Source organism: Drosophila obscura, unplaced genomic scaffold, assembly GCF_018151105.1.
Source record: "Drosophila obscura isolate BZ-5 IFL unplaced genomic scaffold, ASM1815110v1 contig_96, whole genome shotgun sequence".
NCBI classification, from domain to species: domain Eukaryota; kingdom Metazoa; phylum Arthropoda; class Insecta; order Diptera; family Drosophilidae; genus Drosophila; species Drosophila obscura.
Genome location: NW_024542890.1, coordinates 420,496 through 481,443, shown reverse-complemented (window position 1 = coordinate 481,443; position 60,948 = coordinate 420,496). Strand labels below are relative to the sequence as shown.

General features: G+C 45.3%; 10 protein-coding genes across 14 annotated transcripts; 6 read left to right on the top strand and 4 right to left on the bottom strand.

Moving 5' to 3' along the window:
• Nucleotides 1–3,995: 3,995 nt before the first annotated feature.
• On the top strand, nucleotides 3,996–10,162 carry LOC111071907. The gene is made up of 11 exons (XM_022363457.2): nucleotides 3,996–4,122; nucleotides 5,251–6,486; nucleotides 6,567–6,745; nucleotides 6,819–7,027; nucleotides 7,133–7,602; nucleotides 7,670–7,749; nucleotides 7,817–7,915; nucleotides 7,984–8,240; nucleotides 8,307–8,501; nucleotides 8,564–8,733; nucleotides 8,805–10,162. The coding sequence occupies exons 2-11, from the start codon at nucleotides 5,532–5,534 to the stop codon at nucleotides 9,287–9,289; spliced, it is 3,099 nt and encodes a 1,032-aa protein (XP_022219149.2). The 5' UTR covers nucleotides 3,996–4,122; nucleotides 5,251–5,531; the 3' UTR covers nucleotides 9,290–10,162.
• A 357-nt stretch (nucleotides 10,163–10,519) lies between these two features.
• On the bottom strand, nucleotides 10,520–11,244 carry LOC111071909. The gene has a single exon (XM_022363459.2). The coding sequence runs from the start codon at nucleotides 11,128–11,130 to the stop codon at nucleotides 10,576–10,578; it is 555 nt and encodes a 184-aa protein (XP_022219151.2). The 5' UTR covers nucleotides 11,131–11,244; the 3' UTR covers nucleotides 10,520–10,575.
• Nucleotides 11,245–11,952: 708 nt separating this feature from the next.
• Nucleotides 11,953–15,043, top strand: LOC111071908 (probable RNA-binding protein 19). The gene is made up of 4 exons (XM_022363458.2): nucleotides 11,953–12,083; nucleotides 12,143–14,397; nucleotides 14,462–14,584; nucleotides 14,644–15,043. The coding sequence occupies exons 1-4, from the start codon at nucleotides 12,048–12,050 to the stop codon at nucleotides 15,008–15,010; spliced, it is 2,781 nt and encodes a 926-aa protein (XP_022219150.2). The 5' UTR covers nucleotides 11,953–12,047; the 3' UTR covers nucleotides 15,011–15,043.
• Nucleotides 15,044–15,641: 598 nt separating this feature from the next.
• On the bottom strand, nucleotides 15,642–29,783 carry LOC111071906 (active breakpoint cluster region-related protein). Of its 4 annotated transcripts, none has more exons than XM_022363452.2 (13): nucleotides 29,239–29,783; nucleotides 23,415–24,070; nucleotides 22,669–23,332; nucleotides 22,278–22,582; nucleotides 22,074–22,200; nucleotides 20,836–20,856; nucleotides 19,194–19,292; nucleotides 18,119–19,105; nucleotides 17,646–18,029; nucleotides 17,409–17,569; nucleotides 17,201–17,340; nucleotides 16,875–17,124; nucleotides 15,642–16,812 (listed from the first exon to the last, which is right to left on the bottom strand). In XM_022363452.2, exons 1-13 carry the CDS (start codon nucleotides 29,539–29,541, stop codon nucleotides 16,626–16,628), a joined length of 4,284 nt encoding a protein of 1,427 aa, XP_022219144.2. In that variant the 5' UTR covers nucleotides 29,542–29,783; the 3' UTR covers nucleotides 15,642–16,625. The 4 variants fall into 4 exon arrangements, with proteins under 4 accessions (XP_022219144.2, XP_022219146.2, XP_022219145.2 ...); XM_022363454.2 differs by lacking the exon at nucleotides 29,239–29,783 and adding an exon at nucleotides 27,223–27,877; XM_022363453.2 differs by lacking the exon at nucleotides 20,836–20,856.
• A 5,072-nt stretch (nucleotides 29,784–34,855) lies between these two features.
• LOC111071839 (scoloptoxin SSD14) lies at nucleotides 34,856–38,026 on the top strand. Its single transcript, XM_022363371.2, is given in 4 exon segments — nucleotides 34,856–34,961; nucleotides 35,834–36,598; nucleotides 36,946–37,352; nucleotides 37,355–38,026. Coding segments are annotated over 4 exon segments (1,710 nt in total). The 5' UTR covers nucleotides 34,856–34,956; the 3' UTR covers nucleotides 37,888–38,026.
• Nucleotides 38,027–39,719: 1,693 nt separating this feature from the next.
• LOC111071875 (protein SPT2 homolog) lies at nucleotides 39,720–42,141 on the bottom strand. Its single transcript, XM_022363413.2, has 4 exons — nucleotides 41,967–42,141; nucleotides 40,212–41,688; nucleotides 39,938–40,144; nucleotides 39,720–39,877 (listed from the first exon to the last, which is right to left on the bottom strand). Exons 1-4 carry the CDS (start codon nucleotides 42,027–42,029, stop codon nucleotides 39,786–39,788), a joined length of 1,839 nt encoding a protein of 612 aa, XP_022219105.2. The 5' UTR covers nucleotides 42,030–42,141; the 3' UTR covers nucleotides 39,720–39,785.
• A 941-nt stretch (nucleotides 42,142–43,082) lies between these two features.
• LOC111071876 (cell surface glycoprotein 1) lies at nucleotides 43,083–44,745 on the top strand. The gene is made up of 2 exons (XM_022363414.2): nucleotides 43,083–44,311; nucleotides 44,367–44,745. Exons 1-2 carry the CDS (start codon nucleotides 43,198–43,200, stop codon nucleotides 44,588–44,590), a joined length of 1,338 nt encoding a protein of 445 aa, XP_022219106.2. The 5' UTR covers nucleotides 43,083–43,197; the 3' UTR covers nucleotides 44,591–44,745.
• Nucleotides 44,746–46,011: 1,266 nt separating this feature from the next.
• On the top strand, nucleotides 46,012–47,085 carry LOC111071877 (RING-box protein 1A). Its single transcript, XM_022363415.2, has 3 exons — nucleotides 46,012–46,174; nucleotides 46,393–46,420; nucleotides 46,574–47,085. The coding sequence occupies exons 1-3, from the start codon at nucleotides 46,085–46,087 to the stop codon at nucleotides 46,792–46,794; spliced, it is 339 nt and encodes a 112-aa protein (XP_022219107.1). The 5' UTR covers nucleotides 46,012–46,084; the 3' UTR covers nucleotides 46,795–47,085.
• A 346-nt stretch (nucleotides 47,086–47,431) lies between these two features.
• On the bottom strand, nucleotides 47,432–57,124 carry LOC111071874 (histone-lysine N-methyltransferase Suv4-20). Of its 2 annotated transcripts, none has more exons than XM_022363412.2 (3): nucleotides 53,672–54,390; nucleotides 51,819–53,598; nucleotides 47,432–49,113 (listed from the first exon to the last, which is right to left on the bottom strand). In XM_022363412.2, exons 1-3 carry the CDS (start codon nucleotides 54,377–54,379, stop codon nucleotides 48,908–48,910), a joined length of 2,694 nt encoding a protein of 897 aa, XP_022219104.2. In that variant the 5' UTR covers nucleotides 54,380–54,390; the 3' UTR covers nucleotides 47,432–48,907. The 2 variants fall into 2 exon arrangements, with proteins under 2 accessions (XP_022219104.2, XP_022219103.2); XM_022363411.2 differs by adding an exon at nucleotides 56,283–57,124 and having other exon boundaries at nucleotides 49,021–53,598.
• A 354-nt stretch (nucleotides 57,125–57,478) lies between these two features.
• LOC111071904 (S-phase kinase-associated protein 1-like) lies at nucleotides 57,479–58,488 on the top strand. The gene is made up of 2 exons (XM_041596151.1): nucleotides 57,479–57,606; nucleotides 57,836–58,488. The coding sequence occupies exon 2, from the start codon at nucleotides 57,852–57,854 to the stop codon at nucleotides 58,338–58,340; it is 489 nt and encodes a 162-aa protein (XP_041452085.1). The 5' UTR covers nucleotides 57,479–57,606; nucleotides 57,836–57,851; the 3' UTR covers nucleotides 58,341–58,488.
• Nucleotides 58,489–60,948: the final 2,460 nt, after the last annotated feature.

Below are 60,948 nucleotides of genomic sequence, written 5' to 3'. Positions count from 1 at the left end.
GGCCCAAGTCCGGAGAGGAATCGATGGTAAGGGCCAAGCAGGCGCGTCGCCAGGGAGGAATCTACAGCACGGAATCCGAGGCGGAGAAGCAGCAGTACGCCCACATCCAGCAGTCGATAGCGGAGCATCTGCGTCAGATAGATACCCACATGGAGAACGCCAAGATGGCACTGCAACAGAGTCTCCAAGCCACTCCCGTGTCCACAGTTGAATGAGTTTTGGGTAATTGTGTATGAGCAAGTGGATTGACTGTGGACTGGATCCTCTAGAGCTTTATGCCCCCTCTCGACTCCTCGTAACTCGCTCCCCTGTTTGGCCAGACAGGTGAAGCCAAGCAGCAGCAGCAGCAGTATCTCAACGAAATGGTTAAGTTTTATTGTGTTCCTGCAGAGCCCAAGAATACATAGATATCTGGATTGAAATACGTTCGCGAAACGAATTGTTTGACATGCCAAGCCTTTTTGGCACTTACACTGATAGAAAAAAGGCATAGTAAAAATAGCTACAATCATATTTGAATTTAAAATGCCATTTTTAAATACAAACATAGTAAAATTTCATAGCATTCACTTTGATTCAATTATAAATGTATTAAAAATGCTTTTTTAATACGGTCATATTTAATCTAAATACAAAACACTTCAAAATAACTTTAATATATTAAATTTGTAGTTTAATATGTTTCATATTTAAATTGAATATTATTATGACTTGATTTCAAAATGTTTCTTTTAAAATCCAAAGGAAAAGCTTTTTATTTTAAATATTCCATATTAAATGAAATCAAATATTTTTTGTATTTATTTTAACTATGTTTATATTATTTTTTTATGTCCCTCGAATTCCCAACTAGTTCCAGCTGCTGCTGCCTTGAATGCACAGTAAAATTATCTTAGCCCAGGGGCATATTCACAACCAATGCAGTCCTACTCATGTTGCGATTATTTCTAGTTGAAAACTTTAACCAATTCACACCATGAGGACTTGAAATGTAATTTGCGTACGCAAAATAATAACCAATTAGTTAAAAATGAATATAAATATAAATATGAAAAATATTAGATTTAAATATTTAACATATTAAATTTAAATATGAAGCATATTAGCATTAAATATGAAACATATTAAATTTGAATATGAAACATATTAAATTTATATATGAAACATATTAAATTTAAATATGAAACATATTAAATTTAAATATGAAATATATTAAATTTAAATATTTCTATATTAATATCAAAATTTAAGTGAAAAATATTCAATTTTAATACAACCACTCTTGGATGAAAATCAATGGCATAAATATTAAAATCTAAGTGAAAATATTAAAATTTCAGGGCTTTTTTCTATCGGTGTATATATTTCCAAAATCAATCAAAACAACTCGATTCGAAACGTTATAACAATGTTTAATTATACAGGCCGATTGCTTGCTCTTTTGCCCGGCCAGATAAAAGTACACAAGAGGGTTCGGTATGCAATAGCATACGAGCGCAGCAGCACTGCCGAACGCTGGGGACTAAATAGGTTTAGGGTTTTAGATGCTCTTATACAGATAGGTACTGCTACATTTAATATTATAAAATCTACGCTTAAATAGCCGCTGGCCCGAACACTATTCAATCAAATCAAATGTAGAATGTAGAATTTGAACTATAATTAAGGGAAATAAGATAGAAAATACTCCTAGCTGAAACCGTTTTACAAGCTAAATGTGTTGGAATTACAATTACCAGCAACTTGCAAGTAATATGTAGTAGCATTCCGTACACACTTATGCACACACATACATACATATGTATGTACATACAATATATGTACGATGTAAATACGTTTTGTGGCTGCCCTTGCTTTCAAATTGGGGACACTTTTGTGGCAAAATGACCTAAAAATGCTACATACTATATTAGAAAAAGGCTTTATACATATTTACACACAATATATATGTGCATATGTACCTACACATCTATCAGACTTACATATTTTTCAATTTCCCTTTCGACTAGTTTTATGACAGGGAAATTGTGATAAAAGCTCAGTTTTTCAGCTCTTGAGATTTTTAAATATAAATTGTCACAGGCATTTAATACCCCTTAGATGACTTTGTGACATGGTTGCTACATACATATGTATATGAACTAGTCATTTAATATATTTTAGAAGCAATATTTTACTCCCCCTAAAGCTGCATTTATTTATTGGTTTTCTGAGAGGGTATTTAAGGCTTCGATTCGTTTACGCCACTCTTCTTAATGTTTCTCTTCTTTCGAAGCTTTTCCTTAGTTTGTGTGTTTATTGTTTCACCGCCTGACAAGCGTAACCATAGAGTTTCTGGCAAATTGCATCACAAGCGCGGCCCCAGTCTTTACCAATCCACACTCACATTCACATTCACACTGTCGCTGACACTCTCACTTAATGACGACGACTATCATCCAGGCTAGTCGGACTCCGACTCCGACTCCAACTACGACTACGACTTCGACAAAGTCTTCGACTTGGACGTGTGCCCAGTCATTGGAACGTTACCGGTGGCTCGTGCTCTTCCAGAGGTGTCGACTGCAACTTGGCGGGGGATCTCCAAAGGAAATCGTTCCCCTCTCGCAGATCCGCCCATGGATGTGGCAAGTCTGAGGTCGTTTGTTCATCTATTGGAATTGCAACACGCTGATTGCTAGCTGCAAAGCTTTTACGATTCTCCATGACTCCTAATGAGTCGCTTTCTTGCATGCGACTTCTGGCTGGACCGAAAAGTTTTTCCATTTCCAGTTGATGGGAACTCCGACTCGATCAAGTATTTCATGTTCATGTCGCAGTCTCACGTTTCAAGTACAGTTACGCACTGGATGCAGGTTACAAAATAGATACATACATATGTACATACTCGTACTTGTATACGCAATTCAATCAGGGGAAATCCAGTAGTTTTTCATCTTTTCGTCTCACACTCTGGAAGGTGTATGCGGGTGCTCCGGTGGATGCTCGAACTTTGAGCTGTATTGTTTTCTTTTGTGTTCTTTTTTGATTGAATGTTTCCCAAGGTTCAATTGATATTCCTTCAGGAACCCACCACCCAAAACTCGTACATAAATAAATAAAATAACTATCAGCCTTAGAACTGACCTTAGGTCATAATAAAATGTTCTCAAATGTTCAATTATGAAATTATCACAAAGGGATGTGTGGACCGGGGGTGGGGACCGGGATCGAAGACTTTCCACTTGACAATACGAATATTTTTTGTGATAGGTGTTTGAGGCATTGCGACATTTTTGTGCCAGGTGCTGTTGCCGTTGCCGTTGCCGTTGCCTTTACTTTTGCTTTTGCTTTTGCTGGTGTTATTATTGTGGTTATTGTTTGGGCCATGCACTTAAGCGAGTTCTGCTAGTTGGCATATGTACGGTGGACTGGTCAGCTAACTCATGAGGTCACTCCACTCGGGCACTCCAACCCAGCCTCGATCCACGCCTCGGCACTCGCACCGCATTGGCTTTAGCGAAAATTGATCATAAAAAGCATTCGTTTGGTTTCATTTAGGCAACGAAGTTGGTCTCCTCCACTGCCCCTGCCACTACCACTGCGACTGCCCCTGCCCCAGCTTCTGTTGCAGTTGCATTTTTAGTTTGCAATTTGTATTTGCAGTTGTCGGGTTTTTGTGAGTGCATATTATGCCTTCTGCTTGTTTGCTTTATTGCGCTTTTCCACCACACACACACACACACACACACACACACACCATACACCCAAAAAAGAAAAAAGAAAAAAAGAAAAACCATACAAACATACATACATATGTATACTATATGTACATATCTATGTACCTTCGGCTGTGCAATTCCGAGAGACTCCATGCAGCTCCATCTCAAGCTCAGCTGCAACTCCAACCACGAACGCACGAACGAACGTTTGAGTCGCCAGCTTGTCCATTGGCTTCCAGAGCTCAGGCACCCAGCTCCCAGCTTTGGCGGCGCTTGATCAGTTGCGGTTTTTACTTTCATCGCTTCGGTCGTCGGAGTCTCGCTGTCTTCATCATCGTGGTCGTCGTGGTCTTGGACTTGCCCAAAATCCGAAAGAAACACCCAAGCAGAAACGTGCCCAGTGTGTTCAGAAAACAATTTGGTTGGCTTTTCTTTTCATTACATTTACATTTACATTGGCATGGCTTGCCTTGGCTTGGCTTGGGCTCATGTTTGTCCATCCACTTGCCACCCCATCACCGTGGGCTTGGTGTGTGTGTGAATGGATTCACTACTGCATTGGCTTGTACACTACTCGTGCAGGGTGGATCTATCCATCTATCCTGATCCGAACCCCAGTACCGTACCCATAGAGCCTTTTCGTTGTGAGGAGGAACAACCATTCTTTAATATCGCCCATAACCATAATTACGTATATCAGCGAGAATATTGAAAAGTGCAATCTTTGTGTCCCTCTTATAGCCACTGAATTATCGGGTATCCGAAAGTCATCACTCGGCCTCTCACTTTTGCCCGATTGTTTGTTCGTTTAATCGAATTCGAATTCGAATTGGCTGTACAACCATTGCCACCCACACTCCTAAGCCACTCCGAGAAGCGTTTGCTAGAAGGGGTCAACCAGTCCTGCACCCCAGAGTACCTGATTACCTGAGTGCCAGAGTGCCAGAGTGCCTTTCACTTTCCTCCTGCAACTCGTAGAGACGTGAGCCAGTCCAGTCCGGTACCGAATTAAGGGTAATGTGAGTTCCGTTCTGATAGTAGCTCCAGGAGCTCATCTGTCAATTGAAAGCAATTGCATAATATGCTGAAAACTGAGTAGGCCGAGCAGCAGATCATCATCACACCAGCGTTGCGCATTGATACGTTGGCGCGGAGACACGGAAGTTATATAAGCAATGATACCAATAACCTCCCGACGAGTCGGCATTTTCCAGCTTAGCCACGACCACGACCACTTCTCTGGTGGCTGGATGGTGGCTACTGGCTGAATTCATGGATGCATGGATGCCTGGTGGTCACAACACGTTTAACAAGTTTTTCTCTTTCAGGAAATTTTGCAATTTTCCCTCTTGCCAAAGCAGGGGTCTCTGCCTAGAAACAAATCAAATGAAAATCGATTCATAAGCAAGTGAAAATTGCGTGCCAAAGTCCAAGTCCATGCTCACACACACTAGGTCCCAGCCCCAGCCCCAGCCACAGACAGGGACCCGGCCCTATTCCCTAGTCCCTTCTGCATCCCACTCTTATCACGATAAAGCCCTCGTTTCAGTTTGCCCAACCCACGAAGCTAAGGAGACCGCCAGGGTTAATTGGAATCTGAGATAGCGACAATGACAGCTAGGCAGAGCAGAGGAGACGATTGCCCCCACTGTGTCCCAAGGGAGCTTCATCAGTATACCTAAGAAGAGGCAGAAAATGCATCGCAGAGATTAGCTGAACATTCTACAAGATATTACACACAGCCTCGCAGAAGAGCCAGACTAGAGCCAAGGAAGCGAGCAGCAGTCAGTGAAGGGAGGGAGAAGGGAAGGAGGGAAGCTAACGCTAAAAATGCAATCCCCAAGGATCGCTCTGGTTGCTGGTCTAGTACTCATTGCCTGCCTGCTCCCAAGCACTAGCGAAGGCTCCACAGAGCCCCATGAGACTCTGAGAGCGGAAGCATTGACAGGACATCAGTATTCCGGCGGGACAAACATAACCGTCCTGCATGAGGTGCACAGCGATGGGGAGATCCCAGTTGATCCGCCTCTCACCCTAAACACCCACGAGGTGTTGCCCCTGAAACCGCTGAAGAAGAAGCCCTACCTACCCCTGGAGAAGATTCTGCCCGCTCTCGAGTACGTAAAGCCGCATCCCCTCAAGGAGTACGAGCTGCATCCGGTTACGTTCGATTTCAATCTGGGCGATCTCGAGGATCTGGAGCACGAGGTCATTAAGAAGGGTGACCTCACCATCCAGGAGCAGCATGTCCTAGGCTCGGAAACGGTCACTGGCACCGAACTCAGTTATAGTCCCGATCCTAATCCCGACGAAAACGACAACGTCGATGTGGACATTGCCGAGCCCCGGTCCACAGAGCCCACAACAGCCACATTGCTAGCCACCACGACGCCAGGCTCAGCCTCAGCCTCAACCTCAGACTCCTCCTCACCCACTCCCAGCACCCACATACTCAAGATCCTGAGGAACAAGTCACCGCCGGCCGCCAAAATTGGACGGGATCTGCTCAAGCAGAGCGACGATGAAACGCAGCTGAAGACCCTGGGGAGCACCATCAACAGCATCAGTCGGTATCTAGGGAGCAACGCCTCAGCCGCGGGAATCAACAGCAGCATGGCCGAGAGCATGTACGGCTCGCCCAATTACTTCCAGATCGTGGCCAATCTGTACGATCACTTCTACTGGCAGATCTCGGAGATCCGCACCAGTGTGCGCACAGGCTGTGGCCTGGAGATGCAGGCCTACCTCACAGCACTCCACTCCAGCTACGAGTGGGCCCAGAAAGGTGAGCATCCACGAGATCCTTACGAGAATACCCTCGATATCGAACTTAAACTACACCCATGTCCCATATTCATATTCTAGCCTACGACTCCTCGGGTCGCTATCGGGGTCAGCTGCTTTTCGGGAACGACAAGTGGCTGGGGCAGCTCTCCTTCTGCTATGAGCTGAACCGCCAGAGCACCAGTGGAGAACGCAAGCACATCGACCTGGAGTTTTATGTGGCGGATGTGGCCCTGCATCTGCCGAGACTGAATCGATCGGTGAGTGAATAGGGCTCCCAGAGGGCCCGAATATCTCGGAGCTTGCACTTCATACTAAATGTCCATCCATTAGATGCTGCTGAGTCTGGGCGAGTGCCTGCCCAAGTCGTGCTCGGCCCATGATGTGCAGTCCATACTCTCGTTGGATCCCTATGCCCGCATGCTAATCGTTCTGGGGGCCCACAACGCCTCGCTGCAGCAGCCTCCACTGCAAGTGCTGCACGTGCGCACCGTGCCAGGGGTCTACAGCCACTGGCGACAACTCAAGTTCCAGGTCTTCATGTAGGTGCTCTGTGCTATGCGAACCCTCTCATCCCTTCATCCACAGCCACATATGATAGATTGATAGATTTAATCAGATTCGGTTCGGTTCGGGGTCTCTTGCAGTAGCTTTATGCTCACCCTCCTGCTGGTCGTTCTTGTGGCCTCCTACTACCAAATGCGGATCGATGAGCGGCGCCTAGTGGCTGCCCCCATAGCCGCCATCAGTGGCAAGTGCGACGGATCATCAGGCAAGAGTGGGAACGATTATGCGGTTGGCTTCTATGGCAAGCCCTTCGAGCTCTTCCAGATGCGACCGCTGGGTGGCAACGGCAATGGCACTGCCAATGGCAATGGAAATGGAAATGCCCCTGACAGCCTCGATACGGATGTCAACGGGAATAGGCAGCGCTCGGGAGACTCCACTGAGGTCGCAGATGGCTTGACTGCAGGGGCTGGTGAGACAGGAAGCAACCAAATGCAGGCCACCTCAGCCTCTGCCTCCGTGGCGAGCAAGTCGGAGATGACAGACTACCAAGTGGAGACGGGAAGCTGTACCGGGGCGGCTGGTACATACGAGGCGGAGCAGCCCATCGGTGAGTTTGGGAGACTACCCAGGACCCAGGAGTCCGCTCTCTGATCGGTGTGGTCCATCCTCCACAGCTTTCCACCAGCAGGTCCTTCTGTGCTTCGCCCTGCAGACAAATGCCAAGGCCATACTGAACATTGACAAGACAAAAGAGGTGAGTTAGAGATTTCGACATGGGGGCCTCTGCTAATCTTCTACTCTCCCAATGGATCTCCTTACAGACACACACCTCCTGCCTGCACGGACTGCGCGTCTTCTCCGTGCTGTGGACGATGATGGTGCACACATATCTACAGATGTTTGCCATAGGCGAGAATAAGGTAGGATCTTGAGTCCGGATCTCTAGTCTCGAGTCGAGTGACCTGTTGTATTCCGATTCCGATTACAGTTTGAACGCGTGATCACGGAACGCTCGGTGTGGTATCAGGTGATTGGGAATGCCACCTTCTCGGTGGACTCGTTCTTCTTCATCAGCGGCCTACTGGTCACACTTCTCTACCTCAAGCAGGAGCGCAAGCATCCCTCGGAGCCGTGCCTCTTTGTACGACGCAGCTGCACGGAAAGTCTGATGATGCTGCTCTACCGCTATCTGCGTCTCACGCCCGTCTATCTCTTCGTGGTCATCTTTAATGACTTTGCCGTCAGGTGAGAATGGGTGGGGTTTATCCAAATGCTTATCAACGGGTTCACAGAGCTCCTCTGCTATTGCAGGCAAGGCCTGGACTCGTCCGTGTTCCAACCGGCCAAGATCGAACATAATACATGCCGCATCTACTGGTGGCGCAACATCCTATACATCAACAACTTCTTTCCACAGCGCGAGATGTGCATGATGTGGAGCTGGTATATGGCCAACGAGATGCAGTTCTATGTGATGGCTGCCCTGCTTCTGGCTTTCTCCAGAAAGTGAGTTCGCCATCATCCTCTGGGATCATGTGTCGCTAACTGTCGCTTATTATGTTCCGCAGATACTTCAAGGCAGTGGCTTTGACGTTGATCGTCTTTCTGCTCAGCTCCTGGAGCGTCTCGGGCATTGTCTCCCTGCAGCATCAGTACACCCACAAAGTGGCGCTTCCCTTCGAGTCCTTTGACTTTCTATACGACAAGCCCTGGCAACGTGTTGGATCCTACATTGTGGGTGAGTAGCAGCACCACCATACACCATGGTAAATCCTCTAAACGTTCCTTCTCTGTATGGCTCTCTTCCAGGCATGTTCACCGGCTACGTCCTGTATAAAGTGAAGACGCCACCGCAGGTCTCGAGACGCCTCAACGCAGCCCTTTGGTCGGCCAGTCTGGCGACGCTCTCAATTGTCATCTTTGGCGTATGGGAGGGACAGCTGAGTACCGGGAGCACCGCCTTCTATGTGGGCGTCGGACACACGGCCTTCGGCTGCGGAATGGTCTGGATCGTGCTCTCCAGCTGCTGGGGCCTGGCGCCCACCGTGAATGCGATTCTCTCCTATCGTGTACTGTGGCCCCTATCACGCCTCACATACTGCGCATACCTAATCCATCCAATCATAATGTTCATCTGCTCGTCACACATGAGCGGCACTGTTCACCTGAGCAATTTGCTTATCCTCACCCTCTTCCTGGGCAATGCCGTCGTCTCCTTTGGCTCTGCGTTTGTGATTTCGGCCCTGTTCGAGGCGCCTGTCATTCGCATCCTCAAGATATGCTTCAAGAAGTGATCGGCTATCGCTGATCGGTGATCGGTGATCGGTGATCGGTAATCGGTAATCGGTAATTGCTGATAACTGATATAATCGATGCGATCTGTAATCTGATTGTTGATGATGATTTTCTAGCCCAGGGTAGCTCGTTTCGTTAATTGTTGATGGAGCTTACCCCGATTCCAGTCTAGTTGGTTGTTCAATATTTTATTATATTTTTTTTTTTTTGTGTGCTAAAACCTCTTAGAAATATGCACACACCGATGTCAGCTAATTTGTATACTATATCAAATAATATTTAGGTATATGCTATATACGTACAAACTCACTTTTCAGTTTACTGCTGTTTTAAGAGCTTTTCCATCGCAATTTTCAAAAGACAAATAATTTTATCCGATGAATGGATCAAGTTTCTATAAGATTGGCTAATTTTTATAAGCGTTACTTTGTTGCATTATTTTGTAAAATTTTTTTGAAACGAAAACATGTCTAAAAATAAGCGAACAAAAGTATTGGAACATAATTTTCCAAAATGCTCATGCCCTCCACCACAAGACTCCGACAAGAATTTTCACTGGCGGAAACAGAGATTATTTTGAATCGATAAAAGATAATATATCGATTAATACCAGATTGCTGTTTCGCTGAACAGAAAGAAAAAAGTATGGAAGTAAACAAGCTTTCTTTATTGAAAAATTTGAATCTTTAACGGAAACAATTTGGAAATAAAACAAAATATGGTAGGGGTAAACGTAGTGCGTGTACTCCTGGTCACAGGTTATTTTTTTGGCAGCGAAAAAGTGTCTTGGCTTGGCACTAGGGATTTGAAGCTATAATAATACAATACAATAATAATAGCCACCAATGTAAATGTGCGTAATACTTTTGGCGAAATATATTCGTATTTTAAAGTTATATACTTTATGTACATTTTTTCTGTTGGTTCTTTATTTTTTGTTAATTTAAATTGGATTTAATTCTGATCGAAATCGGATCAAGCTACATTCAAAACTGTAAAGTTTATGCACAGCACCAACCGATAATAGTCTGTAAATACAGAGCTTGCGCTTTTTTAATTTTGCACTTTTTAAGAAAAAGCTAAAAAGCAGTCTGATTATTCTAGATACATTTTTAATGGTCCCCGAACTGATACCGTATAATTGTATGCATGGTTAACATTCCTGAATAATTTGTGCACATCTTTCAATCAATTTCGAACCAAAATTTCATCTATAGAGACACGTATATAAAATTTGTTCGTAGACGTTTCGGTTTTATAAGTATAGCCCCAGCCTCAGCGCCTCTCATGACGTCTCCGATAAACAGAAATGCCTAGCCCGTTCTGGATATAGTAAATGGATTAGGAAGTCTGGAGTGACCTCAATGTTGACTAGGTCGTAGCCGGCGTCAGCAATCAGTCTCTCCTCCTCGTCCAGCACAAAGTACAAATCGGCGGCATGAACCGATCGTATATCGTGGGCGGGATAAAGAATCTTCATGGCATCCCGGCGAAATAGTTGAACTGCATCCATAGCCATTCTGCGTGCCCGCTGGCAGCCATGCGCCTGCTGACCAACAAGATGTACGGCCTGTGCTGTGTCCAAGTGTAGCAATAGACGGCCAAAGATGAAGTTGCTGAAACGCTGGCGCTGCCACGCGTTGTACATGGAGATTCGCCATGCAAATGGGTTAAACAGGGTGAGTGCGATATATGCCATGAGCAGGATCTGCACGCAAATAGAGATGCTGAGCGCCATCAGCATGCATTCCTCGTCACACAATTCAAAGGGCGCCCTATTCCAGTCCAGCTGCGTATCGCCACTCGAAGTTGACCCTGGGAATCGGGAGTTCTTCAGCATTTTGGGAAGAATGGTTGCAAAAACTGATTCAGGAGCAAAAGCTTGGAATTTTAAATTTTGGGCTCGTTCGGGGACTGTTGGGGATTGACAGATCTCTATAAAACTGAACAAATTTTCTATGTGTAAAAGGTAGGAACATCTCAGCCCACTGCTCGCTGAGATTAACATTAAAACGGCCCTGCTTCCACCTGGCTACGAGTATAACCGTTACCCAACGAGTACAGCGGTTTATTAAGTGGGATAGGCGGATTCCACGAATATATTTTATAAGTTAAATCAAAATGAAGAAGGAGATATAAAGAGGCGAAAGAACGGCAGCTGCCGTGAGTAACTATAAACGGTTACAATATTTATATCCAGTGGGCAATGCAAATAGCAAACAATGGTGGAATTACGTTATTTTGCGCCACTGGCTATTATTTGAGGAATTTGTTGGGGAATTTCAGGCTGGGAAACCAGCCTGATAATATAATATAATATAATATATAATAATATAATAATAATATAAATATAATAATATAATTTTTTCAACGTAAAAATGTATAAAATAGTCCTGGTTCTAATAAAATGACAAATAAAATTAGAGGTAAGAAAAAAAATCTCACATGAAAATCTCCTGGGAAAAAGAGAGATATCGACTTCCATCCGGAGCATAGTTCAACGGTTCAAAAAAGCCTAAAAATTGGAAATTTTAAACATGATGCCATTCTTTGTATGTATCGCGACCACCTTATATAATTGCACCATAGGCTATAAACATCGATGCTTGACCAAAAAAACATCGATGCTTGACCAAAAAACATCGATGCTTGACAATAAACATCGATAACCACACTCAATACACGTGCAGCGTGCGATTCGTAAACAAAATGTATATTTATTAATTATTAGCGCAATACACGAAAGTAAGCCACAAAATGTCACGTATAATAGTCAAACAGCTGCCCAAGCATGTAAGTAAGCCTAGTGGAATACTCCTTCCCCACCCACTGATCCCACACCCCACCCACAGATAACCGAAGACAAACTGCGCAACATCTTCGGTGCTAAGGGAACCATCACCGACCTGCAGCTGAAGTACACGCCAGACGGCAAGTTTCGGCAGTTCTGCTTCGTTGGCTACAGCACAGAAGAGGAGGCGCAGGATGCCATTCAGCACTTCAACAACAGCTGCATCCAAACGAGTCGCGTTCGCGTTGAGTCCTGCGCCGCTCTGGGCAGCGAATCCAAGCCGCAGTCTTGGAGCAAATATGCCAAGGATAGCAAAAACAACCTGGATAAACTTAAGGCTGCCGAAGAAGAGGAGGACAAGAAAGAAAGCGCCGAGTCAAAGAAGAAGGCCAAGGCGAATAAGGACACCAAAGTCGTCGAGATTCTGGGCAAGCACAAAGATGATCCAGAGTTTCAAGAGTTCTTGCAGACTCACGACAAGACACGCACTCTGTGGGGCAACGATCTTGGGGTGAGCGAACAGAACGCGGAGAAGGAGGACGAAGCCGAGCTAACAGCTGGACGTAATGACAGCGGCGTCGATGCTGACGACGTCGATGACGAGCCGGAAGCCGATGAGGAAGAGTCGCCAGTGGACGACGAGGGTGAGAAGCTGGCCGAGAAACCCATTAGTGACCTGGAGTACATGAAATCTCTGATGGCCGGAAACGCCGCAGAGCCCATTACTCCAGCCACGACCAAGAAGAATAAGGTGGAAAAAAGTAGCCTGGATCTGTTCACCATCAAGATTCACAATGTTCCATACAACACGAAGCGCCAGGAGGTGCTTAAGTTTTTCAAACCCCTCAAGCCGTATTCGGTTCGCCTGCCCGGAAAGGTCCACGGGTTCTGTTACGTGGGCTTCAAGACCGAAAAGGACATGGCCAAGGCAATGGTAAAGAACAAGAGCTTCATCAAAGGCAAACAGGTCTTCTTCTCGGACTTTACAGAGAAGAACAAGGTGACCAAGGCCAGCAAAAGTGGATTGCCACCGCCCAACGCCCCGGCGGAGAGCGGAGCGAATTCCAAGTGGAAGCAACAGCACGATGGCCTAAACAAAGAGGAGAACATCTCTGAGTCGGGTCGCATATTCTTTCGCAATCTGGCATACACCACCACCGAAGAAGAAATGCAGAAGCTCTTCGAACAGTACGGCCCCGTCGTTGAGGTCAATCTCCCGGTGGATAAGCTTACACGAAAAATCAAAGGCTTTGGCACGGTCACCTACATGATGCCGGAGCATGCACTTAAGGCGTTCAATGCCCTCGACGGCACGGACTTCCACGGGCGCCTGCTACATTTGCTTCCCGGCAAGGAGCTCGACAAAAATGACCAGAATGAGATAGACGAGGAAGATTCCGCGCTCTCTTTTAAGCAAAAGAAGGCCCTTAAGCTGAAAAAGAACGCTCAGAAACCAATTGGCTGGAACACGCTTTTCCTCGGTTCCAATGCAGTGGCCGATCTGCTAGCCAAGCAGTTCAAGACATCTAAAGAGCGCATCTTGGACACTAGCGAAGGCGGCAGCAGTGCCGCCGTCCGTCTAGCTCTCGGCGAGACTCAGATCGTGATCGAAATGAAGAGATTCCTCGAAGAAGAGGGCGTCCGTCTCAGTGCCTTTGACGAGCCCTCGCAGAAGCGCTCCAAAACTGTAATACTAGCCAAGAATCTGCCAGCAGCGACCGAAGTATCGGAACTGAGTCCCATCTTTAGCCGTTTCGGACCCATTGGACGTTTCGTGCTGCCTCCCAGTGGGGTCACGGCTCTCATCGAGTTCTGTGAGCCGTCGGAGGCACGTCAGGCATTCAAGAAGCTGGCCTACAGTAAGTTCAAGAACGCTCCCCTTTACCTGGAGTGGGCACCGGAACAGACCTTTGCCACAACGCTCAGCGGCGAGCCGATCATACCGAAGACAGAGCAGGAAGAGCCTAAAGGGAAGGAGCCGAAGGAAGCGACGACGCCAGAAACGAAAGAGGAGACGAAGCAGGAGCCTCTAGACGAGGAAGAACCCGAGCCGGACACAACCATTTTCCTGCGCAACCTTAACTTCAAAACCTTGAAGGAGACCGTGCTAGAGCATTTCCGCCACCTGGGCTCCATTCACTCTGTGGAGATAGCCAAACGCAAGGATCCTCAGAACCCCCAGCAATTCAGCTCGCTGGGCTATGGCTTCATACAGTTCAAGAAGGCGTCAGTGGCAGATCACGCACTCAAGAATCTGCAGCTCACCCACATCGACGGCAATCCCGTGGAGCTCAAGCGTAGCGATCGCGTCCTCAAGTAAGTATCATAAGGCCCCAAGACAATGCTCAACATGCCACTGATTTTCATGTTATCTCTGCAGAAACCAGAACGAGGACGCATCCCGACGTGGACAGGCGGCGCAGAAGAAGCAAACGGGCACCAAGATCCTGGTCCGCAATATCCCCTTCCAGGCTCAATACCGCGAAGTACGCGAGGTGTTCAAGTGAGTGACAGCTAAATTTGCTGTTTCCCTTGATTAATCCAGTGATTCTTCTCTTGCAGGGCCTTCGGCGAGTTGCGCTCCCTTCGCATACCCAAGAAGGTTACAGCGGGCGAGGATGCCCATCGAGGCTTCGGCTTTGTTGATTTCATCACCAAGGCGGATGCCAAGAGAGCCTTCGATGCGCTCAGCGCCAGCACCCATTTGTACGGACGCCGCCTGGTCCTCGAGTGGGCCTCACACGACGACCAGAACGATTTGGAAGAGCTGCGAAAGCGGACGGCAGCCAGGTTTGACGACGCCCAAGCGGGAACGGCGGCCAAGCAGAGTAGGCGTGCCTTCTTCGATGTCGAGGGCAGCATCCAGCAGGCCCCAGAAGAGGACGAGGAGGAGGAGAAGCAAGGCCGTGGTCATAACCGGGATCGTTAGACGCTTTTGCGAAGTTGAAACTTGTAATGAGTCCTGTATCATCATTTCCTGTATAAAGCAGAAAATACATTTTTTTAACGAAAACAGTTTTGTTTTAATATTTATGTAAATGCTCTTTTCTCTTGTTGTTTATGTATCACCTGACAAAATAAGAAAGCAGAGAGAATGATTATGATGTTTGTAGAAATGATAAGCAAAACAAAAATTTTGCGCGATGTCACTTACATGTATGTACATATGTAGGTACTATGAAACTATGGAATTATATGGCTTCTTCTCCGACCCATGAGTTATTGCATCTTTTTCTTTGATTTACCATGTAGTTGATTATGTAGTTTACGCTTTAACTCAATCAATTTATAGGTCTTATTATAGAACCGTTTCAATTTATACAAATTTGTCCACCGCGTCTGAGGCTAATCGATCTTCAGAGACACGTAGATTTCATCTTAACAAACATCGGGCGATTTATGCTAAGTATGCTGAAGATATCGGCAGGGCTATAAGAGTCTCGAAACTATCTTCTCTACCGATATTAGCATTATTAGATATTACACACATATAGTGAGGCTTTCCGGAAAATTCTCAAAAAATTAATGAAGTCACAATTTCTAAATAGAATATATTTTATTTTACGTTTTTTTATATAAAACCTAAACAATTAATATAAAACAAGACGACGAAAAAAAAAACAGAACTATATTTAAGCATACACATACTCGAACACCGCACATAATCGCCAATCAATCTTCATCATACACTTCGGTAATTATAGTCCTACGAATTTTAATGATTATTTAGGCATGTCTCCATATATATGTATTATATATATGTATGCATAGAAGTATTTATATACTTTTAAAGTTGAAAATTTTGCATTTTTGTTGGTGTTGCAATTGTTGCAGTAAGCTAGGGGGAGACGGGTGGCAGGAGCACGGGTTACGGGTTACGTGTTACAGGTTACAGGGTTTGGGGCACGGGAATCCGATCGTGTGCGTAACGCCCTCCTAAGTTTTGTGTATACATATGTATAAAGCAGAAGCATATCATCTATATGAATATATATATTAGGATATATTTTTATATGTATCATATGTACGACGAGTATACAAGCAAGAAGCTACATAAGTAAGCCTTGGTAGTGGGTCAGAGCCAGGGACAGGGACAGGGACTGTGTCGCTGGTGGACGAGGAGGTGGATCAGCTTAAGTGTTGGACACTTCAGCATCCGTGCAGGGTATATATTTATGTTTGTGTATGTGTGTGTGTGTGTGTGTGTGTGTTTGTGTGTGTGTGTATGCCTCTCCAGTGACCGCCAGTTTTGAACAGTTTTATAATTTTCTTCATTCATAAGTAAGTTTATCTTTTTTAAATCCGTAAATCGTTGGCAGCTTCCGCTGCCGCTTCCTTTTCTCCGGGTATATACAATAGGCAGCGCATTTTCCTGTGAGTGTGTGTGCTTGTGTGTTTCTTGGATGGATTGGGATATGAGACTGGGGCTTGGCGTGTGATCTGGACAAGTGTTTCATGTACGCGTGCTATTGCTATTTAAAATAAAAAAAAATATATATCATCCACTCCCATCTATCCCACGAGTGTCGGGTTCCCGCCTAATTCTAATTCTTAATGCGAGCCTGCAGAAAGCAGTAGAGTATCCCGGCCTGGGCCATCACATCCACAGTGCTGGCCGCCAGGGGGTCCTTCTGCTTCACCTGCGTCTGTCCCGGCCGTAAAAGGGTGGGCCCAAAGACCATAGCCAGATTGTGCAGGGACATCTTGTTATCGGCCTCCTTCTCGTGGACTCTGCAAGAGAGGAACAAGATTAGCTGGTCCAGATAATAGTGGAGTCCCGAGCGCATCCCTACCTGATCAGATGATCCAGGATCAGACAGATCGATGCCTTGTTGGCCGGCGGTAGCTCCTCAAACACCTTGAGCAACTCGTTGGTGCGTGTGGCCTCATTGTTGTTGCTCAGCGTGCTGAATGTGTCGAAGAAGCGCGGATACAGCTGATCCGTAAACAAGGCTTCGGGGAGCTCGCGCAGGAAAGTCTTCAGAATGCCCGTCACCGAGTGGATGTCCACCTCCCGCAGCAGCTGCTCCGCCTCATAGGCATCTATCAGTAAATGAGCAGAGAAGAATGCTATTCAGGGGGTTCATTCGGGATGAGGGATGATTGGAGCTTTGCTCACCCGACTCGAAGGCTTTCTTCAGCTTGGACAGATCCGAGGCAGAGCCGCTAACGCGATAACACCCCACCTCCAACATTCCACGTCGCTCCACCTCCCGTATGCAGGCACTGATGATGAACGGAATGTCACGTTTCTCGCGTCTTACCGGGGGAAAAATAAATACACAAACATCAAATGGTGCTCCAGGAGGTAGCAGGCAGAAGCTTACTTTAATACTTGACTCATTTTGGCGCCAAAGAGGGCGCCTGGCTTCGTGGTGGCACGGCACAGCTCACCGGGTACGAAACGGAAGCTGCAGCTCAGTTCCAGGATCTCGCTCAACTTGATCGTGCGCATCTGGTTGGTCTCAGTGAGCCAGGTGTGGCTCAACTGCAGGAGAGAGAACAGATTAGTTGAGGGGGGCTCCTGAAGGGATTAGAGTCAGAATCTGAGGAAGTCACGTTACCTTCAGTATGTGTTTAGCCCTCAGCAGAGGACGGTCTTTCGCCTCGTAAAGCAGGATGCGCACATTTTGGCTGCCCTCCAGCTCGAGCATAAAGCTCTCGTTCCACAGCGGAGTCTGGCTGCGGCAGATTATTTTGGTGGTGGCCTTGCGAAAGTAGTGCCCATAAGAGTCCACCTCGACGCAGATATAAAGATCCGACGGCTGCTCGAGCCCGCCCAGGCCCTGGATACTCATGTGGAGGTCACCGACGAGGAGGCTCTCGTCGTTGGTGTTGCGCATCAGATACGAACCCATTTCAGTCTTCATGCCCTTCTGCATGGCCACAATGAAGGCGGTGACCTCCAGCGAGTTGATGGTATTCGCTCCCGGCAGATTGCACTTTTGCTGGGGTGCGGAGAAGAGGAGAGGAGGGAACCAGAAATTAGTCTGTTGCTCAGCCGAAAGTGGCCGCTCACCAGTCAGTAGACACTCACCTTGAGCGAAGTGATGGAGTCCATCCAATGCGTCCGCTCAAAGTCGGAGCTGAGGAAGAAGGTCACAGTCTTATTGTTGGCCCTGTTCCCCAGGCGCAGAACTAGATTGGGCGTTGCCAGCACCAGCTGCGACTCAAGATCGGCCAGTTTGCGGCGGTACTTGTCGCCGGTGCGCACCCCGTTGGCCTCGAGAATGAGCTGGTCGCGTACCGAGCGCAGGTTGCGCTTCACTTGCGAAATATTCGCGGGACTAGATTCCTTGAACTCCGCCGCGCTGTCGGCCTCCTCGTAGACAGTGATATCCTTGAGTGGTATGAACCACTTGAGCTCGTAGTCAATGCGATCCCTCCCCAGGGCCTTGTACTTGGCGCACGCGATCACGTCATTGAAGAGGAAAAGATGCCGCAGCTTGCGATGTCCGTCCACGAGCTCCACGATGAAGGAGTTCCGTACCATGCGCCTAAGGTTTCGGTTTGACTCCGTAGGCAGCCGCTGGCAGACGTTGAACTGGTTGAGGAACATCTGTATGATCTTCTGGGCCTGCCGGAGCGGCTGGTGGTCCGGATGGTTGGCTGGTGTCTCGCGCAGCAGATCGTTGAAGACCATAGCGTTGATCTGCACCCTGGCCACCGGCTTATGCAGCAGATCCTCCAGCGTAAGCGACTGCTCCGTCTGCAGGTTGACGACGATCGTCGAGACGATCTTCTTGAATTGCGGGTTGCTGGCGCTGCACTTCTTCACAGTTTCGATGGCCTGGCCGTAGTTGTGCAGGAAGGCGCTGTACAGCTCGAACATGTCCGCTAGCCGCTTAAAGGCCTCCCCAATAAGCACGTCGCCGCCCTCGTGGGACACAATCGTCTTCAAGTCGCCAAGGAAGGCGGTGTGCACCTCGAAAAGCTCATCGATCTTGAAGAAAATCGTGTTCTCCTCCTCCTCTTTGATCACAGGCTGTGAGGTGCCCAGCGTCGCATGAATCGCCTTCTTATACTGCATACATCCAAATGGGAATAGGATTATGGATTATGGCTTATGGATTTCGAGTGGGTTTTCACCTGGGCTCGGTTTATTCTCTCACCTGCATCATCTTGTTAAGGCACTCCACGTAGATCGTCTCGCTGTGTATTATCGAGCTCAGGATAGATCGTATCTTGGCACCCCGCGCATTCCCACTCACCTGCGAGAGCGAGAGCAATAATTTTAGCAAGTTAAAACAGACGACGACAGAAAGCTTAGATGTATGTATATGTATATGTATGTACAAGTGCTGGATAGGCGGAAATGTCTACCACCACGTCTCACCATTTCCTTTTGCATTTCCATGCCACCACAAATTACAAATCGACTCTGCCGAAAATGAGGAGAGGATATCATATACACTGATTATTCGTATGCCCACTGTGTGATATATTGATCTAGCGAACGAACAATAAATTAATCAAAAATCATTCTCTATGGCCGGACCCAAAAGGTGGGCAACAGGTGAGAGGTCATGGCTGCAGGACAGAATACTCATTATTTTTTGCTGTTCCTCACTATAAATCCCTTTACTATCGATTTCTGTTTTGTTTCGGGCACACATCCATGATCTGACAGCTCTTACGATGTAAAAAACAGAATTCGATTAACCGTTTCTGTATTTATCAACATTTCTTCGGAACATTTGAAAGAGCCTTTTTGAGTATTTTTTCATGGTACATTTATGCACCATGGCTAATACTTGATGGCTTAATAATTCAAATAACCAAATAGCCAAAAAAAATCATTCGGAAAATTCACGAGTTAATTGCATTTTTGCGGCCGTCGGCCGGGATGAACATTGATAAAGTATAGAAAAAACTATAATTTCTAGGCTCGAGGTAACGTTTGAGCTATACAAAAAATATGGATGTGGAAAATTGGAGCTGGAAGCAGTTTAGGAAGCCAAGGCTAAGAATATAACAGGCTATAGAGATATGCTGATACGATTTCCATCGATATTCGATAAATCAGAGATCATTTGATGGCTTTCTTGATGTACAAATAGCAGACAAACTTTCTTGAAAACTATGAGAGCTTTATATTAGGTCAGACGATGGAGTTCTTGTGTTTCTGGCAATCCATTCTAAGCGGGACAATACGAATATCATTGCAGGTCTTTAAGAATACAAAAACATGAAACAAGCAAACCAAACCATAGGCGGATGAACTGAATGAAAGTGAGGGGTACAGAAGCTGCGACATGGACAGAGCAGAGATGGCGATGCAGACGGCGAGGCAAGGCTCGCTTTGGGACAATGAATACAATGAATACAACGAGTATAACGCGATAATGGGGGTACGAAAGGGTGCACATATATAGTTTATACAATAAAAATGAACATACGATGTAGACGAGCACAACGATTTGTTCGAGTGTGATTAACAAGAATATAAACTGAAACAGATACGAGGACAGGACTCAACTGACTGATATTGCACACGGTAATCACACGAAGTGCCAGTGTAGGGATTGAGGGAGGCAGTGGTCGGGCAAGCTCATTGAGAAGCTAAAGCTATATATGTACATCATATACAGATACATTTAAATTTATGTATATGTACATATGAGAATACATATATAAATGTACGGTAATGGCTGATGCAGTCGATGGATGCTCGCTAATGGGAGCTAGCTGTCAAATCATTGCACTTTACAAGAAAGGGTCCAAGTTAAGATTACAACTGGATCCGGTACTCACGAGTATCGCTGAAACTAAGTTCTGTTGGGAGAAGAGAACAAAAGAGAGTGAAGATAAAAGAAACAAAAACTCTTGGTTAGTATATTAGTAATTCAAAAATGTTATAGCTAAATCTACAAATACTGGTTATACAGTTTATGGACAGGGCGGGACAGCATGGATGTATGATGTTTGATCTAAATTAGATATAAATACTTCTATTTCATTTGATCCCAAGGGATGAACAGTCCCTTTTAGAGAAAGAATATCAGCGTATGTGATGATCGTTATCAAAAAATAAATAGTATTTCTTATTCCACCATTGGACCATTTCTATGTGCTTTCTTATACTTATACATATATATATATATTTTCTTTGGACCCAACGGATTCGAAAAAACGCATAATAAATGTACATTTTGTCGATGAGTAAATTTTAATTAAAGCAAACAAATTTTAAGAAAATACAGCTAAGCCAGCAGTGTGCGCACTTGCACCGGTGCAGTGTGTTTTTTTTTTTGACCGAGTTTTAAGATCGGTTTTTGGCTCCGAACTCGGCTAGAGTGTGCTCGTATCCTTAGAGCTGCCACGTCTCCAGTGCTCAGAATGCTGACTGGTGGATATGTTCGGTAGTCTCCTCGTCCTAGCCGAAATGAACATCCTAAAATCATGCGCTTTCGACCAGACAACCATATGTAATAACAACCATATACAAATGTAACCGTACGCACATACATATGTAAATATATTCCGTTTATCATAACTGAAAAGACTGGTGACTGGGAACGAGCAGCAAACAGACCAAACAGACCATGTGAGGCATACATGCGGACATATACTGTCAAAAGCAAGCACAGACCCGATATATGTAGCTACCACAGAAAAAAGGATATTCAAAGAAATTTCAATTGGATACCCAATCAATGTATAACGTATTAAGGTATGTAAATAGCACAGTGCCACAAAACAAACAATTTGAAATGGCGGGTGGCGGGTGGTTGGCTTACTACGGGAACACCACAGCGATATGAAGTTTCAAATCAATTAACGATGACAAAATATGGCAAATGGCGAGTCGTGTGCTTAGTCATAAGGTTACATCAACCATTGTTTCGCCCGGAGCGACTAAACCTCTCAGCTTCTCTGCTTGGAGCGCACCGTTTGGCAGTGGTTTCGCTGGAATGGGATGGGACTGGGGCTGGGGCTGGAGCCAGGGATGGGGATTGGGGAAAGAGCGAAGTCATCCGTGAACAACAAACCTTGCGCAGTGCACCTGGCGTGGTTTGTGACGTGGTCTGCTCGTCGTGTGAAATGGTGCGTAGAATGGGCGGCCCCTCGTACTCGCCATCGCTATCCAGTGAACTGGAGCGGGTTTCATTGCTCTGTCTGCACAAGGAAAGAGAATATGAGTCAATATCTTCGGGAATCGAACCACAGAAGGCGGCTGTGAGGCAGGCACTCACTGAAGAAAGTAATCGATGTTCACATAGTTGGAGGTACGGCCAGGAGATTCGGGATCCACCACACTCGTCTGACTGCTGAGCCCCTGGGCCATGGGCAAGGTGCTGCTGCCAGGCGTGGAAAGGTCATCACGACTCGACGAGGACCCGGTGCGGCCGGGCTTGATGAAAACGTACTCCCCGTCGCCATTATCCAGCGGAACGCTGTCATAGTATGGCTCGTGGTCTGCCGGCGACTGATGGGCCCCCGACGCTGGCGCCTTGGCGCTCTCCGAACTCAGCGAGGAAACGCTCTCATAGCTCTTGATCTTTGCAGAGAGAAAGAGAGAGATCATGCTCATGTAAATAAAGGTATGAAGGGATGGTCAGTCTGGTCAATCTGACTGGCACTCACAACTTCCGATATGCCTTGTGATGCCAGTGATTCCTTGGAGCCAACACTGCGCTGATTCGCTCCTCCGCCGCTTCCACTGCCTCCCTCTGCGTCGCTGGCCTGTAGTCGCGCACCTCCCTTCTTCTCAAGGCTGCTCGTGGAGCTGCTGTCGGCCACCGCCAATTTCGCAGTCTTGTTTAGGCTGCCTGTGGGCGAAGCGCCGACTGTCCCCGCTCCAGTGCGGCCCGGATTCAGAGTTCTTCCGGGCGTAGAAGAGGTACGCCCAAGGCTGCTACTGCCGCCGCTGGCGGAGCCAGAGGATGCCTCGCTACGCTTGGCATGCTCCAGACTGTCCATCTTGCCGACCATTTTACGGCCCAGCTCCTCCATCAGCTCCGGGTTTGTGACGAACTTCCCCAGCTCCGGCGTGGTCTTCCTGTTGGTCATGTACTTGGCGTCCAGGTTCTCTGACGATTTTTGTCTGAGAATGTCCGAGGGCTTGATGTTGCGCTCCAGTGAATTGCCCGGACTGTCCGAGGAGAGGCTGCCACCAGAGCTGCTGGGCAAGGGCATGGTGCTACCCGCATATGTCGGAGTCTCTCGCTTGGGCGACGACGACAGCTGGTGATGCTGCTGGCTGGGAATGGTGGGCGGATCTACGCGTCGTATATTCTTTGGAGGAGGTCTGCCGGGGAAGGATCACAGCAGAGGATATCCGAGTATAAGTAAGTGCATGGCGGAGAAAAGTAGATAGAAGGCACACTCACCTAGGTGGCATTTTCTTCTTGGCTTCCACATGGCTCATATACGAAGTCAATGATGGCGACAGGGGCGGGGCCGAGGGCTCTGCTCCCAATCCAGCTCCTCCTGCCGCATAGCGGGAAAATGTGGATGGGGGCGTCGGCTGCTGTTGCTGTTGCTGCTGATCGTTAACTGACGACATGGTTGCCTCGTCGACCTCTTTATCTTTGGCCTCCTTGACCTGAATGACGGTTACGTACTGCGACGTGGACTTGCGCAGCGGCAGCCTAGCGGATGACTCCCGCTCCGCATCAACGGCCTCCGGGCGCTTGACGCCTCCACTATTGATTGACGCCGCTAGCTCCGTGATGCATTGATGCAGGGCTCCGTTGGCATCCTTCTCATTGCCGCTGTCTTTGTCTCTGTCCTCCCTCTCGAAGCTGTGCTCCACACCTCGTTTGTCGCCCGCAGACAGCGCAGAGTTCTGCCCACTGCTTCCTGACCCGTTCCCACTCCCATTTCCCACTACTCCTCCACCTGTACTTCCACTTCCGCCTGCTCTACTCCCGCTGCCAGCGGCATTCGATGTGTATTTGTTGTCTGTGTTGAGCGAGAGCCGATCCTTGTCTTTGCCCCCAGCCACCGACAACGAGGATGACTCGCGCAGATTTAGGCTAGATTTCTGTAAGAAGAGAAGTGGGGAAAAGTGTGAGTGTACATAAATGTATGTGCATACATGGCATGCTCTGTTAACCGATCTATCTATAATTGATACCGATATCATATAAAAATCTATAAAAGGTCTGTATACTATGATGCACTCTAAAGAGCCCCACCATATAATGGCTTATATATTGTACTTAAGAGTACATGTACGATATTCCATGATTAGATCCAAATGAAGGTGAAATGAAGGTCTGAATGTGAAGTGGGAATATCTCCCAGATCCAACATACATATGTATAGTATAGTATAGTACTGCGTGGAAAAGACAGATCTGTGCATAGTTAAAGGGCAAAAGCTTCAAAACTGTGGGACAAGTTTACTTATAAACGGACATAAGGATGAGCGAAACATGGCTATATCGGCTAAGCTGTTCATTCATATATGTATGTACATATATGTATATACTTTATTGGGTCGGAGATGGTATGTATGAAAAAGCTTTGAAAATCGAAATGAAAACGAGAAGGAACGTGTGAGTCGCTTCTGGGGACGCGACTCTTCTTTTACACCCGTACTCAGTCAGTATATAATTTTACATTTTTTTGCTACATCTGTTATCTACATCTACAATGTTTATTCTACATCTGTATGAGCCACCTCCTCCGCGGGGTTGCTCGCGCACTAAACGCGGCAGAGTGTGCGAGCGAGAAGGAAAATGAGTTGCGGTGTCGTCTTCTGGAGGGGGGCAGGGGAAGCAACTGAAAATTAATTTCGTCATTCTGGCTATAATTATGATCCGATCTGATTCAGATTCTCGGCAGTCTGGTAGATATATGGATATTCTCTACGATACTACGCTTTTACTTTTCTGGTATCTTTAAAATTGTGGCTGCCACAGATTTTCGTCCTTTGTGATGGCGGATGGGGGCGGGGCGAAATTTTGAGATACACTTGTAGCAGTGTGATATCACATGAGTCTGGAAACCAAATTTGGTTGCCCTAGCTCCTATAGTCTCTGAGATCCAGGCGACAAACCAGACAATAAAGTAAATATATTCTTGATCAGCATCAATAGCCGAGTCGACATAGCCATGTCTGTCTGTCCGTCAATCTGTCCGTCCGTCCGTCTTGTACATCGCCTTATTTCTCAGAGACAATAAGAGATACAGCAACCAAATTTTGTATCCAGACTCCTGTAATATTATCCTGTATTGCATTTCAAAAGTGCATGAATTAAAATAAGTACATACCAGTCCGATGCAAATTCGGTCGCTATATATGTATATATATAGTCTACTAGGGGGCAAGCCCCCTGCTCACTCGCTTCGCTCGTTCACCAACCCCCAAATCTTCTATATCATTTTATAGATCTTTATTAAAAAGATATTTTTGTTTTGTATTTTGTTCGCAGAGTTTTGCAATTTTGTACCCCAACTAACCACTTCTGTCTTATGTAACGCAACTTCAAGTCTTAGTTTAGCCTAATCTCTAAAACCATATTTTTGGTGAATAAAACACTACCCACTTACTATTAAAGAAGGCTAATCTTTTTGGCTTTTTCATTATTTTTTTCAATATTTTGTCGTACAAATCTAACGCAACGCCAGAATCAAACTGCCAATATGTCTATTTAATTGCAAACAGCACTTTGATTTCCAGAGAAGTATAGGGATACTTTCCCCGTGGTAGGCCTAAATTCCGAAAAGTTTTTACACTCGAAATGACCTACCTAGATTCCCCTTTTTCAGGAAGGTGTTAATTGGCCGGTTGCTGGGTCTTATCTGAAAGGAAAGGCCAGCCAAGCCACACACTCCTCCAGCTCCCGCATACACAACTACTTATACCCAACTTTTCTCCGTTTAGATTCCCGGCACGTAACGCATTTAATTTTATTTAATTTCGTATGTTTGGTCTTCTTTTTCGGTTCCATTTAAAATGGCAGAAACGGACAAACCTGACTTTTGGGACCGGCGTACGTGTGTGTGTGTGTGTGTGTGTGTGTGTGTGTGTCCGTGTGTTGGATCGCTTTTTATGTTTAATTCCAAAATTTGCTGTCTTTGAAAAAAGTGAAAACTAAAAAAATAGTAGGGGGAAACACTAACAACTGTAAATACAAATGAATAAAGAGAGCAGACACAAAAAGACCAGCAGACAGACAGACAAACGCGTTTATTACCAAAATGGAAAATTGCCATGACAAGGCAGGAGGAGGAGGAGTGGAAGTGGGAGTGGTAATGGCGTGGTCTATCCGAGTGATGTGTGGGTGGTTAGATGGATGGATGGAATGTGACCAAGCGAAGCGATGAAGAAAGCGTGTACAAATCGTCAAAGCCCATCAAGGAAGGTCGATGGCTACTCTTTGAGCTCTCCAGATGCCTGCTCTCTCTCTCTCTCTCTCTCTGTCTCTCTTACACTCCTGTGCTCGCTCTTGCTACATATCAACAATGCTTAGCAATTGCTTAGCATATTCTCCAATTAACAGTTAGTTTGCTTGGGGTCACAGGCAGCCAGCCGCTTGTCACAGCTGATGCGCTTGCGTGTGTGACTAATGCCAGCTTCCACAGAAGTGGTTCGGCTCGATAATGCACGAAGCTAGTCCGATAATGAATCGACTCTAGCGTGCCTTTGGTTAGTTCAATGCATTACTTCCATTAAAAACAAAACTTGAATCTTATGGAGTAGTTGAGCCCCAGCCCCCCAGCTGACTAGATCTCTCTCTCTCTCTTTCTCTCTCTCTGGGGAACAGCTGTTATTGTGGCCATTTTAGTTGAGTCAACTGCTCTGGGCTCTCTCACCCCCGCATATTGATAGTGTTAGCTTATCGGTGCACACCATCGGATTCACGAATTTTCAAACGAGTACGAGTATTGTATATACATACATACATATGTACACTTATGTACATACATACATGTGCAGGTATTTTTCAAGTGCCTTTTGCCTAAACTCTTTTTAGCCACTTTCCGCTATTGCTTAATTTTTTAGGTACAGGTACATATGCATGTACACGTACACGCACACGCACATTCGTAGACGGGTAGAGGTGTGTGTGTGTGTGGTGCGGTGCGGTCTACAATGTTATATGGTATTTTTGCGATAAGTTTATTGATTTCAAATTGTGATAATACAAAAAAAATTATTTTTTTTATTATTTCAATGATTACGCACCCCTCTGGACCATAATTTGAATTTCTCCTTGAAGGAAGCCATTCTCCTTCAGCGCCACTGTGTGGACGCACTGTCGCTTTTTTATCACTCTCTCACTCTTTCACTCTCTCTCTTTCTCTTTTATATTTGCAGCAATGCAAGAAGAACAATAAAACGAACTGGAAGCGAGAACAAGGAGAAGCACTACACTGCACCGATTGATAGCCTCGGGACAAACTCCGCCCTGCAGAACCGTAGAAAAGAAACGGACGCAAGAACAACAACTCAGGGGAGCGACGACGCCAAGTGACGCTAACTGCGACGCCACCAGCCCGGATGACTATAACTACGTCCACGACGACGACGTCGACGGCGACGTTGACCACGAAATTTGAGTCAACCGAACACGTTACTGGAACGGTACCAGAAAGCGAAGGCGGGGGGCTCAACGGCCGCCGAGGCTGACGCAAAAAAAAAAATTAATTATTAATTTACGTAATTGTTGGGCTGTTTTTCGCGGACAGCGCAGGTGTTTTGCTTGCTTTTGTTCCCACTGTTAGCCGAAGCTCTGGAAATCGGCCTCTGTTATTGTCCCAAAGATTCACTACTGATGCGTAATGTAATGTCACGGGAAGAGCGGACCAGAATACCATTTGGCTCGTGCCCGTTGCCGTTATTCACAACTGCTGGCGGCGACGACAATGACAGCACCAGCGCCACGAACGGATTCCGTAGTCGACAAGCGACACGCAAAACACACACACATACACGCGTGCACGGACAGATATGACCAGTGAGAGGGAAATGGTATGTGTAGATAACGGACAAAAGTTACAGATATCGAAGTGGTAGTACCCATGGGGATATGTAGGCACACACAGAGATAGACGTATTGGCAGCGACGCAGCAGAAACTTCAGCTGTCGATCAGGAGAGAAGAACGATAGAGAGAGCCCTCGACCTACATATGTAGGGTAAAGGCATCCCAGAATATAATGCGTGACTCTGAATCTAATAGAGGCGCTATTAGATTTTTCCTTCGACCAGTTTAAGCTTTTTTTTCATTTAAAAATATTTAAGTTTATTTTTGTTAAGTGTCCTTGCCATTAAATCTAGCTCCTTTGGCCGACGTCAAATAGTTCGAGACATCTATTTTAACATTTTTGAACCGATCATAAGGATCGTTTTTCCTCTTTCCTTACCCCTTTTCCAAGGGTGGCACCACAAAATATTAATTAATTACTAATATTAAAAATAGTTGCAATTATATTGTTTTGTTATTAGTTAATAGGAATCAAATTAACTTATTGCAAACAATTTAATTTTGTCTACAAATGTGTGATTTTAAAAATAATTTTTTTCCCAATATGTGACTGTGATATGATAACAACTTAGTATGGACTTGTGTTTGAAATTGATTTAGCTATAACAAAAAATAAAAATTAGACAAATCGGTTAGCATTTGCGAAAACCACCGACTAGAGAAGTCACAAATGCATGAAATTTTAAAGTGCTGCTTTTTTTTGTAGCTGGGGGGACATACGTATGAATGTAGGTACATGCTATGTAGTCATTACAGTAACGATCGTTGAATAAAAAATTTCTTCTTATTCTTGTTTAAATTTTTCCGGCCTTTGAATTCTTCAAACCAATGTTCATCCACTCGTTCATTTGTACTAGTTCCGCTCAATTTCGATAGCTGCCGGGTACGATAGCAGCTTCTCATTCCCTTTGACTCTCCCCATCGACACCGTGACATGGGGCCACCTACCTACATATGTACATACATATTTATGTACATACATATGTACAAGCTAAATTGATTGCGCTGCTTCTTTCTCTTCCTCTTCTGTTCGATAGTGATAAGCAGGCAATGACATTTGCAAAAGAAATGGACAGCGCAGCTGACAGCAGCCTACGCGTTATTTCTGAGGGCCTGCTATCAGTGTTGCTTTCCCCTTCGACCAGGCAAAGAGGAGTTTCAATGTATACTTTTGAATATATGTATATAAATATATATATAAATATGTATACTTACGAACTCTTTTTCCACGGCAGCTGCAGTTGTTGTTGCGCCATTATTACTACTCCCACTCCCGCTGGCCGCCTCGAACAGCGCCGTTGGATCTCCGCCTGAGGCGCGATATTTTTCAACATCGGAGAGCAACCGTTCCAGATACTCCACATAGAGCGTCTCCTGTTCGAGCTCCTTGCCCAGTTCTGCGATCTTGAGGCGATGCCGCTCAAGGGAAGCGCGTACATCCTGCTCCCAAGCATCGGAGAGCGAGCTCTGTGGGAATCGTTGCATCCACAGACGTTGGAAATCATCAAAGACGCTCATGACGATGACGCTTCCACTCCGCCTGCCCCTCTGTTGGGCTCCTTTTGTTGTTGTTGCTTCACTTCGTGTTGTTGGCGGCTTGGGCTGATGTTTGTGATGCTACTGCTTCTGTTGCTACTTCTGGCTCTTACTCAAAGATGATGATGTCGATGACCACGTTGATTATAATTTTAATTATGACAAAGAGGGCGAGGTTGGTTTTTATGTAACAAGCACCAGTTGTGCGTTGTCACCTTGGCTGCCTGCAAAATTACATTTGTACATGCATGTAAGTACATATGTATCTATGAGAGAATTAACGAGTATATTTGTGTGTGTTCGTGCTGTGTGTGTGTGTGCGTCACAGCCTCCCTTAGTCCCTTGAGTGTATCCTCGCGTGTGGGCAACAACAATATTTTCCCCCATTCTTTCCCTTCCTCACTTGGATGCAAATTATGCCAATTTCTTGGTATTAAAACCCCAACAAAATATTAATGACGTTTCTTTTTTTTAAGAAGTGCGGCTTAGAACCGGTTTTGTGCACTGGTCTACACTGCACTTGTATTAGTGTGTGGTCCCGATTGTTGTTGCCCTTTCGAATTCATTCGGATGCCATGTTGCTGCTTCTTCATGGTTTTTGTTTCTTTCTTACTTTTAGTCAAGGCCAAAAGTGATTTTGGTCCAGGATGCGATAATGGAGGCGCAGACGCAATGAATTTTGTATTTGAACTTTTCACATTTTAACTATCAAGACAGCAGAAACAACAAGACAGACAGAGAGAGTAGCCACCACACATGGATTTCTTGCTCTTCTTGCTACTCCACCTCCTCCCACTAAAGAAACAGTCAGTGGGCGTTGCAGCTGGGGCGCATCTTAATGGCGCCAGCAGCGCTGCTACTGCTGCCCTACCATACACAATCACACAAATGCACGCACGCACAAGCTTCACAAAGGTATCCTTATGGATAAGTAGAGGGGGGGAGGGAACTGTGATAAGGATTTGTCACAAAACTTGGAAAAAAAAACAACTATATTTCAATCTTTCGCGCACACTAACACATACAGAATACACCGATGCCGCTTCAGTGGAAAAGCAGAAATACAGACAACACATTTGCATATGTGCAATGTATTCTGTGCGACTGTTCTGGTATGTGTAAAACTCGGCTTTGGTTTTTTTTTAAACTCACGTTTCATTTTTTGCTTCACAATTTGCACTTAATCTTTATACAACGGATTTGGTTATTTTTTTCGGCACGCACATTTAATAATTTACTTTCACATTGAACATCACAAATATATTTGTATTGCATTCTCAATTGTATTCTTCAAAATGCAGACGTACAACTTTTTAGTTTAGATACCATGTTTGCCTAATCGCCGGAAAAACGTTGCGCGTCCGTACTATTAGTTATATTTTAATATTTATTATTTATTTAATAATAATCGCACCAGTATGAAAGCTCACTTGGAGCTCACTTTTGGACGAATAAATGAGACCGCACAATGGGTAAGTTGAACTTTTGATTGCGCCGCAAGGATAAAGGTATGAGGTGTGACGTATGACGTCACAAAATCCAGAGCTTTCAAGAAAAATACCACCTCACCACATAACTCACCATGCGGGATTTTGTTCTTTCGCGCAAACATGGTATATTTATTCCGTCGGGGCTAGGGTGAGGTCCTTACGAGGCCCTTAAAAAAAGTTTGGCCTTCTTAATACTGGGGCCATACCTTGTCATGACCCAGTCGAAAGAGAGCACTCAAAACGCTCTCCGGACTCATTTCTGCCGTTAAATTGTGAGCCACTATCGGCAGTATCGATATTTTGCTGCTAGCCTTTACTATCGATGGTTTTGAGACTATCATGATAGTATCAAGCTACAGACGTTGCGCTTTTGATAGTATTTGGATTGTCTGCTATAAAATAGGGTTGTAAAATATTTTAAAAATCATATCAATAATATTGTTTTTTTTTAAATATCAAAATGATATAAAAAATATCACTGAAAAAATATCGATATATTCGATATTTTGATATTTTTTTGCTTGTATGTATTTGCTGAAATCAGACCCTTGCAAACGTAAAATATCAAAAAATATCAATATATTGATATTTTGGCAAAAAAATATAACGATATAAATATTTTTTTTTTGAAAAAATATCGATATATCGATATTTTGATATATTTTTGACAACCCTACTATAAAATAGGAACACAAATTTGTAAACAATTCGACGGGTGGCATCTGATTTTTACAATGGACAAGTTCCTAAAAGGTTTTAATGGTTTCTTAATAATTATTTGAGCCCGATTGTTTTTTCAAAACATTCAACGTTGATATTCCTCGATTTTGATATTCCGTTTAATATTACTAGCTAGTTGGCCCTCTCAGCCCTAAACAAATAATTTTATCCTATAGATACATAAATTTTCTACAAGATTGGCAAGTTTTCAGAAGTCCTTTTTATACATTTATACATTATACATTTATCCAAGTTCTGATACCTATTATTGGAACCCGTGAGCTGCAAAATTTCATTAATATCTTTAAAACAGAGACTGTAAGTTTCTGCATTAATTGGAGCCTGAAATTACAAACAATATCTCAAGTCCATAATATCTATTTTCCCAAGGTATGCAGATTGTTGCTCATTCCGTGCCAAAGTTGCAGAACAATGCTGCCAATTCATTTCCATGCTGCTGGAATTTTTTCCAGCACCAACCAATGAAAAGGTTGAAATTTAGGTACAGTTTCAGTATTTATTGGCAAAATTATTTTCATATCAAGCCAATTAATTGAGGGAAAATGTCGCGTGCGTCAAAAATTGGCCCCAGATAGGATACCTTTTAGCCTGGAGAATGTCAACAGCTACAAGCTGGAAAGATTCGGAGAATTTCCTCCCTCCACGGACTATTTTTACTATTATTTTAAGCTACTACTTGCTTAACTTTTATATGTATTTGACATACAAGTGTTTGGTTAAAAAATGAACCAAATCAAGCCCATTCTAGCGTTCCTGTTTTTAAAAAACTTTATTTTTGTGATCAGAGAAAGTTAGGCATTGAAGTGGGATCTTGTTAAATTTGAGAATCGTACATTTATATTTTTCTTGGGAACCCGCCAGATTCATTTGGCCATATAAATCCCCGCCAGACCCACGAAATTGGGCCTCCACTTAGCCGACGGCCTATCATCAATAATAAATATTTTCTTTTTGTACCCAAAAAATACTTTTCGATATAAAATCCGTTAAAAAAGTAACGGTTTACCTTACGCGTTTTCAACTTTCAACCAATCAAATCGTTCGAAATTTTCTGTAAGCATTTGGGGTAGTTTTCTAGGCAAAGTTCAAAAAAATGTTCGCGCGACCATGAAACAAGAAAATAGTGCCGAATATTGTTCTTCACAAGTCCGCTGAGTACCAAAAAAAATATCCATTGATAATTTTTTAAATCATATCATTAATAATAACGATGAAGGAGACTCATTGTTGCTACGGTTCCCGTAAGATACATGTGGCTCACACCACGAAAAGGAGGGGACAGTCACCACGAAAACGCTCTCTTCACCTCGGAAAAGAGAGCAAATTTTGAAATTTTTTTGTGCGCTAAATGAGTTTGGCGGTCAGTTTCAAAGGTATTTCACTGAATTTGTTTTGTCGAGTGTGATTTGAACCTCAGAAACGTCATTTTCAAAATATGCCGTAAATATACCGAGAAAAAAAAACGAACTTAAAGCCCAGGACTCAGACGCGCTAAATTTTCCGTCGACCGAAGGTGCTATATGTATATAGATTCAAAAAAAGTTTTGCTAGCAAAACGTGCCATATATTTTTCTAGCCGCGGATTGTAAATAATAAAACTTAATAAAATTAATATATTATAATTTCCATATAATTCTCCTTCATATAGCTGCCTTAATTAGATACTATTTATCTTCATTATTAATTATTTAATATGTTGTTTGTTCTCAACTTTTGTAATGCTTACGTTTCTATTTTCTAGGTCCCTATCGTTCTATATTTATACCATCGCCTGCTTGTCTAGTATTAATCGTAATTTTTCTTGTTTGTACCGAGTACTACCTGCCGTACAGACCCTAACGAAAACATTTTGCTAGGCGAAATTTGTTATCGGTTTCATACGAATATCATCCCTGTTTTTGCTCGCGTACAAATTTTCCTGATCTATATACTGGACTAATGCTTGAAGTGAATGGTGCAAGATGTAGGCAAAAACTGTCCGCAAAACCAAAGAGAGAGATGAAAATTATACTTTTTTGTTTTGCAACAATATATGTCGTCACCAACACAATCACTTCATCATCAGAGTGCATTTTTTTCCTTTTTTAATTTTAGCAGAATTTTACAGTTGCCTCTGTTTACAAAACACATCAACCCTGCTTTATCTATGTTCCACACCCTCAGGGAATAACCAGCAAATTCCTTGCCGCAATTTTCAGCGGTGCTGGAGACAGGCCTTAAATGAAAAAAAAACTTAAAATTTTTGGCTGCTGGACTGAACGCGAATGTGCACTAAATTCTACTACACATTTGCTACATGGCAACTACAAATAAATGTTATTATCAACAGAGACACTGACGACAGAGAAGCATTTCGATAGCAGTACCGATAGGCTGCCCACTGTCTCCATTCAGAGAGCGCTGCCAAATGAGCGCGGGAACTATTTGACTATTTAAAATCATGGATACTTTAACTATTAAACAAAGATAAGGCGACAAATGCATGGCAATTATTTACCATCCCGCAATCGGACTTTGACCGCAAGAAGTCCGGCAGAGCTAATATCATTATCAACTCCGAATTTCCCTGTTAATGAATAATAAAATAATTAATTTTTCTGTTCGCCAAGCGACTATTTATAGCCACTACCCCACCACCCCTCCCAATCAATTTCTATATCCAACTATGCAGATATCCTCTAGAGCATTCCACTTCTGTCTCTACATGAGCCCCACATGTCTGCAGATCGACTTTAGAAAGGCCTTATCAGCCTCACCCTCCAGATAACATATACATATATTCTTATAATTAAGGCTCTTTCGCATTGGACTACACAACTTCTTGTCGGCTTACGCCTTTGGTCTGCGACGGCACTTAGTCAGCGCTCCAAAAACATCGTAATCTTTCCTCCGCGCATGACGTATCCCAGAAATCATGGCCTCTACCATGCTATGGATATGAAAATGGATGGGAATGGATATGGATATGGCTTTGGCTTCTTGTCTTATCGGTGGTCAATATGAGATAGTCAATTATCCGGCGGGATATAAAAAGCACACGGCTCAACCCGATAGCCATTCACATAGCTCGCTAAATCCGTGGTCGGTTAGCCTCCGCAAGGCCGCAATATTCGTTTTTTTACAACTTAAATTTAAGGTCTACTTCCTAAGGATAAACACAAACAGAATGTGGTAAGTATTGGATTAAGAATACCGTACTTCAAAAAGACAGTTGAAGAGAGAACCGAAACCTGAAGAAACTTCCTTCAAATGAAAAAGGATAAAACCTTAGCCGAGAGCTAATTATGGTACATACACAGAAGTACTATAACTAAAGAAAAGTTCCATATTATTTGGAAGCTTTGATTGTTTGCCCTTTTGGATTGAAAGACACTATCTTCAGAAAAAGTAAATTATTGTTAGAGAAGGGTAATTGCAATGCAACGTGATCTCAATCTATTGTAGCCCCGTCTGACCCTCCTACTTCTCCTACTTCAATCCAACTTCCTGCACAGAGACAACATTACATCCTTTCTCAGAATTGCAGTCTGCGCGTCCGCTAGATTTCAGAATACATATATTGGTACCTTTGCCAATAACATTATTGAGATTATTTTAACGCTAAGTGTCATAAGTTTTAAATGGGCTAACATTTCATTATTTTATCCCTGTAACAAGTGTAATCATGCTTGTCTTAGTGTTCCGTCTTATGCCACATTTCCATTCTGGTTCTACCAGTAGTTTCGCTGTAAATTCATCACCTGCTTCATTCCGAGCCAAATATGTACATACATACATACATGCATAAGTATGTACATTGTACATAAATATGTCCGATCGCAGCACCCAATCAGTCCAGAGTCAACGATAATACCTGACTGCAATGCGATATTTGGAGCTGGTTGAAGCCTTCGATGACATATTAGTCGGGTATGGGTGAGCGGGAGGGAGGGACAGAGTAAAGAGATGGCAAGTGTTGGCACTATCCCCCAGTTGAAACCCCCCCATCGTTCCGTCTCCGGCAGCACTAACCGATCCTCCCAATTCCGTCTTCCCCCTGTCAGCTTCTGCATGAAATACGCCGTCTGCTGGATCGTGCTGGTGGTGGCCGCGGTGGGTGTCACCCTGGGCCTGGTGTTCGGCCTGCGCGGACGCACCGAGGAGCCGCGCCGCATGGGCGCCGTCGCCTCCAACGGCGTGGGCTGTGCCGAGGTGGGCGGTAACATACTGGACATCGGTGGCTCAGCAGCGGACGCGGCCATTGCAACGATGCTGTGCGAGGGCGTTATGCTGCCTCACAGCCTGGGCGTGGGCGGCGGCTTCGTTGCCACCATCTACTCCAAAGAGACGGGCTTCATTGAGACGCTGATTGCGCGCGAGACGGCCCCGGCGGCGGCCACCCAGGACATGTTCGTGGACAAGGAGATCACCGGCGCGCTCTCCTGTGCCGTGCCCAGCGAGATCTACGGTTACTGGAAGCTGCACGACAAGTACGGGAAGCTTCCCTGGGACAAGCTCTTCCAGCCCACCATTGACATCTGCCGGAGCGGCATCAAGGTGTCGCGCTATTTGGCCGGCGTGCTAGAGCGGGAGGAGGAGCGTATCCGCAGCGAGCCCTCCATGGCGGAGATCTTCATCAACCCGAAGACGGACACTATCTACAAGCAGGACGAGGTCATGTACCGTCATATGCTGGCTGAGTCGCTCGAAATAATCGCCCATGAGGGTCCCGGGGTCATCTACCGGGGCGGCCGGGTCGGAGCGAAGCTGGTCGAAGACATCCAATCGATGGGCGGCATCGTCACCGAGGAGGATCTCCAGAACTACGAGTGAGTTCAACGTCTCTCCATTTTTGATCACATTTCCCAGTTCCCAGTTCCCAAATCCCTGGTGGATCAGATCCCAAAATATGAATCTCACAGATCCACAATAGATATTTCAGACTTCTGACCATTCTCATGGATCATCGATCGATATGGCTGATATTTCTGATGCATCACCCACATCGATATACCGATCGATCGCCTAGATCTATGGTCAATAATACAGATATCTCTATTCCAATCCAGCTCCCAGGTTCCTATTCCATCACCGACACTCTGACGCATTTCGCAGATCCATTATCCATCTGCCAGATCCTTCCCGATCCTTACTGACCTCTACCGATATTTTCCAGAGTCCGTTGGGAATTGCCACTGCATGCCCGCTTCACGGGTGGATACGAGCTATATACCTCACCCCTGCCCACCAGTGGGGCGGTGCTCACATTCATACTGAACGTGATGGAGCCGCTGTACACAAGCAACACAGAGAAATACTGGCAACGGCTGGTGGAGACCTTCAAACACGCCTACGGACACCGCACCAACCTCGGAGACATCCACTACGAGCCGGAGGTGCAGGAAGTCTACGAGAACCTCATCGATCCCTCCTTCGCTGCGCAGATACGCGAACTGATCCTCGACGATCGCACCTTCACCAACATGTCCTACTACGGAGCCAACTTCACCAACGTCCCGGACCACGGCACGGCCCACATTTCGGTGCTCGCCCCCAACGGTGATGCCATCTCCGTGACCAGCACCATAACAGCCACCTGGGCGCCAAGGTGCGGTCCCGCCAGACTGGTTTCATTCTCAACGACCAGATGGACGACTTCTCTACGCCCGGCCGCATCAATATTTACGGGATTCCTGCCAGCCCGGCCAATTACATCAAGCCCGGCAAGCGGCCCATCTCCTCCACCTGCCCCAGCATTGTACTGGATTCACAGGGCAATGTGAAGTTGCTGGTAGGCGGCGCCGGCGGCTCCAAGATCACCACCTCGGTGGCCCAGACCATCCTCCGCTACTTTGTCCTCCATGAGCCCATTGAGCGGGCCGTCAACGCCGGCCGCCTTCACCACCAGCTGGACCCCATGTACATCGAGGTCGAGCCGGACGTGCCCCGGCACACGGTCGCATATCTCCGTCGCATCGGTCACGAGGTCAAGTACTTGGACGGTGACAAGGCCTACTCCGCCCAGACAGCCATCGGCCTCATGGACTCCGAGCCCCATCCCGTGTGCGATCGCCGTCGGGTGGGCAGCGCCGTGGTTGTGGAGCCCTCGCTGCCCTAAGCCGGAACTTCTTTGGCAGACATCTCTATCCATCACCATTGTGGGTATAGTTGGAACCAAAAACTATTGTCGGAAGAAGAGACATTCTACATTCATCAATCTATTAAAATCTTCTGTCGTCCTTTGACGTTTAAATTAATTTTATAGCCGATCTTTATTCGAGAGGGGGGGTGGAATGATGATCCGTACCTTGGAATAGTGAAGAGGATAGGATTTTCTCGTAGTTGAAGGCTCCCTCCCCATGAGAGTGATAACTCTCTTGGAACTGTTTTCAATACGTTTACTCGGCGGTGCTCAATAAGTACGAAGGATGTAAGTGCCGGCCCTATTCCGACCCGATAAATATTAAAGATACTCTCGGAACTCTCTGACGGAGTGAGGGAGATACAACGCATGGTACTGGTATGTGGTATGTGGTATGGTACATATGTATGTGGAAATAGAGAGAGAGAGAGAGAGAGATATTCATCTCAGGAAAAGACGAAAATTAGCATTTCCGTGTGATGATTTTCTATCATATTTAATGTGGGTATTCGATGTTGTGCGCCGAATGAATTAGCAAGATCGGCACGTCACATACCGTAAGATTGAGGCATTCTTGGGCATTCAAATGTGGGCAAAGGTACATGCATACTACACAATTTAAAAATATGCCAAAATGTGGCTCTAAAAATAAAATATAAAAACAATCGTGGTGCTTCAAAAGCTTTGTAGAAAATCTAAGCAGGCATCATGGATATATGGATATGAGCCAGAAACCAAACTTTAATCGACGGTATTGACGCACCGAATCATTTCATACTGTTCAACTGGTCGCGGTCAGGTTGATAGATAAAAGTACGAAGATCAATTCCGAGTGGTAAACAGCCATTTTTTGGCCTGAAGCTTTTGGAGAATTAAGGAAAACCAACCTCCAAATATGGACTGTACTCTGCGACAATCCGACACACATCGCTCCACTGAAAAGATTTTTTGAGCACCCAAAACTTCGGATCAAGGTTTCATCTGCCTTTCAGACATGTCTTCACATCTTTTTTTTCTAGCCATCGAAAAAATAGTGCTCAACGCCAAAAAACGTATCAAAATTGGTTCATGGAGAATATTTTTAAAAGCAATAAAGGCAAGACTTGCTCATCCAGTACATGTAGCAGCAAAGCAGCAGCCGGACACTTGATAATCGGGGGACAGTTACCCGGACTTATGTGATGAAGTAAAGTTTCAAAGGTTTCTCGAGTGGTTTCAAAAACAAATTTATATAGGACACACATGTTAGTATGCAGTACTGATGCAATACATACATACAAATGTATGTAAATCCGTATGCATCCGTATTTAGGTATATATGTACATATGTATAGTGTAGAAGTATGTATGTATGTACATCGCCGTTATATAGATATACATATGTACATATGTGTAAAATATGTATGTAAATGTATTTGTAAATTGATACGTTCATATAGACATATGCATGTATATGAAATGCTTACGTACTAAACTAGTGCACACAAATATTTTAAAAATGTAGGTATTAAAACTCAATTATAGACACAACTCAATTGTAACAGGAACAGCAACAGGTTCAGCATTGATCGGTCGTGATTGGCATTGTCTCGCAAGAATTAGGAATTTTACGCCAAATAAACTTCAGTGTGGCAAAAACGGGGAAACCTTAGTGAAGAACTGTGGTGGGGTTCAAGCTGATACTGGCTGAACATTACCCAGGAAAAAATCGTCCTTTGTGTACGATGAGCAGCACTTTGGTGAAGTGCGGAGTACTAGAAGTCCGGACATGTAGATATTTGAATAAAAAAAACCAGCCCATGGGCACATAGACACATAGGCACATAGATGTCTATAATATTGAGATTTGAGCGAATGTTGGGCGTTGGTTTTGTTTAGTCATCGATGCGGGTGGCCTTTCGTCTGGCAATTTTTCGCTTCTTGTGAATCGCCTCCATGCGCATGTCTTCCAAGTCCTCTTGCATACCTATCATTACAACAAAGGATTAGACACATAGGGGAGGACCGGGGAAAGGTCCAAACTCACCCATTTTCCCACTGAGGAACTCCTCACGCTGCATCTGAGCAAAGCTCGACTCCATCTCGCTATCGTCATCGTCGAGGTCGCGATATCGCCGCTTGTCATAGCCAAAGATGTCGCGGATGTGCGAGGATATGTCTTCTTCGCAGTCTCCATCATCGATAAAGTCATCCAACTCGGAATCGTAATCGTCATCCTCATCGTCCATGCGTCCTAAGTGGAGAGGGGTGAAGATGATTATTTCGCCTCATTTGACGGATCGATTCAGCTCGGAACATACTTTTGGTGGGCGACTTCTCTTGGAGTTTGCCACGACCAGGCGGCATAGCCCTGCTGCCCGATTTCTGCACATCCGCTGGGGGGAATTGGCGCGTCTTTGCCGGAGAAGCTCCGGCTGGACGATCTCGGGGTGGGAATTCCCGCGCTGGTCCATTTCTGCCGGCTGCTCCATAAGGAATCCTTATTGGAACGAGCCTTGCACTGGCGACGGGGCCACGCACGGCGCTGGGTCCGCGGGCGGGACTGGGTCCGGAGCTGGTACTGGGCATTGGTTTGACTGGCAACGGCTTGGTCGCTGTGGCGGGAAGACGACTTCTGTCAGGTTTTGTGAAAGAATTATGGGCAGATGCAGGGAGCCGGCTGGAGCTGGTGGCTGACGATGGGGGCGGAGCCGGTCGTGGGGCCGGACGCTTGAAGACATTATCACTGGTCGGCTTTGCTTTGGATTCGTTTAATGAAGGCGTGGAGTGTTTGGGTGGGACTGAAGGGCAGCCGGAACTGGAGCTTGAACTAGAACTGGATGCGAAACTGCTGAGCTTGGGTATGCGTCCGCTGGCTTCCATGCGACTGCCGCCATTTTTGTGCTGATCCTTGGCCTTTAGTTCGCTCTCGCGCACGCGATCCCTTTCGGCACGCTGCTCCCTCTGTCGTTGACGCTCTTCCATCTCGCGCTTCTCGCGAGCAGACAAAAGACGCTCCGGCTCCTTCTTCTTCTCGGGCTGGGCGTAGACCACCGGCTCGTGCTGCGTTTTCGCCGCCAGACGTAAGACCGCCTGAAAGTCCATAGGCGGAGGGCGCTTGACTTTGGCTCGGCTCCTTTCCGCCTCGCGCTTCTTACGCTCCTCCTCGAGTCTCTCCGCCTCCGGATTATAGACGGCCATATCCCTACACGTACTGTAGGCTCGGGCCACGTGAGCCTCCCGGGACTTGCTTTTTGAGGCGGAAGCCGTAGTAGAAGCGCCAGATGATCTTGTATCGGATGACGATCGCTGCCGTGTGTGGGACATGGCCTCCTGTCGCTCACGGGTGATGGCTGCCTTGACACGCTCCTTGGTGCCGGAGAGATCTTGTACAGACTGAGGACGGCTGGGGGCGAATCCCTTATCCTCATGGACATCGCGCACCTTCTCAATGTACTTCTGATAGAAGGCATTCGACTCGGTCGACACATAGCCGTAGTCATCGCCTTCGCCCTCACCCTGTTCGCCACCGTTCTGGCCGGCAGTATCACCGTCTTTGGCATCCTCGAGAACCGACTTGTTCGCCGACTTAGTGACTTTTAGCATCTTTCGTATCTTGTTCTTGGATTTCTCGTCGCGCTTGGCTAGCAGCTCGTTGAGTTTCTGGCGTTCCTCCCGCTTGCGCTCCTGTTCCTCGGCCTCGCGCCTCTTCAGGAACTTCTGGATGTTGCTCGACAACTCCTTGCCCGCCTTGCTCTCCTTCTTGGGCGGTGCATACTTGGTGCTGTAGTACTTGCCCTGCAAAGCACAATATTAAGATTGAGAAAGTATGCTAATTGGGGTCACTGATCGCCAGTCGGAATGGACCTGGAGCGGACTTTTGTTTCCGATTTTCTTATGAATCGCATGCAAATGCATGTGTATACATGCACAAAGGTGGGTGGTAATTGGGAAGAGTGGCCAGGTGGAAGGGGGTGGGGGATGGTCACTGGTCACGAAAATATTGCAAATGCATCAAGTAAATCAACAGAGACACGAGATGACCCCAAAAAAACAGAAACCCAACCAGAACCCACCTCATCTTTTGTGGCTGCGTCGGTTTTCTTTTTGGCCAAATGCAACAGCTCACCGAAATCCATGTTTAGAACTCTGCTGGGTGTCGCTCCAGGGCTCCCTTCGTTTCTTATTTAAAAATCGCGTTGCCTGCTGCTCCGAAGGGAAAGGAAACGTAACTTGTTGGTCGAAAAATATCTCCAGATGAATTATCGTGCCCCCCTGTCAAACATTCGAGGGCACCTTTTCGCGAAGGTTTTGCGACTATCATGATAGTATCGAGCTACAGTCGTTGCGCTTTTGATATGCTTGGATTGGCTGCTATAAAATACGAAGACAAATTTGTAAAAAAATCGACAGGTGGCATCTAATTTTTACAATGGACAAATTCCTAAAAGGTTTCAATGGTTTTTTAATAATTATTTCAGCCCGATACTATCACGATAGTATCGATTGTTTTTTCAAAACATTCGACGTTGATATTCCACGATATTGATATTCCGTTTAATATTACCAGCTAGCTGGGACTCTCAGCCCTAAACAAATAATTTTATCCGATAGATACATACATTTTTTAAGAGATTGGCAAGTTTTCAGAAGTCTTTTTTATTGGATTATTTACATATTAAGGTTCAAACAAAAACAGCATAAAACGAATTTGTCGTTTTTTTGTGGCGTTGCCAGACTCGTGCAATTCGTAGTTGCTGCGGGCTGCCATACCGTGATATTTTGTGATATGAAATTCGATTTTGATATTCAGTTTAATATTACTAGATAGTTGGCCCTCTCAGCCGTAAACAAATAATTTTATCCGATAGATACATAAATTTTGTTCAGGATTGGTTAGTTTTTAGAACTCTTTTTCATTGGATTGTTTACATATTAAGGTGCAAGCAAAAACGGCCAAAGCATAAAACTTAAATGTTGACTAAATGTTACGTCAGTGTTGCCGGTCAACCAAGTATCTTCTATGCGTATGTACTTTTGTATACCTTATTTCTTTTAATTGGTGTTAAATGTTTTGTTCCAAGCTCCATTGAAACATTATTTATGATTTTATCCTAGATTAAAGAATTTATTTCTGGGGATTTTTTTGTTATTAGCGAATATTGCACAAGATGGCAGCACTGTGCAGTCAAGAGCCACTCTGCGGCATTACCCAACACTGCCGCATTAAACTACTCTAAACTAATTTTGTTGATAACGAAACTAGAGGCTGAATTCATAGCATAGCTGATCGGCCAGCAAGCAGCCATGTCTATAGATCCCAACCCGATCCCAGAGCAGTGCAGCAATTGCGGAAAGGCGAGCACAAAGGAACAGCCCTGCCAATCTTCGGATACCGCCACCAACGCTGGCTGCGGCGATGCTGAAACACTGTGCGGGGACTGTGCGTCTGCAAAAGAAGGGATTAATAAAGGAAAACCACTCAAATTAGAAACAATTGAAAAAAGTGTTCTGATGAACGTAAACGTAGATGCACCCACGGCCGAACCAGTGCCAACAACAGAAGAGCCGGACAACCCACCGCCACCAGGACCAAGCCAGCCAGAGGAAAGCCCGAAGCGGCCCACGACGTTCGCCAAAGCTGCGGAACCAGACGCCAAACCACAAAGGAAGCCAGTCAGCTGCCATGACCCTCCTACCAAAAATGTTGTGAAGCAAGCCGATGCCCCCCCAGCAAAAGTATCGAGCGCCAAAGGCATGCCAGCCGAGACCGACGGAAAAGAGAAGAGCAAGGAGGAGGTTGTGCAAGCCTTGCCAGAGGCCACACTTTCCAGACCCACGAAACGCGGAGGAAAGATCACGAGGAGCAGCATCAATGGAACGCCATCAATGGCAACCACTCCCGGAAATCAGACGCCCACAATAATGAAGCGCCTGCGCAAGAGTACGCGGGCCACTCGCTTTAAGGCGAAGCTGACGGGACGCTCGGGCGTTGGAGGGAATGGCGGACAGGCCAATGGGTACAATGGCAGCCCCAACGGACCTGGTTCCACATCTCATCCGTTCGGAACCGGATCGCATACGGGTAACACCAAGGCGCATGGCAAGACTGGCGCGGGTAGCGCCGGCGGCACACAAGGAGCCAGAAATAGGCGAGCAATCTTCAAGCGCCCGGTCCAGAAGACGCCCAAGGTGCAGGCTTGCACCAAGTTCGTGAAAAGTGTGTTCTACAAGGGCAGCTACATGCAGATCGGTGATATCGTGAGCATTGTCGACGGCCAACAAAAGCTGTACTACGCCCAGATCCGCGGTCTGCTGGTCGACGCCTACTGCGAGAAGTCGGCCTTCCTCACCTGGCTAATACCCACTCAGGACAGTCCCGATCCACAGGACTGTTTCGATCCGGCCACCTACCTAATCGGTAAGCACACCTCCAGATCCTGCTATAGCCTTTCTCACGTTCTTATCTCTTCCAGGGCCCGACGAGGAACTCTCGCGCAAACTCTGCTTCCTGGAGTTTGTGATGCATGCACCGAGTAACTACTACTACGACCGCAGCACGCCGTTCCCCCTGCCGGACATCGACGAGTACACAGGACAGCGGTCTGGTGGCTATATTTGGACGCGGCTGCCAGTCGTCAAGCGGGACCGGAACGATAACCGTGCTCGGGAACCGGGAAACAAGAGTGCTGCCTCCTAGCAGGGCCGCCAAAAGCAAAAGCGGCAAACGACCAAGAAGAAAAAGAAAAAAGCGGCTGCCCAACAAAAGGGCGGTTAAAAATGCGGAACGGAACCTAAATGCAAAATTTTTATAATCTAATTTATTGAGAGAAATATATCTACAAATCTGTGTAATATTCATTGATAATCATCTGTAGTCGGAACAAAGTAGGAAAGGAGTCGCACCATAAATTTTTTGATGGGGTGGTCCAGACCTGATAGATTCCTAATACATATCATCGTTTTGAAGTTTTAAAGCCTTCAAAGAATTTTCTGATTTACTTTTAAAATGCAATAATTGGTGCTGGCATTCTCTCAAAAGCAGGAAAATATTTCTCACTGAAAGAAAATAAACGTACTCTTCGTTTTTTCTCTTTTCGGGCAAAATATAGAAATATTCTATCTTTTGTCGACAAAAAGACGCACACATTAAAAATAAGGAAGGAAATAAGCCAAAAAATCTGCTAGAAAAGTGCAATAATGAAGACAAATTTAATCTAATTAAGACAGTCGGCTGAATACCGATTATATGGATATTATTATTTATTAATTTTATACCAGGTCCTCACTTTATGAATTTATAAGGAGATAAAAAATACTTTTATTGGATTTGTCTAATAATGCAGTGCTTGCTCTTTGCATTGTCGCCTTTCAGCTCCACAGCGTCCACAAATAATACAGTTTTGCTTGTGTTATGTATCGATATTCCTAAAATTACCTAAGGAACTAGCTAGTAATATTCAACTGAATATCAAAATCATGGAATACGATTTCAATCAATAAAATATAAAGTTATTCCATTGTCGACCAGGGGGGTATTTAATATTTCCACGAAATTTATGTAACCTTAACATATTTTACGCATTACAGGTGAAATATGTCGGTGGTCATTTTGTTTTCTAAGCATCCTCCGAGCTACAAGGAGCCTTTACAAACAGTATTATTTTCTGCGGTTTAAGAAAGGGTGCTCAACTTTTTAAATAGAGGGGTGTTAAGTGGGTTAAGTCTCGTTTGATCGCCGGATTGCCCTGGTTTTTTTATGGTATGGTATTTAAATGGTATTTCTCGAAACTGAAACGGTATTTAATAGTATTTATTTGTTGGCCGGATGGTATTTTTGATCGTTGAGCCATCGATAGTTTTGAATGTCTTGAAAAAACAATCGATACTATCGTGATAGTATCGGTCTCAAATAATTAATAAAAAACCATTGAAACCTTTTAGGAACTTGTCCATTGTAAAAATTAGATGCCACCTGTCGATTTGTTTACAAATGTGTCTTCGTATTTTATAGCAGCCAAGCCAAACATATCAAAAGCGCAACGACTGTAGCTCGATACTATCATGATAGTCGCAAAACCGTCGGTAGTAGAGGCTAGCAGTAAAATATCGATACTATCGATAGTGCCCTCGATGGTTTGACACCTCTACTGCCGAGTACTAGCAATTTCTGCATTTTTACGTTTGCAAATAAATGGATAGAAATATGGAGGTTGACGAGGAAGAGTGTGAGGTGCCATCCAGCAGTAGCAAGGGCGAAAAGAAGCGCTTCGAGGTCAAGAAAGTAAGTTTATAAATGCAGCCACAAAATTTTGCACGCACAACATTTTCTGGCGGTCACTTGCGCACACCGCTGCATATGTGAATCAGTGTGCGTGTGGTGTGTGTATGTTTGCATGTTGTGACGCGTTTCACGCTGAATTTATTAACTGTCGAACACAACTAATTTTCGTATTTTCCTTTTGTGTTCCTGCTGCCCCTTCTCTTCTACTCTGGAATCAGTGGAACGCCGTGGCTCTGTGGGCTTGGGGTGAGTAAAACAGTCGCTATATAGAGAGAGACTCTGAAAATCTCTTTGTCTGCCGGTAACAGAAGGCCATCGTTTCATCAGTGAAATTCGGATCATAAATACTACTAAATTACTCGCTGCATGAAAACCATTAACAATTTCGTGCATTCGCAGATATCGTTGTCGACAATTGCGCCATTTGCCGCAACCACATCATGGACTTGTGCATCGAGTGCCAGGCTAACCAGGCCTCTGCCACAAGCGAGGAATGCACCGTGGCCTGGGGCGTTTGTAATCACGCCTTCCACTTCCATTGCATCTCGCGTTGGCTGAAGACCCGTCAGGTGTGCCCCCTGGACAATCGCGAGTGGGACTTCCAGAAGTACGGTCACTAGGCTGTACTATCGTGTCTCCTTCCCCATAAAACACCACACCGTTCTGCTTCTCTCAAAAAGGACATACAACAAACCCCCATTATCCTTGTGTACACACCACCATAGCCACGATGCATCTAGATCTTGGGGCACTTACCAAACAGCCTCAGGATATTGGAGGACACACCACACTTCCTCACGCATCATCGGAAACACATTACGGCGCCACGGGTTCAGTAAACTCTTAGATGTAAGCCTCGTTTCACGAAAAAATACTTTTACCGAAATAAAAAGAATGGCCTGATTTGCGTACATACATTTGTTTGGCTGAATCTTGAATAGAGACGGGTGAAATATGGGAATGGTAATATATCCTATAGAGGGTGCAAGTCAGATACCAACTTTAGTATTAGAAAATAGCTCGCAAAACAAAGAAATGAATCCTTAGCTAGATATTTGTACCTAAATCCACAAGGGAGAAGAATAGCCATCAAATGGGACAAAAAAAATAGATACATAAAATAATGATTTGCGCAAATTGCTTTGTTTTTGATGTAATTGAACGATATATGGGTGGATGTACATATGAGGAACTATGCATGGATGTAGGGTTGTCTGTGTAAAGGAGAACACCGAAAAAGTAAAAAAACAGCAACATGCATTTGTAAAAACTAAATTTTCTCTTTTAGTTTATTGTGAATGTGGGCTGTGGCGCCACTCTTGCTAAATTGTTTGTGTCTTACAAAATAATACACAGTAGTTTCACATATGAATAAAGTATATAATATAGATATATGCATATCAAATATGATTAATGTATAATTAATATGTAATATGCTACAAATCAACTTATCCGTAAAGAGAAAAAAATTAGATTATTGTTAAAAAAATCATAGTCATACCTATTCATGTATGCAGATGTATGTACGTATTCGTATCGTACAAAATTAATATAAAACAAAACTGAATTGGGCAAGCCAAATACATTTTGTGGTTTTTTATGTGGTATTTGCGTGGCGTTATATGTAGGGTGTGTGGATTGTCTCCATGTTGCTGCGGTTCCAGTTCCCGATGAAACACAATCAAATCAACTCTGAACTGAAGAGGGGAACAACACAAAAGTCACTACGAAAATTGATAAATGTGAGGGGGAGTTCTTATTCTGAAGATGATCGTTCGGATATGCGGATTAGTGTGCGCCCCATCCATCCATCCACCCATGAACATACATAAGTATGTGTATGTATGAATATATGGTTAACAAAAAAATGATTACAAAGTGCATTTACGGGTAACATGGTTTAAATAAATCTTCTTTACATACAAGATATTATTCGGAAGGAGAGGGTCCTAAAACAAAAATTTCCAGTTGCCAGTGGAACCATTGCTCATTTTTTGTTTCGATTTTCCAGAGTTTTATTTGTATTTTTCATTGTTATTTTTGAAAGTTGATTTCTCGTTTCTTTTTAGATTCGGTTTTGTTCTTCTTTATATTTTTAATCTGTTATTTATATACAATTAATTTGTTTTGTTTTTTTTTTGTGTGAAATTCTGGTACGCTATGTTTTTGCTTTATGTATATTTAATTATCGCGTCTAGTATATATATAAATTATTCAGTTTTTAATATTGCTGTTGCTGTTTCAGTGGCTGATGCTGCGCTATTGTTGCTGTTATTGTTGGGTTGGCTTTTGTGGGACTTTCTAATAACTACACATGGAGATGTACATACACATATTCTGTATATTTGCAATGCATGTATATCTTGCATATACCTATATATATATATATACATATATAAATACATATATATGTATGTATATATAATTTTTATAAAGTTAACGTTAGTTGTAAGGCGTATATACCGCTGCTAATTGCGTTGTGTCTGTGTGCATTGCATTTAGAATATTGTTTGTTTTCTGATTTGTATGTTTGCTGCTTCCTGCGTCATCGTCCTTCTCGTCCTTGTAGCCCAAGGGAATGGGGCTTCCCCTTTGTAATTGTAAAATGTTACCCGTCGAGCTAGAAGTGAGAATCACCGTTCTCACTCCTCTGCTATCTGTTGTTGCTGCTTGCTGTTTCACGGCTTGGCTGAGCAGATCTCCTGCCATCTTTGCCCCACGGCGTCCTCTGGCTCAACTGTACATGATTTGTATGCGATTCAGTTCGATTCTCAGTTTCTTAACAATTAAATTGTTGCTGTTGCTGGTGTTCCTTTTGCTGTGAGGGCTGTTACTGTTGATGTTGATGTTGCAGTTGTTGTTGCTGTCGTTATTTGTGGCGCTATTCTGCTGCATTTTTTCGGCATCTCTTCTCCTACTTTTATGCTTTAAACTTTCATCTGTAAAGGCAAAAGGAAAAAGAAAAGCACACACACACAACACATACACATGCACGGGCACGCACACGTAACCAAACAGAGCAACACGGGGGGATGGGATCCACGGGTTTGAGGGAGAGACAGACAAAGAGAGAGAGAGAAAGAGTGGGAGAGATAAAGAGAGAACGAGAAATAGAAGAAAGCAAAAAAAGTAAGTTATAATCAAATAGTTCACTTGATTTTCATTTTTTCTTTTCTTTTGTCTCTGTGTGTCTCTAAAATCAGATTTTGATACAATTTCTTGTGTTCTTTTGCTTCACTTGATTCTCGTTTTGTTTTTGCTTCTCACGGATCCAGGACAGGGACCAGGACCTGGGACTCGGCATCGGGACCCTAAACGCGGGAATTCGGAACGCGGGAGTCATGGCCTGGCACCAGGACCAGGACCAGGACTAAAGCAACGGGGATTGGGTCCTACACGAAAAATGAGGGTTAAACTGAATATGATGCTGATGCGGCGTAGGGGAAAGATGCATGGACACCGGGGTGGGTGGGGGTTGGAGTAAAGGGTACTGAATCTCTTCTAAGGCTAATGGCTAAAACTGATGTGCGACTGTAGGGGCTCGATCGGTTTGTGGTCGGGTTAGGTTAAGGCAGTTCAGCAGCAGAGGCAACTACGACGCAGGCAGCATGAAAATTCTCCTTATTCTTATCCATCTCATTCCTCCTCCTCCTCTTTATATTCATTTTCCTCCGTTTCTGCCCGTGCTTCTTTTTCTGGGCAATTTCAGCGGACATTAGTCAAGTTACTTGGAGATCAGTCGTTCGTTATTGCTGGATATGATGGTTATGATGTGGATTCTGGTGCTGTTGGTTATGATGATGGTGGTTATGCACAGGCGGCGAGCAGGAGGCGGACGTTGACGTGGCCACACTGGTCTTTGCCTGTGGATGATGCTGCTGCAGCGAGGGCGGCGGCGGCTGCTGGAGATTGGCAAAGCTTGTGGGGGGCAGAAGGGCGCAGGTTCCGAAGGTGTGCTTGGGAATGATCAGCGATTGTGGCAAGAATCCGTGTCCTGCTCCTCCCCCACTTCCGCCGCTGCTGCTGCTAACAATAGCCTGCCCCTGGCCCGGGCTGGAAGTCATCTGCTTCGTGGCCCCGTATTTTCCAAGCATCGTTGTGCCGCCGCTCTGATAGTAATTGATGTAGGATGCTTCCTCCCCTGGCCCGGATCCTGCTCCTCCACGCCGCTTGCCGTTGGGGAAGTAGTGGTTGTTGGTAGTGGAGGTACAGGCCGAATAGAAGGAGCCGCAGGTCGATGAAGTCGGGGACGAGGGTTTTTGGGCTGATGCCACCAGCGTGGCCGAGTCAATGTCCTCTGTTTGCACATTGCCCGTTCCCGAGAATGTGGAGATAGATGGCCCGTCGGCGCTACTGTTGTTGCTAGTCGTCGTTTGGGAGGAGGTGTTGACCGTCATGCTGGTGCCGCTGCTGGCGTACGAGGCATTGAACGAGTCGTCGCTTGCACTCACTCCGCCGCTGCTGCTGTTGAGGTCATCCACTCCGCTGGCCTCTGCTCCAGCTTCCGCTGCTCCTTCGCCCGTTGGTGGAATGTCAATGGTGTGCGACTCGTTACCGAAGATTAAGCGGAGTCGCTTCTTCTGGGGTGTCACGTACACGCTGCTGCTACACGAGCTGGGATCCGGGGACCGTCGCTGGCTGCTGCAGCCTCGCTGTTTTTTCCTTTGCTTCTTTGAAAGCGGCTCGTAGTGGATGGTACTGGGTGGGGCTGCATCGAGTGGTACATGTTGATGCTCTGCATCCTGTTCGGGCTGATCTTCAGAATCATCGTCGTCCTCGTGCTCCTCCTCGTCCTCGTCTTCGTCGACATCGTCTTCATCGTCGTCGTCATCATCGTTGCCATGCTCCGAAATGCCTTCCATGCGTAGAATCTCATACTCAATGCCAATCCCCTCTGCTCCAGTGACATCGGCACTGCCAACCGCTCCTCCCGATCCAGAGCTAGCTCCAGTCGCGCCTGCACTACGCCCACCTATAGCTCCATTGTGCCTGGCCAGATGCCGCTCGTCGCTGAAGCTGGTGCCCAGCTCAATGACTTCATCCAGTATCGGAGAGCGCTTCATCCGCAGAGTGAGCTTCAGCCGACGCTCGGGAGTCTTCAGAAGGGGCTCCACGCTGCTGCTGCTATTCGACAGGCTGATGGATGCCCTTTCGCTGGCTACCCCTGCTGCTGCTCCTGCACTTGCTGGTTGCTGTCTTTTGCGCTGACTGCTTGCTGCTGCTGGTCCTGCTCTTGCTCTTGCTCCTGCTCCTACTCCCACTCCAAATCCCAATCCAGGTACAGCCTGTCCACCGAATGCGTCGCAATGGATGTGCTGGGCTGCAGCCAGTGCAGCGGCTCGACGACTGCGTTTCTGATTAGAGGGATTGTCTTCCGCCGTGAGATGGGAAGGAGGATTAGCCTGGTTAAAGGTGTCCAAAAGATTCTTTTTATAGGCAGGACTGTTGCTGCGACTGCGACGCGTTGCCTTCTGCTGCTGATGTTGCTGCGACTGGTGTAGGGACTGTGCTTCAACTGAGGACGTGGATGTGGGTATGGATGAGGCCTCACTTGGTGCTGGCTTCTTCGATTTAACACTATGTCTACCTCTAAGATTAGAATTATGATTAATTCTACTGCTATCATTACTATTATGATTATTACAATTTGTAATCGTTGTTGCTTTGTTGCTGCTGTTGCTACTTGTGGTTGTGGCTGTTGCTGTCGCTGCTGTTATGCTACTAATATTATGGGCAGTGGCTAATCTTCCTAGTCCTAGAAGTCCAATTCCTCCTGATGCCGACGCTGGTGCTGGTGCCGATGACGCAGCTGCTGCTGCGGCAGCTCTTCCTGCACTATTCCGCGTCACGCGCTTCTCCTGCTGCTGATCACCGTCCATAACGAACACTTTTGTGGGCTGGTGTTCCTCGCTCCCGCGCGCTTTCACCCGCTGACGCTCACACCGCTGATGGTCGGTGTCGCTGCTTTCGCTGTCCGTGATATATTTTTCCAGTGACTTTTCCTTCTGGCCACCTCGATTTGTTTGCCGCTCGCTGCGCCGCAGTTGCCTCTGCTGCCTCTGGTGCAGCGCCGCAATGGCCATGGCCGGCTTGCATCGCGTCACCAGCACAACGGCGGACTTTGCAGACATCGGTATTGTCAGTGGCAATGGTATGGGCATTGACGGGGCGCTGGTTACCACCACCTCGTCCATGGAGGCTGTGGAGATGCTGCTGCTGGTGCTGTTTACTCGGATGGACTTGCGCAGGGTGTTTGAGCGACCGTTCAATTCCGTGCTGGAGGAGGAAAAGGTTCCACCAGCGGCACATGCGCCTTGTCCTACACCTGCGCCTTCTCCAGTGCATGTAACCGGGACCACTCCAGGCTTCTGCATGGCCAGCTGCTGAACAGCGGCTGTGGCCTCGGCCCCGGTGCTGGCATGCTGTCCGTGGTGGTGTTGATGAAGAAAGTGCTGATGATGGTGATGGTGGTGGTGGTGCTGCTGCTGGTAGGCAGCATTGGCCATGATCATCTCAGCATCGTACTTGGTCATACCCTTCTGACGCAGCTCCTTCATGGTCAGGGGCGAAACGACCAAATTTGGCAGCTTCTTCTCCATCAGGGATACAGCTGCGGCTGCTGCTGCAGATCCCGTTTGCGCAGAGCCCGTCTCTTTGCCAGATCCACGACCCCCCACAGCCTGTCCGGCGTGCTGGGATATGGGTACTGCCATTGGGGCTACTCCATTGCTGGCAATGCTGGTGCTGCTGCTGTCGTTGGTGCTGGTGGAATCGTTGGTGTTGCTGTTGCTATTCGAAGTGCTGTTGGTCGAGTTCGCGCGGCTCTTAATGCGATTGATGCGATTGTCGGTTTCGCGCAGGCGGTAGCCGCCTCCGTTGCCAGCGCCGCCGCTGGTCAGCCCCAGGCCCGAGGTCAGGCCCAGCACCAGGCCAGTGGCATCATCCAAATGTCTGTTGTGCTTGCCGGCAAAGGCACCCGTTCCACGTCTCTCGCACGTCTCGCACTCACAATAGCGGTTGCTGTCCCCGAAGAAGTCCTCGCCGTAGAAGCAAGTGATCTCCTCGCCCACCTCGATGTCCCGCAACACCTTCACGCAGGCCGTGTCGCGTCCGGTGGCCAGGAATTTGCAGTTAGCCCGACAATCGTGATTGATATACGCCGCCGGTCCCAGCCAGAGTTGGGCGCAGTTCTTTCTGCAGCTATACATCACAGAGAAGTCATTTTTGCCCGAGTGCAAGAGTGCCGCCTCCTCGGCCTCCGTCAGCTCGGCAATGCAGCCAACCAGGCACTCGATTTTTTCGTTCTTGGACCAGCGTTTGGTGGAACTGATCTTCGCCCCGCGCTGCTCCTCCAGGGAGTACCGGTAGCAAGCCTCGATGGCGAACCCACTGTCCTTGTCAAACACACGCAAATACCGTACAATCTGCAATAGAAAGAGTGTATTCAGTTAGCGGGTCAGACGTCAGGAGGATTTGGGGCATGGAAGGTCAACTTACGTGGTCGTGTAACCGCTTTGTGGCGATCTTGTTCTTGTTTTTCAGGTGGCGCGGTATCCAAGGGCCATCGTAGATGCGCTGTATGGCCACGTCATAGTTCTGACCGTGGATGAAGTCATCTACGATCGCCTTCAGATGCTGCGTATCAACCTTGAGGGGGCGGAAGCGTATGTTCATCTTGTGGGTTTGGAAGCCAAGATGCGGATCAAGTATGAGCGATGTGGCCAGATCGTCGTTCTCCGATAGTTCACGCGGTGACATCCCAGTTGATTGTGACAACCGACTGACGGCGCTGCCATTACAGCCATTGAGGGTACTTCCTCCACCTGCTCCTGTTCCTGCTCCACCGCCTCCTCCGTTTCCATTTGAGGATTGAAGCTGTTGATGGTGGTGGTTGTGTGCCTGCTGCTGTTGGTAATGGGGATGATGGGGTTGATGGTGGTTCGTCGTTGTCGCTATCGTCGGCTGCTGCAGCTGATGGTGGCTGCTCGCTGTGGGTGGTGCTTGGGCGGCATTTTGGCTTTTTTGGGACATTGACGACAAAAGTGCCGCCGTCGCCGCCGCTGCCTCGCTGCTAGCTACGGAAGACGTTGAGCTGGTGGTGGAGGTGGTGCCACCACTTGTGCTGCTGGCGGTGCTGTTGGAGCTGCTGTTTGTAAATCTGCTGCCAGTTTCACCACGCCGCGTGTGATTCGAGCCGACGACCATTCTGTGGGAGTCTGAAAAAAAAAACCCATTACATACTCATTACATATTGCAGGCGGTACCAGTACACATCATCAGACGACATAATAATCGTTTCCAATTTGTAATTTCACACCCCAACAGCTGTTTTCCGATTCAAATTACCAACTGTTTTCTCTTTTTCTTTCGTGTGGCAACGTTGTGTGGCTGTAGCTGCAGCTGCTCTACTCTAATCTTCATGCTCATTTCCACAGAACGAAGCGAGAAGGCAGTAGTATTCGCAGATTTTATTCGTTACTATGTTCAATTCAATTCTCGACTAACAAATAAAATAAATACGACAGAATGTACATACATATGTACATACACATAAATATGTATGTATGGTATACATTTCGCTTGCCTTTAAGTTAGTTCAAGTCAAGTCATTGCAAGTGACAAAAATTGCAATAGATGTATCGATAGTGCCATCGAGACTAAAATATCTTCGCCCAATCACCAAAAAGTGAAGTGATTAATAAAAAGAAATGGAATATCGCGAATCCCAAGCTGATAATGGGAATGATAATGAAAAACCAATCATGTAGTTTAGCTTAAAAGAGAAGAGCCCAAGGGTGAAGGGTTGCAGCAAACAGAATGTTTTATTTTATCGGCTGTGTAATTTCGCCACAGGGTTGGACTGCATAGAAACAGCTGATTGAATATACGTATGATATACAACTCAAATTTTGATTAGCCATTTTTTGTAACTCCTTGTTTGACTTGACTCTTAAAGGTAGGAAGGAGGGGTACACAGGGCGAGAGATAGAGAGGGTGTAAAATATACACCAGGTGTTACATGGGGTCGACGACAGGCGACGCTCTCTCGTTCCCGTCTATCTCCCACGCGCTCTCTCCAGCCAAACCACACACACACAAACATGCGAAAAAATCAATTAACTCAAGAAGCACATGTGTAAATATTTTAGCTAGAAGTTACACGCCGTGGCGGTGTTACAACAATATAGCGGTGACTGGCGACATCCGTGGATATAAAAATTATCACTGTCAGTCAGGGGACGCCCAGAGCAAGTACTCGTCTATGCCCACTTTCCTAAATATGACTTGGAACGGAAAAAAATAGTAATTTAATTTGTTGCCAAAGCAAGGGCTCGTCTCACTAGAGTTCGATTGCAAATTGCGGACTGCTAAAGTTCTCAGCTGTTTTATACAAACGTATACATACGTATGCACATATGTGTTCCTGTTATGTTTGCGATTTCCGAGCAAGCCGGAGCAAAAAGAGAGCAGCATATGCGCAGTGAGAATATGTGAGGGTGAGTGTGAAAAAAGGGTTGTCAAACAGGCAAAACAGGGTTTTGAAATTGAAATAATAAATTGGGGCTGGTATGAATCAGCTGAACGTACTGGAAAATTCGTTTTAGCGCAAATAATGCCACAGCTCTTCAAGTGATAGTACTGTGGAGACGGGCACAAATGAATCTTGCGCTTTGTCGCGTATGTCTGTTTGGTCTTGAAATGTAGTGTAATACGACCATTATTAGACCGAGAATTGCGATGGTAGTTCTGGCACAAACGTATTTTTCCTCACAGGGGAACCTCGAACAAGAAGCAGCCAAGAATGTCAATGCCCGTAGAAACTTAAAAAAATGTAAGTAAAATCGATATTTAAGCTGGATTTGGCACTGTTTAATAACCAAGATAGATGTTAAAAAATTTTAAGGAGAGAAAATTGTTTGAAAGCCTTGTCAACCCTAGTCGAACATTTGCAGAGCTTGCTTGTTACATGTGAACGAAAAATGGCGGCGCCCATTACACAGGAACGGAATACACACGCACGAACACACACATTGACAAACAAGCCAACATATACAGATAAAATGTTTATAATTTTTTCTTTTGATTTGTCGATTTTTGTAAACATTACCTTAAATGAATTATTCACAAAGGCGCTACTGGCTGATGCTTCGCTTCTCTCCACTCTTTGTCTTCGGGGGCTGTGCCTGATGCTTTGTCTGTCGTTCTGCTACCTTCCAATGTGTTTTTTTTATTTTTGTTGCGTCGTCGGCAGAGGCATGCACACACACTCGAACAGCGCACGTACAGGCTTGTTTTCGGTTGTTGCTGGATGTTCGTCTGAGTTTGCATCCGAAATATATCACAGTGGGCTGGAATAGAAGCCGTTGGTAGGTTCTCTGGCTCTTACGGATACGATGGAGCCTTCGGCGTCGCTGGTGGTGGTTACTCTGCTATGCCAAATCATTTTCACGTCTGTTCCCAAAAAACATTCAGTCGCCGCTGTCCATACCCCTCTCGCTCGCTCCCACCCACTCCAACTTCCAGCCGCTTGATCAATCTTTCCTTCTGCTCCCCCTCCTCCAAAGCGATTGGAGACGGACTCCGAATCTCTGCTAGAAGCTGCAGCCACCACACTTATGTGTACACGACGCATACACACGCACATACATATGTAGATACATATATTCCTTCGAAACGACGACGTCGACGAGCGTGTGTATGTATGTATGCCTTTTCCTACCACTCTGTCTTTGCCTCATTAAATTTTATTTTTTGTATCGCGTTTACCGATATTGACTTATCATTTTCGTAGCGCGCATGTGAGCATGGACCGTTCCAAAAGACGGTTTAAGTTAATTCAATTTACAAAATGGGTTCGGTCTCGGGCGGAGAGTTATTTTCAGCGTTATAATTTTCCGCGATATTCCGATTCCGAATCCGTTTTTTTCGCCACCCAAGTTAGGGATAGGGATGACAGAAGCACCGATAGCTGCTCTACGTATATCGACCAAGGGTCCCTTTATCACGAGTTTTGCCTCATCAGAACCATCACTAAGTGTAACCGAAAAAAGTGTGACCACAAAATATAATTTGTTAATATCCACTAATCGATAGTGGACACAAGGCAAACGATAGTTTTGGAAAATTCTGGCCTGCTAATAACAAAAACCATATTCTAATGTATCATTCATATAAAGTTTGCATAATATAATATGTATTAATTTCAATTTTCAATTTTTACACGCGATACAGTCGATGGTGGGCAGACACAATCGATGTTCGGCTAATTTTTCCAACCATCATTAATATCGATAGCGCTATCGATTCTTTCCCAATCCTAACTCTTTTATCTACGACGTTCGCTTCACAATTCGTAAAAACATTTAAATTTCTGGCTGAAAAAATAGTTTAACAACTTCTTTAGCTGTATTCAACTAAAACAATACGTAAAGGTGAGTGTTCTACCAATAACAAGAGATGAAAAGACGAAATGTATGCATTTCAAAACGATTGTGCAGGGCGAAAAAAAATACGCACACACAGGCGCAATCGTATATGTATGTTTTGTTTTAATACTCACATACATATATGTATTTCAATGACGCGTGCCTGCATATGTGTGGATGTTTGTGGCTTGTTTTTCCTACATATCTATATATCGCACTTTTTCCCCATTTCCAGGAAAACAATATCCAAAATGCCCAGCATTAAACTGCAGTCCTCGGACGAGGAAATATTTGATACCGACATCCAGATCGCAAAGTGCTCAGGAACTATCAAGACAATGCTTGAGGATTGCGGAATGGAAGATGACGAGAATGCCATTGTCCCTCTGCCGAATGTGAATTCCACCATTTTGCGTAAGGTATTGACCTGGGCCCACTACCATAAGGACGATCCCCAGCCAACTGAAGATGACGAGAGCAAGGAGAAGCGCACCGACGACATCATCTCGTGGGACGCCGATTTCCTTAAGGTAGACCAGGGCACACTCTTCGAGCTAATCCTGGCCGCCAATTATCTGGATATAAAGGGTTTGCTCGAACTGACTTGCAAGACCGTGGCAAATATGATTAAGGGCAAGACCCCAGAGGAGATACGTAAGACTTTCAACATCAAGAAGGACTTCACTCCCGCCGAGGAGGAGCAGGTGCGCAAGGAGAACGAGTGGTGCGAGGAGAAGTGAGATGAGCTAACAAGGAAGCGGTGGGCCATCAGGCCGTCCTCAGCTGCCGGCTGATAACTCAATAATTTAATAATTTTAATTAATTCGATGTAGAAAACCTGTTCAGTGGTTACTTTGTCATTCACAAATTAAAAAAAAATATGCGTAATTTTTGTTGCATATGCGTAAGAAACACAGCTTCACACTTGGCTGCACTTGTCTTGCCAAGGCCCTGGATCAACGGTCTGCGTTTGCCGACATGCTGCGTGTTCCTTTTATCATCGAAGAGTTTAGGGATAAATTTTTACTTTGGGGGAAATGCTTCCGACCCCATAAAGTATATGATCAGCATCAACAGCAGAGTCGATATAGCCATGTCTGTATGTCTCGATGAGCGCCTAGTTCTCAGAGACTATAAGAGCTAGAGCATCCAAATTTAGTATCCATACTGCTGTGATATCACACTGCAACAAGTGTATTTCAAAATTTAGCCCCGTCCCCTTCCGCACCTACAAAGCAGTAAACTCTGTTGCATCCACAATTTTAAAGATACGATAAACCCGAAAACACAGGAAAAGTAGTGTGTCCTTTATTTTTTGTGTATCGGTGCATTAATTAGGCGTCGTTTAAGGTATTGCTCACTAAAATCTACGAAGAAACTTTGGAGCTAAAATTCGTTAACCAAACCTAAAAAATGAGCAAAAACTACCTTTTGGAAGGTATTTGTCAGCTTTTTATACCCGTACTCAAAAAAGAGTTAAGGGGTATATTAGATTTGTGGTAAAAGTGGATGTGTGCAACGCAGAGAAGGAAACGTTTCCGACCCCATAAAGTATATATATTCTTGATCAGCATCAATAGCCGAGTCTATATAGCCATGTCCGTCTGTCCGTCCGTCCGTCTTGATGAGCGCCTGGATCTCAGAGACTATAAGAGCTAGAGAAACCAAAATTGGTTTCCAGACTCATGTGATATCACACTGCTACAAGTGTATTTCGCCCGGCCCCCTTCCTCCCACACAAAGGACGAAAATCTGTGGCAGGCACAGTTTTAAAGATACGATAAAACTAAAAACGCAGTATCGTAGAGAATGCCCATATATACCAGATTGCCGAATCTGAATCAGATCGGATCATAATTATAGCCAGAATGAAGAAATTCATTTTCAGTTGATTCCCCCACCTCATTCGGCGCTGCCGACGCTACTTATTCTCCTTCTCGCTTGCACATTTTCTGTCCTATGCAGTATATAATATATATATATTATATATAACATTTCAGATGTAGAATAAACATGTTAGATGTAGATGAAAGATGTAGCAAAAAAATTTAAAATGTAAAATATTTTAAAATTCTACATAAATCATAATAATGTGGATTCCAGTGCGTATACAGCAGAAAAAAGGAAAGATTGCATTGGTTCACGTTAACATGATTGGCAGCGCAGCAGCAGGCATGCTTCTATGAACGCGCCTCTACTTTTATACCCGTACTTAGTCAGTATATAAATTTGTGAGCTTATGATTTATTTGAATTTTAAAATATTTTACATTTTACATTTTTTTGCTACATCTGTCATCTACACCTAACATGTTTATTCTACATCTGAAATGTAGATTATACATCTACCTTTTGGAAGGTATTTGTCAGCTTTTTATACCCGTACTCAAAAAAGAGTTAAGGGGTATATTAGATTTGTGGTAAAAGTGGATGTGTGTAACGCAGAGAAGGAAACGTAAGCGGCCTAACGAACATGACTTTGTTTTATATATATAGATTCCACATGAATCATAAGCTCACATACATATATATATACTGACTGAATACGGGTATAAAAGTAGAGTCTCGGCCACAGCAGCGACTCACAACGTTTCCTCTCGTTATACCTGCGGCAGCACTATTTTGCCTGTTTTTTATGAAGGACTGCAACACATATCGCTCTAGAGCAGTGGTTGGCACGCTCGCATTCACATGTTTTGCAGTGCGTTTGTGTGCGTATTAGAGCCCTGCATGAACGGGCAACCAAATCGATTTGCAGGAATTCGGTATTCGCTTCGTCCGGTCCGATGGAATCACCGACTCGGCTTTCTCATAACTTCGAAACGCACGTGTCAGTTCCGAACAGTTCGGTTTTTTCTCTTTTTTACTCTCCACTTGATTTTCTGGTAGAGAGAACGAGAAAGCAATACACAATTTGCTGATTTTTATACCCAAAAGGAGTAGGGGTATATTTTATTTGTGGTAAAAGTGAATGTGTGCAACGCAGAGAAGGAATCGTTTCCTACCCAATAAAGTATAAATATATTCTTGATCATCATCAATAGCTGAGTCGATATAGCCTTGTCTGTCTGTTCATCCGTCCGTCTTGTTAAGCGCATAGATCTCAGAGACTATAAGAGCTAGAGAAAACAAATTTTGTTTCCAGACTCATGTGATATCACACTGCTACAAGTTTATGACCATATCTACCAGCTTGCCGAATCTGAATCAGATCGGATCATTATTATAGCCAGAGTAAAGAAATAAATTTTCAGTTGCTTCCCCTCCCCCTCCCGCCCACGACAACGAAACTCATTTTCCTTCTCGCTCGCACACTCTGCCGCGTTCAGTGCGCGAGCAACCCCTAGCG

What these genes read in the sequence shown, in the direction of transcription:
- LOC111071876 (XM_022363414.2), top strand. Translation starts at nt 43,198, where the DNA reads ATGTCTATAGATCCCAACCCGATCCCAGAGCAGTGCAGCAATTGCGGA. An exon ending in TCCGGCCACCTACCTAATCG is followed by an intron (nt 44,312 to 44,366) that starts GTAAGCACACCT and finishes TATCTCTTCCAG; the next exon opens with GGCCCGACGAGGAACTCTCG.
- LOC111071904 (XM_041596151.1), top strand. Translation starts at nt 57,852, where the DNA reads ATGCCCAGCATTAAACTGCAGTCCTCGGACGAGGAAATATTTGATACC.
- LOC111071874 (XM_022363411.2), bottom strand. Translation starts at nt 54,379, where the DNA reads ATGGTCGTCGGCTCGAATCACACGCGGCGTGGTGAAACTGGCAGCAGA. An exon ending in CAAAGCGGTTACACGACCAC is followed by an intron (nt 53,599 to 53,671) that starts GTAAGTTGACCT and finishes TTTCTATTGCAG; the next exon opens with ATTGTACGGTATTTGCGTGT.
- LOC111071906 (XM_022363452.2), bottom strand. Translation starts at nt 29,541, where the DNA reads ATGAGCGTCTTTGATGATTTCCAACGTCTGTGGATGCAACGATTCCCA. An exon ending in CGCCAGGTGCACTGCGCAAG is followed by an intron (nt 20,857 to 22,073) that starts GTTTGTTGTTCA and finishes TTCTCCCAACAG; the next exon opens with AACTTAGTTTCAGCGATACT. An exon ending in GAAGAAAGCCTTCGAGTCGG is followed by an intron (nt 17,125 to 17,200) that starts GTGAGCAAAGCT and finishes ATTTACTGATAG; the next exon opens with ATGCCTATGAGGCGGAGCAG.
- LOC111071875 (XM_022363413.2), bottom strand. Translation starts at nt 42,029, where the DNA reads ATGGATTTCGGTGAGCTGTTGCATTTGGCCAAAAAGAAAACCGACGCA. An exon ending in ACGCAGCCACAAAAGATGAG is followed by an intron (nt 41,689 to 41,966) that starts GTGGGTTCTGGT and finishes TGTGCTTTGCAG; the next exon opens with GGCAAGTACTACAGCACCAA. An exon ending in AGAGAAGTCGCCCACCAAAA is followed by an intron (nt 40,145 to 40,211) that starts GTATGTTCCGAG and finishes CTCTCCACTTAG; the next exon opens with GACGCATGGACGATGAGGAT.
- LOC111071909 (XM_022363459.2), bottom strand. Translation starts at nt 11,130, where the DNA reads ATGCTGAAGAACTCCCGATTCCCAGGGTCAACTTCGAGTGGCGATACG.
- LOC111071908 (XM_022363458.2), top strand. Translation starts at nt 12,048, where the DNA reads ATGTCACGTATAATAGTCAAACAGCTGCCCAAGCAT. An exon ending in CGTAGCGATCGCGTCCTCAA is followed by an intron (nt 14,398 to 14,461) that starts GTAAGTATCATA and finishes TTATCTCTGCAG; the next exon opens with AAACCAGAACGAGGACGCAT. An exon ending in GAAGTACGCGAGGTGTTCAA is followed by an intron (nt 14,585 to 14,643) that starts GTGAGTGACAGC and finishes CTTCTCTTGCAG; the next exon opens with GGCCTTCGGCGAGTTGCGCT.
- LOC111071877 (XM_022363415.2), top strand. Translation starts at nt 46,085, where the DNA reads ATGGATAGAAATATGGAGGTTGACGAGGAAGAGTGTGAGGTGCCATCC. An exon ending in AGCGCTTCGAGGTCAAGAAA is followed by an intron (nt 46,175 to 46,392) that starts GTAAGTTTATAA and finishes CTCTGGAATCAG; the next exon opens with TGGAACGCCGTGGCTCTGTG. An exon ending in CGTGGCTCTGTGGGCTTGGG is followed by an intron (nt 46,421 to 46,573) that starts GTGAGTAAAACA and finishes GTGCATTCGCAG; the next exon opens with ATATCGTTGTCGACAATTGC.
- LOC111071907 (XM_022363457.2), top strand. Translation starts at nt 5,532, where the DNA reads ATGCAATCCCCAAGGATCGCTCTGGTTGCTGGTCTAGTACTCATTGCC. An exon ending in CTACGAGTGGGCCCAGAAAG is followed by an intron (nt 6,487 to 6,566) that starts GTGAGCATCCAC and finishes TTCATATTCTAG; the next exon opens with CCTACGACTCCTCGGGTCGC. An exon ending in TTGCCATAGGCGAGAATAAG is followed by an intron (nt 7,916 to 7,983) that starts GTAGGATCTTGA and finishes TTCCGATTACAG; the next exon opens with TTTGAACGCGTGATCACGGA.